The 72,089-nt window shown below is 31.9% G+C and overlaps 1 protein-coding gene and 1 non-coding gene across 2 annotated transcripts; one reads left to right on the forward strand and one right to left on the reverse strand.

Moving 5' to 3' along the window:
- Positions 1-19,406: 19,406 nt before the first annotated feature.
- Positions 19,407-19,513, reverse strand: LOC137949147 (small nucleolar RNA R71). Its single transcript, XR_011111719.1, has one exon. It is a non-coding gene; the product is annotated as a small nucleolar RNA R71 (small nucleolar RNA).
- A 2,542-nt stretch (positions 19,514-22,055) lies between these two features.
- Positions 22,056-24,159, forward strand: LOC137947691 (uncharacterized). Its single transcript, XM_068793471.1, has 5 exons — positions 22,056-22,496; positions 22,939-22,999; positions 23,088-23,441; positions 23,780-23,869; positions 24,047-24,159. The coding sequence occupies exons 1-5, from the start codon at positions 22,056-22,058 to the stop codon at positions 24,157-24,159; spliced, it is 1,059 nt and encodes a 352-aa protein (XP_068649572.1).
- The last annotated feature ends 47,930 nt before the right edge of the window (positions 24,160-72,089 follow it).

A 72,089-nucleotide genomic window follows, 5' to 3' on the forward strand; every position in this document is an offset into this window, starting at 1 on the left:
GAGTTGTAAACTCTTTTTAGTTTTTAATATATTAGGTTTTGCAATCATTGGAAAAGGGAGACCGATGCATTTTTAACTGAGTGTTGACTCCCAAACCATATGTCATTTCTAACAAAAATTAACACCGTTACACATCAATAATTGACCAAAACATTTATGATGATCTATAATTGGTTGGTCCGCTTTTTGTAAAATAGGCAAAAAGTGGGTTGTTTGGCTTTGGTAAATATCCCACCGCACGTTAACTTAAGAATTTAATTTTTTCTACTCCTTGAAATTTTTGGATCCTTAGGTCATTTGCATCTTCAACATGTTTCAGGCATGTATATCCACATTTAAAACATGTTTGGATCAATTAGAAATCTCTTTTTTATAAAATTCCACCAAGCTATTAGGAGGTTGTACTAGTGGAATTTCCAAAACATGGATGGATAACAAAACTTTGGTGTTCATTTTTAGTGCAAGATATAATTTTCACTTACCTTTATTATAGTTTTAAATTTTTTTGCATACATAAACTCAAAAAGTTTCCTTTTGTTGTGATCTATTTGCTTTATCTTTTTGTTTATGAGAAAAATGGGAGAGTGAAAACCCAAGTTTGGCTTTGAAAAAATATTAAAGATCCAAAATGAAAATCCAAAAATGATGAGAGAGAAAGTTCCAAAAAATATCTGTGATTTTTAAATATTTTAAACTCTTTTAGTTTTTTATATATTAGGTTTTGCAATCATCGGAAGGGGGGGGGGGGGGGGGGTGGGTGTGGGCGGCATTTATAACTAAGTGTTGACTCCCAAACCAAATGTCATTTCTAACAAAAATTATAGATGTTACACATCATTAATCTATTAAAAAATTTACTATGATCTATGATTGTTAGGTGCACATTTTGTAAAATAGGCAAAAAGTAGGTTGTTTGGCTTTGGTAAATACCGCACCGCACGTTAACTTGAGAATTTAATTTTTTCTACTGCTTGAAAATTTTGGATCATTAGGTCATTTGAGTCTTCAAAATGTTGCAGGCATGCATATCCATATTTAAAACATGTTAGGATCAATTAAAAATCTCTTTCTTATAAAATTCCACCAAGCTATTAGGGAGTGGAATTTCCCAAACATGCATAACAAAATTTTGGTGTTGATTTTTAGTACCTGAAATAATTTGCTTCACTTAAATTTATTATAGTTTTCTCTTTTTAGCCTACATCAACTCTAAAGTTTTCATTTTGTTGTGATCTATTTGCTTTTTCTTTTTTTCTTACGTGTAAATTGGGAGAGTGAAAACTCAAGTTTGGATTTGAAAAAAAATTGAACATCCAAAATGGAAATGCACAAATGCTTAGAGAGATAATTCCAGAAAGTATCTATGATTTTTAAGGATTGTAAACTCTTTTAATTTTTTATATATTAGTTTTTGCAATCATCGAAAAAGGGGGCGAGATATTTTTAACTGAGTGTTGACTCCCAAACCATAAGTCATTTCTAAGAAAAATTACAGCTGTTACATATCATTAATCGATCAAAACATTTAAGATAATCTATGATTTTTAGGTCTACTTTTTGTAAAATAGGCAAAAAGTGGGTTGTTTGGAGCTGGTAAATATCCCACAGCACGTTAACTTGAGAATTTAATTTTTTGTACTCCATGAAAAATTTGGATCATTAGGTCATTTTTATCTTTAACATGTTTCAGGCATGCTTATTCACATTTAAAACATGTTAGGATCAATTAGAAATCTCTTTCTTATAAAATTCCACCAAGCTATAAGGGGGTTGTAGTAGTGGAATTTCCCAAACATGGATAACAAAACTTTGGTGTTCATTTTTAGGGCGTGAAATAATTTTCTTCACTTGCATTTATTATAGTTTTCTATTTTTTGCATACATAAACTCTAAAATTTTTATTTTGTTGTTATCTATTTGCCTTATCTTTTTGTTAAGGAGAAAAATGGGAGAGTCAAAACTCAAGTTTGGATTTAAAAAAAATTGAACATCCAAAATGGAAACGCACAAATGCCGAGAGAGATAATTCCAAAAAGTATATGGGATTGTAAACTCTTTTAGTTTTTTATATATTAGGTTTTGCAATCATAAAAAAAGGGAGGGGGCAGGGGGGGGGGGGGCGAGGCATTTTTGTGTGAGTGTTGATTCCCAAACCATAAGTCATTTCTAAGGAACATTATAGCCATTACATATCATTTATCAATCAAAACATTTACGATGATCTTTGATTGTTAGGTCTGATTTTTGTATTATAGTTAAAAAGTGGGTTGTTTGGCTCTGGTAAATATCCCACCGCACATTAACTTGAGAGTTTAATTTTTTCTACTTCTTGAAATTTTTGGATCATGTTGGAAGATAATATCAAGCCCGAACAACCAAGGTAGGCCCACATATGTAAGATTATTTTAAGATGGGCCACATGACAAAGGAAGGCCCACAATATTTGCCCAAGCCCATAAGATTTAGGACCCACAATGATTACCAAGAGTTGACATTCTTATTAGATCAGTTGGAAGATCAAGAAGGACTTACAAAACTATCTTTATCTTAGGGTCACGACCAAGATGAGTTTTATTTTTATTTATATTTGTCTTTTATCAATATTGAGTTATTTAATTATGTTAGGACTTACCTTAAGTGTTGGAGTTTGGGTGTAATTGGGACAAGGGTAATTTTATTGGAATTGGACTCTACTACCTTCTTCTTTTATAAATAGAGGTTCATGTACTCTGATTACAAGAAGTTAGCTATTAGGGGTTGTACTAGTGGAATTTCCCAAACATGGATAACAAAACTTTGGTGTTCATTTTTAGTGCGTGAAATAATTTTCTTCATTGACATTTATTAATGTTTTCAATTTTTTTCATACATAAACTCTAAAAATTTTATTTTGTTGTGATCTATTTGCCTTTTCTTTTTGTTTATGAGAAAAATGGGAGAAAGAAAACTCATGTTTGGATTTGAAAAAAAATTGAACATCCAAAATGGAAACGTACAAATGCTAAGAGTGATAATTCCAAAAAGTATCTGTGATTTTTAAGGATTGTAAACTATTTTAGTTTTTATATATTAGGTTTTGCAATCAACGGAAAAGGGGGGCGAGGCATTTTTAACTAAGTGTTGACTCCCAAACCATAAGTCATTTCTAACAAAAATTATAGCCGTTACACATCATTAATCGATCAAAACATTTACGATGATCTATGATTGTTAGGTCCACTTTTTGAAAAATTGGCAAATACTGGGTTGTTTGGCTCTGGTAAATATACCACCGCACGTTAACTTGAGAATAAAATTTTTTCTACTCCATGAAATTTTTGGATCATTAGGTCATTTGCATTTTCAACATGTTTCAAGCATGCATATCCATATTTAAAACATGTTAGGATCAATTAGAAATCTCTTTCTTATAAAATTTCACCAAGCTATTATGGGTTATGCTAGTGGAATTTCCCAAACAAGGATAACAAAACTATGGTGTTCATTTTTAGTGCGTGAAATAATTTTCTTCACTTACATTTATTATAGGTTTCAATTTTTTGCATACCTAAACTCTAAAATTTTCATTTTGTTGTGTTTTATTTGCCTTATCTTTTTGTTTATGAGAAAAATGGGATAGTGAAAACTCAAGTTTGGATTTGAAAAAAAATTTAACATCCAAAATGTTCATGCACAAATGCTGAGAGAGATAATTCCAAAAAGTATCTGTGATTTTTAAGGATCGTAAACTCTTTTAGTGTTTTATATATTGGGTTTTACAATCATCGGAAGAGGGGAGGCGAAGCATTTTTAACTGAGTGTTGATTCCCAAACCATAAGTCATTTCTAAAAAAAATTATAGCCATTACACACCATTATTCGATCAAAATATTTATGATGATCAATGATTGTTAGGTCCGCTTTTTGAAAAATTGGCAAAAAGTGGGTTGTTTGGCTCTGGTAAATATCCCACCGCACGTTTACTTGAGAATTTAATTTTTTCTACTACTTGAAATTTTTGAATCATTAGGTCATTTGCATCTTCAACATGCTTTAGGCATGCATATCCATATTTAAAACATATTAGGATCAATTAGAGATCGCTTTCTTATAAAGTTCCACCAAGCTATTAGGGGTTGTACTAGTAGAATTTCCCAAACTTGGATAACAAAAATTTGGTGTTCATTGTTAGTGCGTGAAATAATTTTTTCACTTATATTTATTATAGTTTTCAATTTTTTGCATATATAAACTCCAAATTTTTCATTTTCCTGTGATCTATTTGCCTTATCTTTTTGTTTACGAGAAAAATGGGAGACAAAAAACTTAAGTTTGGATTTGAAAAAAAGAATTGAAAATCCAAAATGGAAATGCAGAAATGCTGAGAAAGATAATTCCAATAACTATCTATGATTTTTAAGGCTTGTAAACTATTTTTTTTATATATATTACGTTTTGCAATCATCGGAAAAGGGGGGGAGTGGCATTTTTAACTTAGTGGTTACTCCCAAACCATAACTCATTTCTAACAAAAATTATAGCCTTTACACATCATTAATCGATCAAAAAATTTAGGAAGATCTATGATTGTCTTGTCCACTTTTTGTAAAATAGGCAAAAAGTGGGTGCTTTGGCTTTGGTAAATATCCCACCGCACGTTAACTTGAGAATTAATTTTTTTCTACTCCTAGAAATTTTTGGATCATTAGGTCATTTGCATGTTCAACATGTTTCAGGCATATCTATATTTAAAACATGTTAGGATTAGAAATCTCTTTCTTTTAAAATTCCACCAAGCTATTAGGTGTTGTACTAGTGGAATTTCCCAAACATGGAGAACAAAATTTTGGTGTTCATTTTTAGTTTGTGAAATAATTTTCATCACTTACATTTATTATAGTTTTCAATTTTCTGCATACTTAAACTCTTAAATTTTCTTTTTGTTGTGATCTATTTGCCTTATCTTTTGGTTTGTGAGAAAAATAGGTGAGTTAAAACTCAAGTTTGGATTTGAAAGAAATTTAACATCCAAAATGGAAATGGTCAATTGCTAAGAGTGATAATTCCAAAAAGTATCTGTGATTTTTAAGGATCTTAAACTCTTTTAGTTTTTTATATATTAGGTTTTGCAATCATTGAAAAAGGGGGGGGGGGGGGGGGGGGGGGGGGGGGGGGATGCGGGGATTTTTAACTGAGTGTTGACTCCCAAACCGTAAGTCATTTCTAACAAAAATTATAGCCGTTACGCATCATTAATTGATCAAAACATTTACGATGATCTATGGTTGTTAGGTCCGGTTTTTTTAAAATAGGCAAAACGTGGGTTGGTTGGCTCTGGTAAATATACCACCGCACGTTAACTTGAGAATTTAATTTTTTCTACTCCTTGAATTTTTGGATCATTAGGTCATTTGCATCTTCAACATGTTCCAGTCATGCATATCCATATTTAAAACATATTAGGATTATAAATCTTTTTCTTATAAAATTCCACCAAGCTATTAGGGGTTGTACTCGTGGAATTTCCCAAACATGGATAACAAAACTTTTGTGTTCATTTTTAGTGAGTGAAATAATTTTCTTCTCTTACATTTATTATAATTTTCAACTTATTGCATACATTAACTCTAAAATTTTCATTTTGTTGTTGTTGAATTTAGGATCCCTTTTCCATGATCACGAACAAGAGAAATAAGAATGAAAAATGAGAAAGGGGGAGGAAAGCTCTGGGTAGAGAAGAGAAAAAATAAAAAAGAAAAGGGTGAGCTGCGTCAAGTAAGGAGGGGAAGAGAGAGAAACAATTCGGGATTGAATGTGTGATTTGAGTAATTCCGAATTACTACCTCTATTTATAGGAGAGGAGGAGGTAGAGTCCCCATACTAGTTGTCATTCAGTCCTAATTACATTCTAACTCTAACTCTTCAATATAAGTAAGTAAATTTAAACTAGAACTCCTAGAAGACCAATTGGAGTAGAACTAGGAGTTCATTATTATCCACATGAATAAAGGGATAAGCCAGATCGTGGCCTTATCCTAGTGAGCCCCTCATGATTCTCCTGTGCACCTTGATAGTTGTGCTAGCTCGTGAGATCTTGTGGGTCCGACTTGATCTACAAGTCTTCTAAATCAACTCAGCTTGTGGTTCTTGATTCCTTTACTTGATCTTGTTGTGGGAGAGGACTATTCTTGGTGTCCCAAGTCCTCTAGGATTTTTCATGATGAGCTACGTCCTAATGGTGGGTCCCACCTGCTCGAGCAACATGGTGGACCCACATTGTAATAGTTGTGATCAATTTGCCTTATCTTTTTATTAACGAGAAAAATGGGAGAGTGAAAAATCAAGTTTGGATTCGAAAAAAAATTGTACATACAAATTGGGAATGCAGAAATGCTGAGAGTGATAATTCCAAAATGTATCTGTGATTTTTAAGGATCATAAACTCTTTTAGTTTTTTAAATATTAGGTTTTTCTATCAACGAAAAAGGGGCGGCAAGGCATTTTTAGCTAAGTGTTGACACCCAAACCATAAGTCATTTCAAACAAAAAATTAAAGCCGTTACAAATTATTAGTCGATCAAAAAATTTATGATTATCTATGATTGTCAGGTCCGATTTTTTAAAATAGGCAAAAAGTGGGTTGTTTGGCTCTGGTAAATATCGCACCACACGTTAACTTGAGAATTTAATTGTTTCTACTCCTTGAAATTTTTGTATCATTAGGTCATTTGCCTCTTCGACATGTTTCATGCATGCATCACCATATTTAAAACATGTTAGGATTAATTAGAAACCTCTTTATTTTAAAATTTCACCAAGCTATTAGAGGTTGTACTAGTGGAATTTCCCAAACATTGATAACAAACCTTTGGTGTTCATTTTTAGTGCGTGAAATAATTTTTTGCACTTCCATTTATTATAATTTTAAGTTTTTGCATACATAAACTCTAAAATTTTCATTTTTTTGTGATCTATTTGCCTTATCTTTTTGTTTACGAGAAAAATGGCAGAGAGAAAACTCAAGTTTGGATTTGAAATAAAATTGAACATCCAAAATGGAAATGCAGAAATGCTGAGAGAGATCATTCCAAAAAGTATCAGTGATTTTTATGGATGGTAAACTCTTTTTTTTTTTTATATATTAGGTTTTACAATCATCAGAATAGGGGGGGCGAGGCATTTTTAACTAAGTGTTGACTCCCAAACCATAAGTCTTTTCTAACAAATATTATAGTCATTACACTACATTAATCGATCAGAACATTAACGATGATCTATGATTGTTAGATCTGCATTTTGTAAAATAGGAAAAAAGTGGGTTGTTTGGCTCTAGTAAATATAACACCACACGTGAACTTGAGAATTTAATTTTTTCTACTCGAAATTTTTGGATCATTAGATCATTTGTATCTTCAACATGTTTCAAGCATGAATATCCATATTTAAAACATGTTAGGATCAATTAGAGATCTCTTTCTTATAAAATTCCACCACGCTATTAGGGGTTGTACTAGTGGAATTTCCCAAACAGGGATAACAAAAATATGGTGTTCATTTTTAGTGCGTGAATAATTTTCTTCACTTACATTTATTATAGGTTTCAATTTTTTGCATACATAAACTCTAAAATTTTCCTTTTGTTGTGATTTATTTGCCTTTCTTTTTGTTTATGAGAAAAATGGGATAGTGAAAATTCAAGTTTGGATTGGCAAAAAAATTGAACATCCAAAATAGTAATGCACAAATGCTGAGAGATATAATTCCAAAAAGTATCTGTGATTTTTAAGGATTGTGAACTCTTTTAGTTTTTTAAATATTATGTTTTGCAATCATCGGAAAAGGGGGGCGAGGCATTTTTAACTAAGTTTTGACTCCCCAAAACATAAGTAATTTCTAACAAAAATTATAGCCATTACACACCATTAATTGATCAAAACATTTACAATGATCTATGATTGTTAGGTCTGCTTTTTTTTAAAATAAGCAAAAAGTGGGTTGTTTGGCTCTGGTAAATATCCCACCGCACGTTCACTTGAGAATTTAATTTTTTCTACTCCTTGAAATTTTTGGATCATTAGGTCATTTGCATCTTCAACATGTTTCCGACATGAATATCCATATTTAAAACATGTTAGGATCAATTAGAAATCTCTTTCTTATAAAATTCCACCAAGCTATTAGGGTTGTACTAGTGCAATTTCCCAAACTTGGATAACAAAACTTTGTTGTTCATTTTTTGGGCGTGAAATAATATTCTTCACTTATATTTATTATAGTTTTCATTTTTTTGTGTAAATAAGCTCCCAAATTTTCATTTCTTGTGATCTATTTGCCTTATCTTTTTGTTTACGAGAAAAATGGGATAGTGAAAACACATGTTTGGATTTGAAAAAAAAATTGAACATCCAAAATGGAAATGCAGAAATGCTGAGATAGATAATTCCAATAAGTATCTATGATTTTTAAGGATTGTATATTCTTTTAGTTTTTTATATATTACGTTATGCAATCATCAAAAAAGGGGGGCGAGGCATTTTAAGACTCCCTAACAAAAATTATAGCCTTTACACATCATTAATAGATCAAAACATTTATGATAATCTATGATTGTTTTGTCCACTTTTTATAAAATAGGAAAAAAGTGGGTTCTTTGGCGCTTGTAAATATCCCACCGCTTGAGAATTTAAATTTTTCTACTCATATAAATTTTTGGATCATTAGGTCAATTGCATCTTCAAAAATTTTCAGGCATGCATATCTTTATTTAAAACATGTTAGGATTATAAATCTCTTTCGTATAAAATTCCACCAAGCTATTAGAGGTTGTATTAGTGGAATTTCCCAAACTTGGATAACAAACCTTTGGTTTTCATTTTTAGCGTGTGAAATAATTTTCTACACTTACATTTATTATAGTTTTCAATTTTTTGCATAAATAAAGTCTAAAATTTTCATTTTGTTGAGATCTATTTGCCTTTTCTTTTTGTTTAAGAGAAAAATGGGAGTGAGAAAACTCAAGTTTGGATTTGAAAAAAAATTGAACAGCCAAAATGGAAATGCACAAATACTGAGAGAGATCATTCCAAAAAGTATCAGTGATTTTTAAGGATGGTAAACTCTTTTAGTTTTTTATACATTATGTTTTGCAATAATCTGAAAAGGGGGGGTGACACATTTTTAACTTAGTGTTGACTCCCCAACCATAAGTCATTTCTTACAAAATTATAGCCTTTACACATCATTAATATATCAAAACATTTACGATGATCAATGATTGTTTGGCTCTGGTAAATATCCCACCGCATGTTAACATGAGAATTAATTTTTTTCTACTCGAAATTTTTGGATCATTAGGTCATTCGCATTTTCAACATGTTTCAGGCATGCATATATATATTTAAAACATGTTAGGATTAGGAATCTCTTTCTTATAAAATTCCACCAAGCTATTAGGGGTTGTACTAGTGGAATTTCCGAAACAGGAGAACAAAATTTTTGTTATCATTTTTAGTGCGTGAAATAATTTTCTTCACTTAAATTTATTATAGTTTTCAATTTTTAGCATACATAAACTCTTAAAATTTCTATTTGTAGTGATCTATTTGCCTTATCTTTTGGTTTATGAAAAAAATGGGTAAGTGAAAACTCAAGTTTAGATTTGAAGAAAATTTAACATCCAAAATGGAAATGCACAAATGCTGAGAGACAAAATTCCAAAAAGTATCTGTGATTTGTAGGGATCTTAAACTCTTTTTGTTTTTTATATATTAGGTTTTGCAATCATTGAAAAAGGGGGGGGCGAGGCAATTTTAACTGAGTGTTGACTCCCAAACCGTAAGTCATTTCTAACAAAAATTATAGTTGTTACACATCATTAATTCAACAAAACATTTATGATGATATATGGTTGTTAGGTCCGCTTTTTGTAAAATAGGCAAAAAGTTGGTTGGCTCTGGTAAATATACCACCGCACGTTAACTTGAGAATTTAATTTTTTCTTCTCCTTGAAATTTTTGGATCATTAGGTTATTTGCATCTTCGACGTGTTTCAGGCATGCGTATCCATATTTAAAACATATTAGGATTAGAAATGTCTTTCTTATAAAATTCCACCAAACTATTATGGGTTGTACTAGTGGAATTTCCCAAACATGGATAACAATACTTTGGTGTTCATTTTTAGTGTGTGAAATAATTTTCTTCACTTACATTTATTATAGCTTTCAACTTATTGCATACATAAACTCTAAAATTTTCATTTTTTTGTTGTTGAATTTACCCTTTTCCATGATCACGAACAAGAGAAATAAGAAAGAAAAAGGAGAAAAGGGGAGGAAAGCTATCGGTAGAGAAAAGAAAAAATAAAAAAGAAAAGGGTGTGATGTGTCAAGTAAAGAGGAGAAGAGAGAGAACCAATTCAGGATGAAATGTGTGACTTGATTAATTCCGAATTACTACCTCTCTAATTATAGGACAGGAGGAGGTAGAGTCCCCACACAAGTTGTCATTCAACCCTAATTACATTTTAACTCTAACTCTTCAATATAAGTAAGTCTCAATATAAGCAAGTCTCAATATAAGTAAGTCTCAATATAAGTAACTCTTCAATATAAGTAACTCTTCAATATAAGTAAGTCTTCAATATAAGTAAGTCTCAATATAAGTACGTCTATTCAAACTAGAACTCCTAGAAGACTAATTGGAGTAGAACAAGGAGTTCTTTATTATCCACATGAATATAAGTGATAAGCCAACTTGTGGCCTTATCCTAGTGAGCCCCTCATGATTCTCCAGTGCACCTTGATAATTGTGCCCCACTTGATCTACAAGTCTTCTAAATCAACTCAGCTTGTGGTTCTTTATTCCTTTACTTGATCTTGTTGTGGGAGAGGACTATTCTTTGTGTCTCAAGTCCTTTAGGATTCTTCATGATGACCTAAGTCTTCATGGTGGGTCCCACCTGCTCGAGCAACATGGTGGGCCTCACATTGTAACAATTGTGATCAATTTGCTTTATCTTTTTATTAATAAGAAAAATGGGAAAGTGAAAACTCAAGTTTGGATTTGAAAAAAATTGAACATACAAATTGGGAATGCACAAATACTGAGAGAGATCATTCCAAAAAGTAAATGTGATTTTTAAGAATCATAAACTCTTTTAGTTTTTTAAATATTAGGTTTTGCAATCAATGAAAAAGGGGTGGCGAGGCATTTTTAACTAAATGTTGACTCCCAAACCATAAGTCATATCTAAAAAAATTATAGCCATTACACATCATTAGTCGATCAAAACATTTATGATTATCTCTATTTGTTAGGTCCAATTTTTTTAAAATAGGCCAAAAGTGGGTTTGGCTCTGGTAAATACCGCACCACACGTTAACTTGAGAATTTAATTGTTTCTACTCGAAATTTTTGGGTCATTAGGTCATTTGCATCTTCAACATGTTTCAGGCATGCATAACCATATTTAAAACATGTTAGGATCAATTAGAAATCTCTTTCTTTTAAAATTCCACAAAGCTATTAGAGGTTGTACTAGTGGAATTTCCCAAACATGGATAACAAATCTTTGGTGTTCAATTTTAGTGCGTGAAATAATTTTCTACACTTAAATTTATTATAGTTTTCAATTTTTTGTATACATAAACTCTAAAATTTTTATTTTTTTGTGATCTATTTGCCTTATCTTTTTGTTTAGGAGAAAAATGGGAGAGAGAAAACTCAAGTTTGGATTTGAAAAAAAATTGAACATCCAAAATGGAAATGCTCAAATGTTGAGAGAGATCATTCCCAAAAGTATCAATGATTTTTAAGGATGGTAAACTCTTTTAGTTTTTTATATATTACATTTTGCAATCATCGTAAACGAGGGGGTGAGGCATTTTTAACTTAGTGTTGACTCCTAAACCATAAGTCATTTCTAACAAAAATTATAGCCTTTACACATCATTAATCGATCAAAATATTTACGATGATCTATGATTGTTTTGTCTGCTTTTTGTAAAATAGGCAAAACGTGGGTTCTTTGACTTTCATAAATATCCCACCGCACGTTAACTTACGAATTTAATTTTTTCTACTCCTAGAATTTTTTGGATCATTAGGACATTTGTATCTACAACATGTTTCAGACATGCATATCTATATTTAAAACATGTTAGGATTAGAAATCTCTTTCTTATAAAATTCCACCAAGCTATTAGCGGTTGTACTAGTGGAATTTCCCAAACATGGAGAACAAAATTTTGGTGTTCATTTTTAGTTCGTGAAATAATTATCTTCAATTAAATTTATTATAGTTTTCAATTTTTTGTATACATAAAGTCTTAAATTTTCTTTTTTTTTATCTATTTGCCTTATGTTTTGTTTACAAGAAAAATGGTGACTGAACACTGAAGTTTGGATTTGAAAAAAATTTAACATCCAAAAGGGAAATGCACAAATGCTGAGAAAGATAATTCCAAAAAGTATCTGTGATTTTTAAGGATCTTAAACGCTTTTATATTTTTATATATTAGGTTTTGCAATCATCAAGCCGTAAGTCATTTCTAACAAAAAATTATCGCAGTTACACATCATTAATTGATCAAAACATTTACGGTTGTTAGGTCCAGTTTTTGTAAACATAGGCAAAAAGTGGGTTGGTTGGATCTGGTAAATATCGCACCGCACGTTAACTTGAGAATTTAATTTTTTCTACTCCTTGAAATTTTTGGATCATTAGGTCATTTGCATCCTCAACATGTTTCCGGCATGAATATCCATATTTAAAACATGTTAGGATCAATTAGAAATCTCTTTCTTATAAAATTCCACCAAGCTATTAGGGGTTGTACTAGTGGAATTTCCCAAACTTGGATAACAAAACTTTGTTGTTCATTTTTTGTGCGTGAAATAATTTTCTTCACTTATATTTATTATAGTTTTCATTTTTTTTGCGTAAATAAGCTCCCAAATTTTCATTTCTTGTGATCTATTTGCCTTATCTTTTTGTTTACGAGAAAAATGGGATAGTGAAAACACATGTTTGGATTTGAAAAACAAATTGAACATCCAAAATGGAAATGCAGAAATGCTGAGAGAGATAATTCCAATAAGTATCTATGATTTTTAAGGATTGTAAACTCTTTTAGTTTTTTATATATTACGTTAAGCAATCATCAAAAAAGGGGGGCGAGGCATTTTAAGACTCCCTAACAAAAATTATAGCCTTTACACATCATTAATAGATCAAAACATTTATGATAATCTATAATTGTTTTGTCCGCTTTTTATAAAATAGGAAAAAAATGGGTTCTTTGGCACTTGTAAATATCCCACCGCTTGAGAATTTAATTTTTTCTACTCATAAATTTTTGGATCATTAGGTCAATTGCATGTTCAAAAATTTTCAGGCATGCATATCTTTATTTAAAACATGTTAGGATTATAAATCTCTTTCGTATAAAATTCCACCAAGCTATTAGAGGTTGTACTAGTGGAATTTCCCAAACTTGGATAACAAACCTTTGGTTTTCATTTTTAGCGTGTGAAATAATTTTCTACACTTACATTCATTATAGTTTTCAATTTTTTGCATAAATAAAGTCTAAAATTTTCATTTTGTTGAGATCTATTTGCCTTTTCTTTTTGTTTAAGAGAAAATTGGGAGTGAGAAAACTCAAGTTTGGATTTGAAAAAAAATTGAACAGCCAAAATGGAAATGCACAAATGCTGAGAGAGATCATTCCAAAAAGTATCAGTGATTTTTAAGGATGGTAAACTCTTTTAGTTTTTTATACATTATGTTTTGCAATAATCGGAAAAGGGGGGGTGACGCATTTTTAACATAGTGTTGACTCCCAAACCATAAGTCATTTCTAACAAAAATTATAGCCTTTACACATCATTAATTGATCAAAACATTTACGATGATCTATGATTGTTTTGTCCGCTTTTTGTAAAATATTCAACAAGCGGGTTCTTTGGCTTTGGTAAATATCCCATCGCATGTTAACATGAGAATTAATTTTTTTCTACTCGAAATTTTTGGATCATTAGGTCATTTGCATTTTCAACATGTTTCAGACATGCATATCTATATTTAAAACATGTTAGGATTAGGAATCTCTTTCTTATAAAATTCCACCAAGCTATTAGGGGTTGTACTAGTGGAATTTCCCAAACATGGACAACAAAATTTTTGTGATCATTTTTAGTGCGTGAAATAATTTTCTTCACTTAAATTTATTATAGTTTTCAATTTTTTGCATACATAAAATCTTAAAATTTCTTTTTGTAGTGATCTATTTGCCTTATCTTTTGGTTTATGAGAAAAATGGGTAAGTGAAAACTCAAGTTTGGATTTGAAAAAAATTTAACATCCAAAACGGAAATGCACAAATGCTGAGAGAGATAATTCCAAAAAGTATCTGTGATTTTTAAGGATCTTAAACACTTTTAGTTTTTTATATATTAGGTTTTGCAATCATTGAAAAAGGGGGGAAGAGGCATTTTTAACTGAGTGTTGACTCCCAAATCGTAAGTCATTTCTAACAAAAATTATAGTTGTTACACATCATTAATTGATCAAAACATTTATGATGATCTATGGTTGTAAGGTCCACTTTTTGTAAAATAGGCAAAAAGTTGGTTGGATCTGGTAAATATACCACTGCACGTTAACTTGAGAATTAAATTTTTTCTTCTCCTTGAAAGTTTTGGATCATTAGTTTTATTTGCATCTTCAACGTGTTTCAGGCATGCATATCCATATTTAAAACATATTAGGATTAGAAATGTCTTTCTTATAAAATTCCACCAAGCTATTATGGGTTGTACTAGTGGAATTTCCCAAACATGGATAACAATACTTTGGTGTTCATTTTTAGTGTGTGAAATAATTTTTTTCACTTACATTTATTATAGTTTTCAACTTATTGCATACATAAACTCTAACATTTTCATTTTTTTGTTGTTGAATTTACCCTTTTCCATGATCACGAACAAGAGAAATAAGAAAGAAAAAGGAGAAAAGGGGAGGAAAACTCTCGGTAAGGAAGAGAAAAAATAAAAAAGAAAAGGGTGTGCTGTGTCAAGTAAAGAGGAGGAGAGAGAGAACCAATTCTGGATGGAATGTGTGACTTGATTAATTCCGAATTACTACCTCTCTAATTATAGGACAGGAGGAGGTAGAGTCCCCACACAAGTTGTCATTCAATCCTAAGTAAGTCTCAATATAAGCAAGTTGCAATATAAGTTAGTCTCAATATAAGTAACTCTTCAATATAAGTAAGTCTTCAATATAAGTGAGTCTCAATATAAGTAAGTCAATTCAAACTAGAACTCCTAGAAGACTAATTGGAGTAGAACTAGGAGTTCTTTATTATCCACATGAATATAATGGATAAGCCAACTTGTGGCCATATCCTAGTGAGCCCCTCATGATTCTCCAGTGCACCTTGATAATTGTGCCAGCTCGTGAGATCTTGTGTGCCCCACTTGATCTACAAGTCTTCTAAATCAACTCAGCTTGTGGTTCTTTATTCCTTTACTTGATCTTGTTGTGGGAGAGGACTATTCTTGGTGTCTCAAGTCCGTTAAGATTCTTCATGATGACCTAAGTCTTCATGGTGGGTCCCACCTGCTCGAGCAACATGGTGGGCCCCACATTGTAACAATTGTGGTCAATTTGCTTTATCTTTTTATTAACAAGAAAAATGGGAGAGTGAAAACTCAAGTTTGGATTTGAAAAAAATTGAACATACAAATTGGGAATGCACAAATACTGAGAGAGATCATTCCAAAAAGTAAATGTGATTTTTAAGAATCATAAGCTCTTTTAGTTTTTTAAATATTAGGTTTTGCAATGAACGAAAAAGGGGTGGCGAGGCATTTTTAACTAAATGTTGACTCCCAAACCATAAGTCATATCTAAAAAAATTATAGCCGTTACACATCATCTCTGATTGTTAGGTCCAATTTTTTTAAAATAGGCAAAAAGTGGGTTTGGCTCTGGTAAATATCGCACCACACGTTAACTTGAGAATTTAATTGTTTCTACTCGAAATTTTTGGATCATTAGGTCATTTGCATCTTCAACATGTTTCAGGAATGCATAACCATATTTAAAACATGTTAGGATCAATTAGAAATCTCTTTCGTTTAAAATTCCACAAAGCTATTAGAGGTTGTACTAGTGGAATTTCCCAAACATGGATAACAAATCTTTGGTGTTCATTTTTAGTGCGTGAAAAAATTTTCTACACTTAAATTTATTATAGTTTTCAATTTTTTGTATACATAAACTCTAAAATTTTTATTTTGTTGTGATCTATTTGCCTTATCTTTTTGTTTACGAGAAAAATGGGAGAGAGAAAACTAAAGTTTGGATTTGAAAAAAAATTGAACATCCAAAATGGAAATGCTCAAATGTTGAGAGAGTTCATTCCAAAAAGTATCATTGATTTTTAAGGATTGTAAACTCTACTAGTTTTTTATATATTACATTTTGCAATCATCGTAAAAGAGGGGGCGAGGAATTTTCAACTTAGTGTTGACTCCCGAACCATAAGTCATTTCTAAAAAAAAATTATAGCCTTTACACATCATTAATCGATCAAAATATTTACGATGATCTATGATTGTTTTGTCTGCTTTTTGTAAAATAGGCAAAACGTGGGTTCTTTGGCTTTGATAAATATCCCACCGCACGTTAACTTACGAATTTAATTTTTTCTATTCCTAGAAGTTTTTGGATCAGTAGGTCATTTGTATCTTCAACATGTTTCAGACATGCATATCTATATTTAAAACATGTTAGGATTAGAAATCTCTTTCTTATAAAATTCCACCAAGTTATTAGGGGTTGTACTAGTGGAATTTCCCAAACATGGAGAACAAAATTTTGGTATTCATTTTTAGTGCGTGAAATAATTATCTTCACTTACATTTATTATAGTTTTCAATTTTTTGCATACATAAACTCTTATATTTTCTTTTTTTTGTGTTCTATTTGCCTTATGTTTTGTTTACAAGAAAAATGGTGACTGAACACTGAAGTTTGGATTTGAAAAAAATTTAACATCCAAAATGGAAATTCACAAATGCTGAGAAAGATAATTCCAAAAAGCATCTGTGATTTTTAAGGATCTTAAACGCTTTTATAATTTTATATATTAAGTTTTGTAATCATCAAGCCATAAGTCATTTCTAACAAAAAATTATAGCAGTTACACATCATTAATTGATCAAAACATTTACGGTTGTTAGGTCCAGTTTTTGTAAACATAGGCAAAAAGTGGGTTGGTTGGATCTGGTAAATATCCCACCACAAGTTAACTTGAGAATTTAATTTTTTCTACTCCTTGAAATTTTTGGATCATTAGGTCATTTGCATCTTCAACATGTTTCAGGCATGCATATTGATAGATGCCAGATTCTTGCATGAGAACTAGGTTAATTATAATATAATAACCCTTATAATTGTGTTAAAGGTGGTTATTTATCGGCTTTCAAATGAAACATGCATTTATTGAATTTGGCATTAATTACTGCTTATATTGCATATTTTTCTCTCTTGAATTATATTTCATTATTTTTAGGGTGTATTTCTCCCTAAAATGATTTTTATGGATTAAATTATGGAATTTTAGGAGAATTTTGGTGGAGAAGGAGATATTTACAAAAATGCCATTAGTGAAAGAGAGGGATTTTTAGGGAAAAATCGATCAATAGAAGAGAGGGGGGGGGGGGAAGAAGGGGAGCCGCCAACCGAAACAAGGGAGACCCGAGAGGATTTCCAACGGTCGTTCGCCGCGCCACCGTCGTCCTCCGCCTTCCGGCAACCAAGAACAGACCCAAGGAGAGCTCGAGAGAGTCTCCATCGTGGCGAGTTCGACACTGCCATTTTTTGCTCGCCAGGCCGAGAGGTGACCTGAGAGGGCTCCTCCGGGCCATTCCGTACTCCGACCATCCTCCGGTGTCGATTACCCATTTTCGACCATTTTCGGAGCTATTCCCACTGAGACTCAAGAGAGCCGGTCAGAGGAGGCTCCATTCCGTCGTCCGCTGCACCACCTCGATCCGTGGGTTTCTATCCTTCTTCGTCGGCATCGTCTCTACCTCCGGCCACTTGCTCTTGCAACCTAAAGCCATCAATTTTTGAAAATTGCAGCACCCGTGAGAACGAGCCTTTGTAGCCTGAGCGAGAGGAAGGAGAAGGGGAGTAATCCGTCATTTTGTAATTTAATTTTCCTATAGTTTGAACTTAGGTTTTTAATGTTTATTAAATTTTATTTGAGAATTAATGTTTATTGAATATTTTTTTCTGAATATTTGATTAAATTAGCTAGTTAGGGTAGGATTGTAATTTAAGTTGGATTCTGGTATTTTAATCTGATTTCTTTCATTAACTCTAGGCGCCCGAGAGGGGCTAGATGCAAGGATTGAGAAACCAGATTCATGATTACGTGGCACTCGAGAGAGGCATGAATCACGGTAAAATCCAGAGTTGACATTTCCTATTGTGCAAGTAGTTAATTAGATTATTGCTTGATAATTTTGGATATAATTAGTGTTTAGTTCAGATTGATTCATCACATTTGGTTATGCTAGTTGACTGAAGAATACACAAAATTCAGTCCTCCCTGTCGATATGACCCTCACTTACCGCTAGATTACATGAACAATTTGTACGCTTGCGAGGTATAAAAACCGATGTAATAAAAATTTCACATCAAGTTTTTGGCGCCATTGCCAGGGAGGCGCGTATTGAGTGTATTTCTTTATTCTCCGTGGTCTTAGGTTAGATTTATTTTTCTGCTTTCATAATTTTATATTTTTTTATGAAGTTATTTTTATTTCTTCTAGTTAGTTCATATTTTCAGTAGTTAGTTTGTTAGCATAATTTGATAGTTAGTTTTGTTTCTTTTTGTGTTTTTATGCACAGGCGCCGCTCCCTAGGTGAACCATTACCTCCCTTTGTTGAGGAGGTAGAACATATTTTTAGGAAAACACTAGAAGTCAAGTTAGGAGATACCATGGCCAATCAGGGTGAACCATTACAGTTACTTGCAGTAGGTGACCGTAGAGCCCTGAGGGATTATTCTATCCCATCCAACTTCACATCACCTTCTTGCATTATATTGCCACCCACTACTGCTGCCAGTTATGAGTTGAAACCGGGTGTGATCCAACTCCTCCCTACATTCTATGGGTTGGAGAAGGAGGACCCTTATTATCACATCAAGGAATTTTTAGATATCTGTGCGACTTTCAAATTCCAGAATTTCTCAGATGACTCTATCCGGTTAAAACTTTTTCCATTTTCACTTAAGGATAAGGCCAAGTCTTGGCTTAATTCCTTAGAGGTGGGCATCATTACTTCATGGGACACATTAGTCACGAAATTTTTGTCTAAGAACTTTTCCATTTAGAGAACTAAAACCCTCAAGAGAGAAATCTTCAACTTTATATAGAAGGAGGGTGAACACTTTTATGAGGCTTGGGAGAAATGGAAGGATTTGATCCGTAGGTGTCCGCATCATGGGTTTGAGAAATGGCATTTAGTGCAATACTTTTTATCAAGTTCTTACACCCCAGGTTAGATCCATGGTAGATGCAACAAGTGGTGGGAGTTTAATGGGTAAGAGTGCTAGTGAGGCATGGGACTTCTTTGAAACGTTGAGTGATCAATCTTAGCAATGGGGTTCATCATTTAATGTTGATAGGAGATCCCACGAAGCCAAAAGAGGGGGTCTCTACAAGGTTAGTGAAACACCCATGCTCATGGCCAAGATTGAGGGGTTGACTAGAAAAATTGATGCCCTTATGGTGTCCAAGAGTTCACTTGCTCCTAACCCATCTACTGTCTGTGCCATATGCTCTAGTTCATCTCATCCCACACAAATGTGTCCATCTAGTTCATCCTACCCGGAGCTCCTTGAGGACTTGAATGCAGTCCAGAATTTTCATAGACCAAACCAGAAAGATCTTTTTTTGGAAACATATAATCCGGGTTGGGCTAGGCACCCAAATTTCTCATGGTCCAAGGGCTCACAGGTTGGGGGTCCTCCAGGGTTTACTCAACCCCAAGCTCCGCGCCCACACTTCAGTCAATAACCATTGATTCCAAAAAAACCTTCACTTGAGGATACACTTCAATTACTCATGCATAATACGCAATCCTCCATTGCTAAACTTGAAATGCAAGTGAGTCAGTTGGCCAGCCACATGAGTGAACATGCACAAAATAGACTCCCGAGTCAAACCATTCCTAACCCCAAAAGCACACATGACAGTGGGTCGAGTTCCAATCCCCACCACAAGCAAGCCAAAGCCATAACCACCCTTAGGAGTGCTCGTGAGTTGAACAATGGGGTAGGGACCACTAAGTCTAAGGAGTCAAAGCATGACAATGGGGACACATCATTGAGTGAAGAACCACCAAGTTCTCCACCAACAGCCAGGCAGATCCCTAACCAAGTCCCACCGGCTCCTTATCTTCAAAGGTTATCGGGCCCACCTAGGAAAGGAGATAGCATGCATGAAACGTTGGAACTGTTTAGTAAGGTTCACATTAACATTCCACTTCTTGATGCTATTAGGCAAGTCCCTGCCTATGCCTGATTTTTGAAAGACCTTTGTACACAGAAGAGAAAAAAATGTGTTAACGAAAAGGTCTTTCTTACTGAGAATGTAAGCTCAATTTTGAAACACAACACTCCTCCTAAAGTTAAAGATCCTGGATGCCCCACAATTTCATGTGTCATTGGAGAACATACCATCTAGAGAGCTCTTCTTGACTTAGGGGCAAGTGTGAATTTGCTTCCTTTCTTTGTGTACCAGCAATTAGGTTTGGGTGAATTGAAGGCTACCCCCATCACACTTAAATTAGCTGACCGTTCTGTCAAGATACCACGAGGAATAGTTGAAGATGTTTTGATAAAAGTGGACAAATTTCTGTTCCCGGTTGATTTCACTGTTCTTGATACAAAACCAGTAGGCAATGTGACCAACCAAATTCTTGTCATCCTAGGACGTCACTTTTTAGCCACATCTAATGTTGTCATTCATTGTAAAAGTGGTGAGTTGGAGTTGTCTTTTGGAAATTTTAAGGTCTCGTTGAATGTGTTTAATGTCGAGCACCATCCACTTGAGTCTGATGATCCGAGTCCTGCATTTAAGATAGAGATGGTTATGCTTGATGACGAATCCACTCTTGAATCTTTTGAGTCTTACATAACATCTTTCAACATGGACTATTTTGATGAGGAAACATATTTCCGAGAGGTTGACTCTTTACTTAGTTCTGTACCTCTGTTGGAGGAACCTTATGAGGTTGTCACAACTGATCATCCACATGATCTTCATCTTGACTTGGACAAACCTCTTGAAACTTCCAAGCTAGATCTTAAGCCACTTCCTCCCACGTTGAAGTATGCGTTCTTGGGGCCCATGAACTCATTGCTAGTCATTATTGCCTCTGATTTGAGTACTGAGCAGGAGGAACAATTGACTGAAGTTTTACAAGCACACAGAGAGGCATTGGGGTGGACTCTTGATGCCTTAAAAGGGATTAGACCCTCCATATGCATGCATCATATTCATTTGGAGGAGGGTACTAAAGCCTCACGTGAGATGCAACGTAGGTTAAATCCCCATATGCAGGAGGTTGTGTGAGAAGAAGTCATCAGGTTGCTTGTGACAGGCATCATTTACCCTATTCTGATAGCACCTAGGTGAGTCCAATTCAAGTTGTCCCTAAGAAAGGGGGGATAAAGATAATGAAAAATGAGAGTGGTGAATTGATTCCCACAAGAACTACCACCAAGTGGCGTGTCTGCATTGACTATAGAAAACTTAATTTTGCCACAAGGAAGGATCACTTCCCACTACCTTTCATTGATCAGGTGCTAGAGCGATTGGCCGGCCACAATTTTTATTGCTTCTTAGATGGATACTTCGGCTACAATCAAATTCCCATTGCTCCAGAAGACCAGGAAAAGACCACATTCACGTGTCCGTTTGGCACCTTTGCTTACAGAAGCATGCCTTTTGGTTTATGCAATGTGCCCACCACTTTCCAACGGTGCATGATGAGTATCTTTTCTGACATGATTGGTGACTTTTTAGAGGTCTTTATGGATGAATTTTCTGTGTTTGTCTCTAGCTTTGAGACATGTCTGCATAATCTTTCACTGGTATTGTCCCGTTGCATTAAGACCAATTTAATCTTGAATTGGGAGAAATGCCACTTCATGGTAAAAGAAGGAATTGTTTTAGGAAATGTAGTGTCTAAGCGGGGTATAGAAGCGGACAAAGCCAAGGTTGACCTAATTGAAAATCTGCCACCACCTACTTCTGTGAAGGGGGTGTGTTCTTTCCTTGGCCATGCTGGGTTCAATAGGCACTTCATTAAGGACTTTAGCAAAATTTCTCGTCCTTTGACGAATTTGCTTGCTCAAGATGTTTTTTTTGCCTTTGATGATACCTGTATTCATGATTTTGAGACACTGAAGAAATGTTTATCCACTGTACCCATTGTCCAACCCCCTACTTGGTCTTTACCTTTTGAGTTGATGTGTGATGACTCTGATTATGCATTGGGGGTTGTTTTGGGGCAAAAGACGGATAAAATTCCCTGTGTCATTCAGTATACTAGCCGCACTCTTCATGATGCTCAATTGAATTACACTACTACTGAGAAGGAGTTGCTAGCTGTTGTGTTTGCCTTGAAAAAATTCAGATCATATCTGTTAGGGTCAAAGGTTATAGTGTTCACTGATCAACGACACTAAACCTAGCTTGATTAGATGTATTTTGCAATTGCAAGAATTTGACCTTGAGTTTCGAGATAAGAAGGGTTGTGAGAATGTTGTTGCTGATCATCTATCTAGGATCTATGTAGCACCTCAGGAAGGATCCCTTCCTTTGAATGATTCCTTCCCTGATGAACAACTTCTCCAAGTTTCCTAGTTGCCTTGGTTTGCTGACATAGTCAACTATCTTGTAACTTGTAAGATTCCTTATTATTGGAGTAAACAAGATCGATTGAAATTCTTTTCCCAAGTCAAACATTTTTTTTTGGGATGAGCCTAATTTGTTCAAGGTGTGTCCTGACCAAGTCATTAGGCGATGTGTACCTGAGCAAGACTTTGCCAACATTCTTGAATTTTGTCATTCCCACGCATGTGGTGAACATTTTGCTTCTAGAAAGACCGTGGCTAAAGTCTTGCGATGTGGTTTCTATTGGCCTTCATTATTTAGAGATGCCCATGAGTTTTTTCGTGTGTGTGATAGATGCCAACGGACTGGTTGTTTGTCTAGGAAGAACATGATGCCTCTTAATCCCATTCCTATTGTTGAATTGTTTGATGTGTGGGGTATTAACTTCATGGGGCCTTTTCTTGTCTCGTTCGGCTGTCAATACATCCTTGTTGCTATTGAATATGTCTCTAGATGGATTGAAGCTATTGCATGTAAGACAAATGATCACAAAGTGGTGGTAAGTTTTTAAAAGAAAACATCTTTAATAGGTTTGGTACCCCGAGAGCGATCATCAGTGATGGGGGATCTCATTTTTGTAACAGAGCATTTCAGACCTTGTTGAAGAAATACTCCATCACTCATCGGGTGTCCACTCTATACCACCCGCAAACTTGTGGTCAAGTGGAAATCTCTAATAGGGAGATCAAACGGATTTTTGAGAAGTTGGTTCGCTTTGATAGGAAAGATTGGTCCACTCGATTGGACGATGCTTTATGGGCCTATTGAACTGCTTATAAGACTCCTATTGGGATGTCTCCATTTCGCCTAGTGTTCGGCAAAGCATGTCATTTACCTACTGAGCTTGAGCATAAAGCTTATTGGGCCATTAAGGCTTTGAATTTTGATTTGACTCAAGCGGGTGAGGAGAGGAAATTGCAATTGAATGAGTTGGAGGAGATACGTCATGATGCTTATGAGAATGCCAAACTGTATAAGGAGCGAACAAAACTTTTACATGATAAATCTATTTTTTGCAAGTCTTTTACTATTGGGCAGAATGTTTTACTTTATAACTCATGATTGCATTTGTTTCCAGGCAAGTTGAGATCCAGGTGGTCAGGTCCATTTGAGGTTACACAGGTGTTTCCTCATGGCGTTGTTGATATTCGCAATCACGGAGACGGGTCAGTCTTCAAATTTAACGGTTAGAGGCTCAAACCGTATCTTGAGAATGTCCCCACACCGGAGGAGGTGATGGTGATTTTCTTGGAGTAACATGTCCATTCATCTTGACTGCGTCAAAGTCTTGCTTACAACTATAAACTTAGCACATTGTGGGAAATCCCCATGTTTCTATCCATTTGTACATTACAGTTTTATTTTTGGTTTATTCATTCTTATTGGGATAACCTTTGGTGTACTCTGGTTTTGATTGATTGGAGGTCCCCCGACGATGCCGGCCCAGTCATGGACTCGGGGTACTCTCTTGCCGGCTGAAAGCATAAATGGTTTTAGTAGTTGATGACCAGACTTTTGGTCCCTAGTTTGAGAGGTCTGTACTCAAACAACCGATCTAGGATTGACCAGTTCGATCTTGAAGTATTGAATGAAAACCTTATGGTGAGTAACTCAAGGACTTGTGTTCAGCGCGTGATTCCTGCTGCCTTCAGTGGCCAGTCACAAGGAGATTTCTTCAAAGTGTGATGTGTGATAGTTGTTTCATCTACAAATGATTACCTACGAGTATGGCTAATACGAGTAAACCTTCTTCAAGGGAGACTATGTATCATTCCTGGGGGTCTTTATTGACTCTTCGGTATTATTGTTGATGACCAAACACATATGGTCCCACCTATGGATTTAGGAGCCTTGAGGGAGCTTAACCCTTACTCTGCTGGAGTATAACCAGCTAAGTTGTGAGTCAACTGGAGTATAATCAGATATTTTAATGATTATTAGTTGGTTTGTTTGGTGTTTTAACTTTTCCCCATTGATGACAATGTCAGGTTTAGGTTTGGGAGGGAAAACAACTCTTTTATGTCTTAGCAATGATTTTCTTTTGATTTTTGTTCGTGGTTTTCAAATTACTCCTCTTAGTATGTGGTTAACTTTAGTAGAGTTAAAATAAATTGCTCAAATGTGGTTCTTAGTATGTGGAAAACTGTGTAGAATATGCATATTAGAAATCTGATATCATTTGTTGTGATCCATGAGAATTAAGTGGGATAACTTACTATTGCATTAAACTTGGAACTTAGTTGCAAAAGAGAACATGTAAATCTAGTGTTGATCTATGTTAGTCTGAATAGTCTTGTATGCCTATTTGATCTTATTCTTTTTTATATCTCAGTGAAATTATTTGTAGTAATGTATGAATGCAAATGGAAATGCTCTTGCTTGCAAAAGACAGATAACCTCAGAAACAGCTTGGGCAAACCCAGGGACATGCACCGGAATAGTCGGTTACTTAAAAAATAAATGCATGTGCAGAGAGGAAGAATACAAAATGGTGGTAATGCCAAAAGTATTCAGTGAAAAACAATTATTATGCTGGTAATAGTGAAAAATGGGTTTAAATATGGAAGCAATGAGTTTCCTTAACTTTGATGTTGAATTTTAAGTTGAAAGAAGTTGCAGGTCAAGATTGAAATATGTATACTTCTTTTGTGAGATTGTTAGGCAACTGGCTTACTCTACTATTTTCTCTTAATTGTGATGTGACCAGGATTTTATTGTTATCTGTTGCCTCTTTGTTCTGTTGAAGTAATTGTTTATGGGTCACATTGGTTCATGTGGAATACCCGTGAGTGTATTTGGATTGATAATTTGTTATATTTTACACAGGTTTTCAAATTGAGCAGGGTTTCAAATGATTTTCAGACATTTTATGATACTAAGTGTTTGTCATATGCTCATGAGGAGTAGATTTTCTTCAGTTTTCTTTTTATATTGTTGATTTAGATGAATTTTGTGGGTAAATTCCATGCAAACCCTCACGAGACACAACTCGTCCACTACCGTAAAGTAGGGGTTTAACGACTTGTTGCATATGCTAAATGCAATCGTGTTCCCTACGAAAGTGGCATTTTGTTTTCTTAGGCTTAATTTTGGTTCTGTTGTTGTTTTGCTAGGGACTAGCAAAGATTTAGGTTTGGGGGTGTGATAGATGCCAGATTCTGACATGAGAACTAGGTTAATTATAATAAAATAACCTTATAATTGTGTTATAGGTGGTTATTTATCGTTTTTCAAATGAAATGTGCATTTATTGAATTTGGCATTAATCACTGCTTATATTACATATTTTTCTCTCCTGAATTATATATCATTACTTTTAGGGTTTATTTCTTCCTAAAATGATTTTTATGGATTCAATTATGGAATTTCAAGAGAATTTTGATGGAGAAGGAGATATTTAAAAAATGCCATTAGTGAAAGAGAGGGATTTTTAGGGCAAAATCGATCAATAGAAGTGGGAGCACCGGGGGGGGAGACCGTAAGAAGGGAGACCCGAGAAGATTTCCAGCCGTCGTTCGCCGCGCCACCGTCATCCACCGACGTCTGGCAACCGAGAACAGACCCGAGGAGAGCTCGAGAGAGTCTCCATCGTGGCGAGTTCGACATTGCAATTTTTTGCTCGCCAGGCCGAGAGGTGACCCGAGAGGGCTCCTCCGACGCTGATTCTTCATTCCGACCATCCTTCGGCGTCGATTACCCATTTTCGACCATTTCTGGAGCTATTCCGACTCTGACTGAGACTCGAGAGAGCCAGTCAGAGGACTTCGGCTCCATTCCGTCGTCAGCCACACCACCTCCATCCGGGGGTTTCTATCCTTCTTCGCCGGTGTCATCTCTACCTCCGGCCACTCGCTCTTGCAACCCGAAGCCATCAATTTCTGGAAATTGCAGCACCCGTGAGAACGAGCCTTTGCTGCCGAAGCGATAGGAAGGAGAAGGGGAGTAATCCATCATTTTTTAATTTAATTTTCCTATAGTTTAAACTTAGGTTTTGAATGTTTATTAAATTTGATTTGAGAATTAATGTTTATCGAATATTTGTTTTCCGAATATTTGATTAAATTAGCTAGTTAGGGTAGGATTGTAATTTAGGTTGAATTCTAGTATTTTAATCTGATTTCTGCCATTAACTTTAGGCGCCTAAAAGGGGCTAGATGCAAGGATTGAGAAACCAGATTCGTGATTATGTGGCGTTCGAGAGAGGCATGAATCATGATAAAATCCAGAGTTGACGTTTTCTGTTGTGCAAGTAGTTAATTAGATTAGTGCTTGATAATTTAGGATATAATTAGTGTTTAGTTCAGATTAATTCATCATATTTGGTTATGCTAGTTGACTGAAGAATACACAAAATTCAGTCCTCTCTGTGCATATCACCCTCGCTTACCGCTAGATTACATGAACGATTCATATGCTTGCGAGGTATAAAAGCCGATGAAATAAAATTTTCACATCACATATCCATAATTAAAACATATTAGGATTCGAAATCTCTTTCTTATAAAATTCCACCAAACAATTAGGGGTTGTACTAGTGGAATTTCCCAAACATGGATAACAAAACTTTGATGTTCATTTTTAGTGCGTGAAATAATTTTCTTCACTTACATTTATTATAGTTTTTAACTTATTGCATACATAAACTCTAAAATCTTCATTTTGTTGTTGTTGAATTTAGGTTCCCTTTTCCATGATTCACGAACTAGAGAAATAAGAAAGAAAAATGAGAAAAGGGGAGGAAAGCTCTCGGTAGAGAGGAGAAAAAAGAAAAAAGAAAAGGGTGAGCTGCGTAATGTAAGGAGGGTGAGAGAGAGAACCAATTCGGGATTGAATGTGTGACTTGATTAATTCCGAATTACTACCTCTCTATTTATAGGAGAGGAGGAGGTAGAGTCCCCATACAAGTTGTCATTCAATCCTAATTACATTCTAACTCTAACTCTTCAATATAAGTAAGTCTAAATATAAGTAAGTCTCAATATAAGTAAGTCTCAATATAAGTAACTCTTCATATAAGTAACTCTTCAATATAAGTAAGTCTCAATATAAATAAGTCTATTCAAACTAGAACTCCTAGAAGACTAATTGGAGTAGAACTAGGAGTTCTTTATTATCCACATGAATAAAGGGATAAGCCAACTTGTGGCCTTACCCTAGTGAGCCCCTCATGATTCTCCGGTGCACCTTGATAATTGTACCAGCTCGTGAGATCATGTGGGCCCCACTTGATATGCAAGTCTTCTAAATCAACTCAGCTTGTGGGTCATGATTCCTTTACTTGATCTTGTTGTGGGAGAGGACTATTCTTGGTGTCACAAGTCCTCTAGGATTCTTCATGATGACCTACATGCTCATGGTGGGTCCCACCTGTTTGAGCAACATGGTGGGCCCCACATTGTAACAGTTGTGATCAATTTGCCTTATCTTTTTATTTACGAGAAAAATGGGAGAGAGAAAACTCAAGTTTGGATTTGAAAAAAAATTGAACATACAAATTGGGAATGCACAAATGCTGAGAGAGATAATTCCAAAAAGTATCTATGATTTTTAAGGATCATAAACTCTTTTAGGTTTTTAAATATTAGGTTTTGCAATCAACGAAAAAGGGGCGGCGAGGCATTTTTAACTAAGTGTTGACTCCCAAACCATAAGTCATTTCTAACAAAAATTGTAGCCATTACACATCATTAGTCGATCAAAACATTTAAAATTATCGATGATTGTTAGGTCTGATTTTTGTAAAATAGGCAAAAAGTGGGTTGTTTGGCTCTAGTAAATATCGCACCACACGTTAACTTGAGAATTTAATTGTTTCTAATCTTTGAAATTTTTGGATCATTTGGTTATTTGCATCTTCAACATGTTTCAGGCATGCATATCCATATTTAAAATATGTTAGGATCAATTAGAAATCTCTTTCTTTTAAAATTCCACCAAGCTATTAGAGGTTGTACTAGTGGAATTTCCCAAACATGGATAACAAAACTATGGTGTTCATTTTTAGTGCTGAAATAATTTTTTGTAATTGCATTTATTATATTTTTCAATTTTTTACATACATAAACTCTAAAATTTTCATTTTGTTGTGATGTATTTTCCTTATCTTTTTGTTTACAAGAAAAATGGGAAAGAGAAAACTCAAGTTTGGATTTGAAAAAAAATTGAACATCCAAAATGGATATGCACAAATGCTGAGAGTCATCATTCCAAAAAGTATCTGTGATTTTTAAGGATCGTAAATTGTTTTAGTTTTTTATATATTATGTTTTACAATCATCTGAAAAGGAGGGGGGGGGGGGGGGTTAGCAGTTTTAACTGAGTGTTGACTCCCAAACCATAAGTCATTTCTAACAAAAATTATAGTCGTTACACTACATTAATCGATCAAAACATTAACGATGATCTATGATTGTTAGGTCCGCATTTCGTAAAATAGGCAAAAAGTGGGTTGTTAGGCTCTATTAAATATCCCACCGCACGTTAAGTTGAGAATTTAATTTTTTCTACTCGAAATTTTTGGATCATTAGGATCATTTGCATCTTCAACATGTTTCAGGCATGCATATCCATATTTAAAACATGTTAGGATCAATTAGAAATCTATTTCTTATAAAATTCCACCAAGCTATAAGGGGTTGTACTAGAGGAATTTCCCAAACAAGGACAACAAAACTTTGGTGTCATTTTTAGTGCGTGAAATAATTTTCTTCGCTTACATTTATTATAGTTTTCATTATTTTTTATACATAAACTCTAAAATTTTCATTTTGTTGTTATCTATTTGCCTTATCTTTTTTTTTACGAGAAAAGTGCGAGAGTGAAAACTCAAGTTTGGTTTTGAAAAAAAATTGAACAATCAAAATGGAAATGCACAAATGATGAGAGACATAATTCCAAAAACTCTCTATGATTTTTAAGGAGTGTAAACTCTTTTAGTTTCTTATATATTAGGTTTTGCAATCATCGGAAAAGTGGGGGGGGGGGGGGGGGGGGTGGGTGCGGCGGGGATGCATTTTTAACTGAGTGTTGACTCAAAAACCATAAGTCATTTCTAACGCCATTACACATCAATAATTGATCAAAACTTTTACGGTGATCTATGATTGTTAGGTCCAGTTTTTGTAAAATAGACAAAAAGTGGGTTGTTCGGTTGTGGTAAATGTCCCCACCGCACGATAATTTGAGAATTTAACTTTTTCTACTGCTTGAAATTTTTGGATCATTAGGTCATTTGCATCTTCAACATGTGTCAGGCATGCATATCCATATTTAAAACATGTTAAGATCAATTAGAAATTTCTTTCTTATAAAATTCCACCAAGCTATTAGGGGTTGTACAAGTGGAATTTCCCAAACTTGGATAACAAAAATTTTGTGTTCATTTTCAGTGCATGACATACTTTTCTTCCCTTACATTTATTATAGTTTTCAATTTTGCATACATAAATTCTAAAAATTTCAATTGGTTGTGATCTATTTGCCTTATCTTTTTATTTATGAGAAAAATGGGAGAGTGAAAATTCAAGTTTGGATTTGAAATAAAATTGAACATCCAAAGTGGAAATGCTCAACTGCTAAGAGAGATAATTCCAAAAAGTATTTGTGATTTTTAAGGAATGTAAAATCTTTTAGTTTTTTAGATATTAGGTTTTGCAATCATCGAAAAAGGGGGGAGGCATTTTTAACTGAGTGTTGACTCCCAAACCATAAGTCATTTTAAAAAAAATTTATAGCCGTTACACATCATTAATCAATAAAAATATTAATGATGATTTATGATTTTTAGGTCCACTTTTTTTAAAATAGGCAAAAAGTGGGTGGTTTGGGTCTCGTAAATAACCTACAACACGTTAACTTGAGAATTTAATTTTTTCTACTCCTTAAAATTTTGGATCATTATGTCATTTGCATCTTCAACTTGTTTCAGGCATACATATCCATATTTAAAACATGTTAGGATCAATTAGAAATTTCTTTCTTATAAAATTTCACTAAGCTATTAGGGGTTGTACTAATGAAATTTCCCAAACATGGATAATAAAACTTTGGTGCTCATTTTTAGTGCGTGAAATAATTTTCTTCTCTTACATTTATTAATACGTGTTTCAGACATGCATATCCATATTTAAAACATGTTAGGATCAATTAGAAATCTCTTTCTAATAAAATTCTACCAACCTATTAGGGGTTGTACTAGTGGAATTAACCAAACATGGATAACAAAACTTTGGTGTTCATTTTTTGTCCATAAAATAATTTTCTTCACTTACATTTATTGTAGTTTTATATTATTTTTGTAGTTTTATATTATTTTCATACATAAACTCTAAAATTTTCATTTGGTTGTGATCTTGCCTTATATTTTTATTTATGAGAAAAATGGTAGAGTGAAAACTCAAGATTGGATTAGAAAAAAAATTGAACATCCAAAGTAGAAATGCACAAATGCTCAGAGAGAAAATTCCAAAAAGTATCTATGATTTTTAAGGAATGTAAACTCTTTTAATTTTTTGTATATAACATTTTGCAATCACCGGAATAGGGGGGGCAAGGCATTTTTAACTGAGTGTTGACTCCCAAACAATAAGTCACATCTATGATTGTTAGGTCCAATTTTCGTAAAATAGGCAAAAAGTTGGTTGTTTGGCTCTTGTAAATAACCCACTGCACGTTTACTTGAAAATATAATTTTTTCTACTCCTTGAAATTTTTGGATCATTAGGTCATTTGCATCTTCAACATGTTTTAGGCATGCTTATCCATATTTAAAACATGTTAGGATCAATTAGAAATCTCTTCCTTATAAAAGTCATCCAAGCTATTACGTGTTTTACTAGTGGAGTTTCCAAAACAAGGATAACTAAACTTTGGTGTTCATTTTTAGTGCATGAAATAATTTTCTTCACTTACATTTATTATAGTTTTCAATTTTTTGCATACTGAAACTCTAAAATTTTCATTTTGTTGTGATCTACTTGCCTTACCTTTTTGTTTACGTGAAAAATGCGAGAGTGAAAACTCAAGTTTGGATTTGAAAAAAAAATGTACATCCAAAATGGAATTGCACAAATGCTGAGAGAGATAATTCCAAAAAGTATCAGTGATTTTTAAGGATTGTAAACTCTTTTAGTTTTTTATATATTTGGTTTTGCAAACATTGGAATGGGGGGGGGGGGGGGGGGGGGGGGGACGATTCATGTTTAACTGAGTATTGACTCCCAAACCATAAGTCATTTCTAACAAAAATTATAACCGTTACACATCATTAATCAATCAAAACATTTACAATGATCTAGGAATGTTATGTCCACTTTTTGTAAAATAGGCAAAAAAGGGTTGTTTCGCTTCAGTAAATATCCCACCGCACGTACACTTGAGAATTTAATTTGTTATACTTAATCAAAATTTTGGATCATTAGGTCATTTGCATCTGCAATATGTTTCAGGCATGCATATCCATATTTAAAACATGTTAGGATCAATTAGAAATCTCTTTCATATAAAATTCCACCAAGCTATTAGGGGTTGTACTAGTAGAATTTCCCAAACATGGATATCAAAACTTTGGTGTTCATTTTTTGTGCTTGAAATTACTTTCTTCACTTACATTTATTATAGTTTTCAGTTTTTTACATACATAAACTCTAAAATTATCATTTTGTTGTGATCTATTTTCCTTATCTTTTTGTTTACGAGAAAAATGGGTGAGTGAAAACTAAAGTATGGATTTGAAAAAAAATTGAACATCCAAAATAGAAATGCACAAATTCTGAGAGAGATAATTCCAAAAAGTATCTGAGATTTTTAAGGAATGTAAACTCTTTTAGTTTTTTATATATTAGATTTTGCAATCATCAAAAAAGTTGGGGCGAGGCATTTGTAACTGAGTGTTGACTCCCAAACCATAAGTCATTTCTAAAGCCGTTACACTTCATTAACCAATCAAAACATCTACGATGATCTATGATTGTTAGGTTGGCTTTTTTTAAAATAGGTAAACAGTGGATTGTTTGGCTCGAGTAAATATCCCACCGCAAGTTAACTTGAGAATTTAATTTTTTCTACTCCTTGAAATTTTTGGATCATTAGGTCATTTGCATCTTTAACATGTTTCAGGCATGCATATCCATATTTAAAACTAGTTAGGATCAATTAGAAATCTCTTTCTTATAAAATTCCACCAAGCTATTAGGGGTTGTAATAGCTAAATTTACAAAACATGGATAACAAAATTTTGGTGTTCATTTTTAGTGCGTGAAATAATTTTCTTCACTTACATTTATTAAAGTTTTATTTTTTTGCATACATAATCTCTTAAATTTTCATTTTTGTTGTGATCTATTTGCCTTATCTTTTTGTTTACGAGAAAAATGGGAGAGTGAAAACTCAAGTTTGGATTTGAAAAAAATTGAACATGCAAAATGGAAATGCCTAAATGCTAAGAGAGAAAATTCCAAAAATTATCTGTGATTTTTATGCATTGTAAGCTCTTTTAGTTTTTTATATATTAGGTTTAGCAATCATCAGAAAAGGGGGGAGGGGAGGGGAGGGGGATTGTGGTGAGGCATTTTTATCTTTGTGTTCACTCCCAAACCCTAAGTCATTTCTAACAAAAATTATACCCGTTACACATCATTAATCAAAGCATTTAAAATGATCAATGAGTTTTATGTCCATTTTTTGTAAAATAGGCAAAAAGTAGGTTGTTTGGCTCTGGTAAATATCCCACCGCACGTTAACTTGAGAATTTAATTTTTTCTACTCCTTGAAATTTTTGGATCATTAGGTTATTTTCATCTTCAACATGTTTTAGGCATGCATATCCATATTTAAAACATGTTAGCATCAATTAGAAATCTCTTTCTTATAAAATTCCACCAAGTTATTAGGGGTTGTACTAGTAGAATTTTCCGAACATGGATAAAAAAAGTTTGGTGTTCATTTTTAGTGCATGAAATAACTTTCTTCTTTTACTTTTATTATATTTTTCAATTTTTTGCATACATAAACTCTAAAATTTTCATTTTGTTGTGATCTATTTGCCTTATTTTTTTGTTTATGAGAAAAATGGGAGAGTGAAATCTAAAGTTTGGATTAGAAAAAAAAATTGAACATAAAAAATGGAAATGCGTAAATGCTGAAAGAGATAATTCCAACAAGTATATGTGATTTTTACGGATGGTAAACTCTTTTAGTTTTTTATATATAAGGTTTTGCAATCATCGAAAAGGTGGGAGGAGGGGGGGTGAGGCATTTCTAACTGAGTGTTGACTTCCAAGTCATAAGTCATTTCTAATAAAAATTATAGCCATTACACATCATTAATCAATCTAAACATTTACGATGATCTATGATTGTTAGGTCCGCATTTTTTAAAATAGGCAAAAAGTGGGCTGTTTGACTTAGGTAAATATCCAACCACACGTTAACTTGAGAATTTAATTTTTTCTACTCCTTGAAATTTTTGGATCATTAGGTCATTTGCATCTTTAACATGTTTCAGGCATCCATATCCATATTAAAAACTTGTAAGGATCAATTAGAAATATCTTTCTTATAAAATTCCACCATGCTATTAGGGGTTGTAATAGTTGAATTTCCCAAACATGGATAACAAAACTTTAGTGTTGACTTTTAGTGCTTGAAATAATTTTTTTCACTTACATTTATCATAGTTTTCAATTTTTTGCATACATAATCTCTTAAAATTTCATTTTGTTGTGATCTATTCCCCTTATCTTTTTTTTTACAAGAAAAACAGGAGAGTCAAAACTCAAGTTAGGATTTGAAAAAAAATTGAACATCCAAAATGGAAATGCACAAATGCTGAGAGAGATAATTTCAAAAGGTATATGTGATTTTTAAGGATTGTAAACTCTTTTAGTTTTTTATATATTAGGTTATGCAATCATCGAAAAAGGGGAAGGCGAGGGGGGGGGGGGGGGGGGGGGGGGGGGGGAGGGGAGGCATATCTATCTGAGTGTTGACTTCCAAACCATAAGTCATATCAAATAAAAATAATAGCCGTTACACTTCATTAATCGATCAAAAAATTTACAATGATCTATGATTGTTATGTCCGCTTTTTAAAATAGGCAAAAAGTGGGTTGTTTGTCTCTAGTAAATATCCCACCGCACGTTAACTTGAGAATTTAATTTTTTCTACTCCTTGAAATGTTTGGATCATTAGGTCATTGGCGTCTTCAACATGTTTTAGGCATGCATACATATATATATTTAAAACATGTTAGGATCAATTAGAAATCTCTTTCTGATAAAATTCCACCAAGCTATTAGGGGTTGTACCTGTGGAATTTAACAAACAAGGAAAACAAAACTTTGTTGTTCATTTTTAGTGCGTGAAATAACTTTTTTCACTTAAATTTATTATAGTTTTCAATTTTTTTCATACATAAATTCTAAAATTTTCATTTTGTTGTGGTCTATTTGCCTTATCTTTTTGTTTACGAGAAAAATGGGAGAGTTAAAACTCAAGTTTGAATTTGAAAATAAATTGAACATCCAAAATGGAAATGCACAAATGCTAAGAGAGATGATTCCAAGTAGTATATGTGATTATTAAGGATTTTAAACTCTTTTAGTTTTTTATATATTAGCTTTTAAAATCATCGAAATATGGAGGGTGAGGCATTTCTAGCTGAGTGTTGACTTCTAAACCATAAGTCATTTCTAATAAAAATTATAGCCGTTACACATCATTAATTGATCAAAACATTTACGATGATCTATGATTGTTAGGTCCGCATTTTGTAAAATAAGCAGAAAGTGGGTTGTTTGGCTCTGGTAAATATCCCACCTCACGTTAACTAGAGAATTTAATTTTTTCTACTCCTTGAGATTTTTAGATCATTAGGTCATTTGCATCTTCAACATGTTTCAGGCATGCATATCCATATTTAAAACAAGTTAGGATCAATTAGAAATCTCTTTCTTATAAAATTCCACCATGCTATTAGGGGTTGTACTAGTGGAATTTCCCAAACTTTGATAACAAAACTTTGGTGTTCATTTTTAGTGCGTGAAATAATTTTCTTCACTTACATTTAATATAGTTTTCAATTTTTTGCATACATCAACTATAAAATTTTCATTTTGTTGTGATCTATTTTCCTTATCTTTTTGTTTACGAGAAAAATGGGAGAGTGAAAACTCAAGTTTGGATTTGAAAAAAAAAATGAACAACATAAATGGAAATGCACAAATGATGAGAGACATAATTCCAAAAAGTATTTATGATTTGGAAGGCATTTTAAACTGAGTGTTGACTACCAAATCATAAGTAATTTCTAACACCGTTACACATCATTAATAAATCAAAACATTTATGATGATCTATGATTGTCAGGACGGTTTTGTTAAAATAGGGAAAAAGTGGGTTATTTGGCGCTAGTAAATATCCCGCCGCAAGTTAACTTGAGAATTAATTTTTTCTACTCCATGCAATTTTTGGATCATTAGGTCATTTGCAACTTCAACATGTTTCTGGCATGCATATCCACCACATTTAAAACATGTTAGGATCAATTAGAAATCTCTTTCTTATAAAATTTCACCAAGATATCTGGGGTTGTACTAGTGGAATTTCCCCAAAGTGGATAACAAAACTTTGGTGTTCATTTTTAGTGCGTGAAAATAATTTTCTTCACTCACATTTATTATAGTTTTCAAATTATTTTGCATACATAAACTCGAAAATTTTCATTTTGTTGTGATTTATATTTGCCTTATCTTTTTGTTTACTAGAAAAATGGGAGAGTGAAAACTCAAGTTTGGATTTGAAATAAATTGAACATCCAGAATGGAAATGCACAAATGCCAAGAGAGATCATTCTGAAAGGTATCTATGATTTTTAAGGACTGTAAACTCTTTTAGTTTTTTATATATTATGTTTTGTAATCATTGGAAAGGAGGCGCGAGGCATTTTTAATAGAGTGTTGACTCCCAAACCATAAGTGGTTTCTAACAAAAATTATAGCTGTTACACTTCATTAATTGATCAAAATATTTACAATGATCTATGATTGTTAGGTCCACGTTTTGAAAAATAGGCAAAAAGTGGGTTGTTTAGATCTAGAAAATATCCCATCGCACGTTAACATGAGAATTTAATTTTTTGTACTCTTTGAAAATTTTGGATCATTAGGTCATTTGCTTATTCAACATGTTTCAGGCATGCATATCCATATTTAAAACATGTTCGGATCAATTAGAAAACTCTTTCTTATAAAATTCCACCAAGCTATTAGGGGTTGTACTAGTGGAATTTCCCAAACAAGGATAACAAAACTTTGGTATTCATTTTTAGTGCGTGAAAGAACTTTCTTTACTTAAATTTATTATATTTTTCAATTTTTTACATACATAAATTCTAAAATTTTCATTTTGTTGTGATCTATTTGCCTTATCTTTTTGTTTACGAGAAAAAATGGGTGTGTGAAAGCTCAAGTTTGGATTTGAAAAAAAATTGAACATCCAAAATGGAAATGCACAAATACTGACTGAGATCATTCCAAAAAGTGTATGTGATTTTTAAGGATTGTAAATTCTTTTAGTTATTTATATATTAGGTTTTGCAATCATCAGAAAAGGAGGGGGGGGGGGGGGGGGGGGGGGGGGGAGGCATTTTTAACTAAGAGTTGACTCGCAAACCATCAGTCATTTCTAACAAAAATATAGCCGTTACACATCATAATCTATCAAACCATTTACGATGATCTATAATTGTTAGGTCCGCTTTTTGTAAAATAGGCAAAAAGTGGATTGTATGGCTCAAGTAAATATTCCACCGCACGTTAACTTGAGAATTTAATTTTTTCTGCTGCTTGAAATTTTTGGATCATTAGGTTATTTGCATCTTCAACATGTTTCAGGCATGCATATCCATATTTAAAACATGTTAGGATCAATTAGGAATCTCTTTCTTATAAAATTCTTCCATGCTATTTGGGGTAGGATTAGTGGAATTTCCCAAACATGGATAACAAAACTTTGGTGCTCATTTTTAGTGTGAGAAATAACTTTCTTCACTTAAATTAATTATAAATTTTAATTTTTTGCATAAATAAACTCAACAATTTTCATTTTGTTGTGATCCATTTGCCTTATCTTTTTGGTTACGAGAAAAATGGGAGAGTGAAAACTCAAGTTTGGATTTGAAAAAAAATTGAACATCTAAAATGGAAATGGACAAATGTTGAGAGCGATAAGTTAAAAAAGTATCTGTGATTTTTAAGGATTTGTAACCTCTTTTAGTTTTTTATATATTAGGTTTTGCAATCATTGGAAGAGGACGGGGGGGGGGGGGGCATTTTTAACTAAGTGTTGACTCCCAAACCATAAGTCATTTCTAACAAAAATTATAGCCATTACACATCAATAATCGATCAAAATATTTACAATGATCTACGATTTTTAGGTCCGCTTTTTGAAAAAAAGGCAAAAAGAGGGTTGTTAGGCTCTTGAAAATATCCCACCGCACGTTAACTTGAGAAGTTAATTTTTTTTTACTCCTTGAAAATTTTGGATCATTAGGTCATATGCATCTTGAACATGTTTCAGACATGCATATCCATTGTTAAAACATGTTAGGATCAATTAGAAATCTCTTTGTTTTAAAATTCCTCCAACTATAAGGGGTTGTATTAGTGGAATTTCCCAAACATGGATAACAAAACTTTGGTTTTCATTTTTAGTGCGTGAAATAAATTTCTTCACTTAGATTTATTATAATTTTCAATCATAAACTCTAAAAGTTTCATTTTTTTTGTGTTATATCTACCTTATCTTTTTGTTTACGAGAAAAATGGGAGAGTGAAAACTCAAGTTTGGATTTGAAAAAAAATTGAACATCTAAAATGGAAATGCACAAATGCTGGGTGAGATCATTCCAAAATGTACATGAGATTTTTAAGTATTGTTTATTTATTTGGTTTTGCAATCATCCGAAAAGAGGGGGCGAGGCATTTTTAACTGAGTGTTGACTCCCAAACCATAAGTCATATCTAACAAAAATTATAGCCGTTACACATCATTAATCGATCAAAACATTAACGATGATCTATGATTGATAGGTCTGCTTTTTGGAAAATAGGCAAAAAGTGGCTCTGGTAAATATTCTACCGCAAGTTAAATTGAGAATTTAATTTTTTCTGCTCCTTGAAATTTTTTGGATCATTAGGTCATTTACATTTTCAACATGTTTCAGGCATGCATATCCATGTTTAAAACATGTTAGGATCAATTAGAAATCTCTTTCTTATAAAATACCACCAAGCTATTAGGGGTTGTACTAGTGTAATTTTCCAAACTTGGTTAACAAAATGTTGGTGTTCATTTTTAGTACTTGAAATAATTTTCTTCACTTATATTTGTTGTAGTTTTCAACTCTTTACATACATAAACTCTAAAATTTTCATTTTGTTGTGATCTATTTGGCTTATCTTTTTGTTTACGGGAAAAATGGGAGAGTGAGAACCCAAGTTTGATTTGAAAAAAATTGAACAGCCAAAATGGAAATGCACAAAGGCTAAGAGACATAATTCCAAAAAGTATCTATGATTTTTAAGGATTGTAAACTCTTTTAGGTTCCTATATTTTAGGTTTTGCAATCATAGGAAAAGGGGGGGGGGGGGGGGGCTGACTCATTTTAAACTGAGAGTTGACTCCCTAACTATCAGTCATTTCTAACGCCGTTACACATTATTAATCGATCAAAACGTTCACCTATATTTGTTAGGTCAGCTTTTTGTAAAATAGGCAAAATGTGGGTTGTTTGGCCCAAGTAAATATCCCACCGCACGTTAACTTGAGAAATTTATTTTCTAACGCCGTTACACATTATTAATCGATCAAAACATTCACCTATATTTGTTAGGTCAGCTTTTTTTAAAATAGGCAAAATGTGGGTTGTTTGGCCCAAGTAAATATCCCACCGCACGTTAACTTGAGAAATTTATTTTCTACTACTTGAAATTTTTGGATCATTAGGTCATCTGCATCTTCAACATGTTTCAGGCATGCATATCCATATTTAAAACATGTTATGATCAATTAGAAGTCTCTTTCATTTTAAATACCACCTAGCTATTTGGGGTTGTACTAGTGGAATTTCGCAAACATGGATAACAAAACTTTGGTGTTGATTTTTAGTGCGTGAAATAACATCTTCACTTACATTTATTATAGTTTTCAATTTTTTGCAAACATAAACTCTAAAATTTTCATTTTATTGTGATCTATCAGCCTTATCTTTTTGTTTACAAGAAAAATGGGAGAGTGAAAACTCAAGTTTGGATTTGAAAAAAATTGAACATCCAAAATGGAAATACACAAATGCTGAGAGAGATAATTCAAAAAACTATTTGTCATTTTTAAGGATTGTGAATTCTTTTTGTTTTTTATATATTAGGTTTTGCAATCATCCGGAAAAGGGGGGGGGGGGGGGCGAGGTATTTTTAACTGAGTGTTGACTCCCAAACCATAAATCATTTCTAAAAAAAATTATAGCTGTTGCACATCATTAATCGATGTAAACATTTATGATGATCTATGATTGTTAGGTCCGCATTTTTTAAAATAGGCATAAATGGGCGGTTTGGCTCTGGTAAATATCCCACCACACGTTAACTTGAGAATTTAATTTTTTCTACTCGAGAATTTTGGATCATTAGGTCATTTGCATCTTCAACATTTTTAGGGCATGCATATCTATATTTAAAAAATGTTAGGATCATATAAAAATATCTTTCTTATAAAATCCAACCAAGCTATTAAGAGTTGTACTAGTGGAATTTCCCAAACATGTATAACAAAACTTTGGTGTTCATTTTTAGTGCATGAAATAATTTTCTTCACTTACATTAATTATATTTTTCTACTTTTGGCATACATAAACTATAAAATTTTCATTTTGTTGTGATCTATTTGCCTTATCTTTTTGTTTACGAGAAAAATGGGAGAGTGAAAACTCAAGTTTGGATTTGAACAAAAATTGCATATCCATAATGGAAATGCACAAATTATGACAGAGATCATTCCAAAAAGTATATGTGATTTTTAAGGATTGTAAATTCTTTTAGTTTTTTATATATTAGGTTTTGCAATCAACGGAAAAGGGCGGGCGAGGCATTTTTAACTGACTGTTGACTCCCAAACCATAAGTCATTTCTAAAAAAAATATAGCCGTTACACATCCATAATCTATCAAAACATTTATGATGATCTATGATTGTTAGGTTCGGTTTTTGTAAAATAGGCAAAAAGTTGGTTGTTTGGCTCTGGTAAATATTCCACCACAAGTTAACTTGAGAATTTAATTTTTTCTGCTCCTTGAAATTTTTGGATCATTAGGTCATTTGACTCTTCAACATGTTTTAGGCATGCATATCCATATTTAAAACATGTTAGGATCAATTACAAATCTCTTTCTTATAAAATTCCTCCAAGCAATTTGGGGCTGTACTAGTGGAATTTCCCAAACATGGATAACAGAACTTTGGTGTTCATTTTTAATGCGTGAAATATCTTTCTTCACTTATATTTATTATAGTTTTCAATTTTTTGCTTATATAAACTTTACAGTTTTCATTTTGTTGTGATCCATGTGCCTTATCTTTTTGCTTACGAGAAAAATGGGAGTGTGAAAACTGAAGTTTGGATATGAAAAAAAATTGAACATCCAAAATGGAAATGCACAAATGCTGAGAGAAATTATTCAAAAAATTATCTGCGATTTTTAACGATTGTAACCTCTTTTAGTTTTTTATATATATTAGGTTTTGCGATCATTGGAAGACGGGGGGGGGGGTGGGTGAAGCATTTTTAACTGAGTGTTGACTCTCAAACCATAAGTTATTTGTAACAAAAATTATAGACATTTCACATCATTAATCGATCAAAACATTCACAATGATCTACAATTGTTAGGTCCGCTTTTTGAAAATAGGCAAAAAGATGGTTGTTTGGCTATTGAAAATATCCCACCTCACGTTAACTTGAGAATTTAATTTTTTCTACTCCTTGAAAATTTTGGATCATTAGGTCATTTGCATCTTCAATATGTTTCAGGCATGCATATCCATACTTACTATATGTTAGGATCAATTAGAAATCTCTTCGATTTAAAATTCCACCAAGCTATAGGGGTTGTATTAGTGGAATTTCCCAAACGATGGATAACAAAACTTTGGTGTTCTTTTTTAGTGCGTGAAATAACTTTGTGCACTTACATTTATTATAGTTTTCAATTTTTTGCATACATGAACTCTAAAATTTTCATTTTTTTGTGTTCTATCTGCCTTATCTTTTTGTTTACGAGAAAAATGGGAGAGTGAAAACTCAAGTTTGGATTTGAAAAAAAAATGAACATCTAAAATGGAAATGAACAAATGCTGGGTGAGATCATTCCAAAAAGTATATGTGATTTTTAAGGATTTTAAACCCCTTTTGTTTTTTATATATTAGGTTCCGCAATCATCGGAAAAGAAGGGGCGAGGCATTTTTAACTGAGTGTTAACTGCCAAACCATAAGTCATTTCTAACAAAAATTATAGTCGTTACACATCATTGATCGATCAAAACATTTATGATGATCTATGATTGTTAGGTCTGCTTTTTGTAAAATAGGCCAAAAGTGGGTTGTTTGGCTCAGGTAAATATCCCACCGCACATTAACTTGAGAATTAAATTTTTACTACTCCTTGAAATTTTTTATCATTAGGTCATTTGTATGTTCAACATGTTTCAGGCATGCATATCCACATTTAAAACATGTTAAGATCAATTAGAAATCTCTTTCTTATAAAATGCCACATAGTTATTAGGGGGTTGTACTAGTGGAATTTCCCGTACATGGATAACAAAAATTTGGTGTTCATTTTTAGTGAGTGAAATAATTTTCTTTACTTACATTTATTATAGTTTTTAATGTTTTTTATACATAAACTCTAAAATTTTTATTTTGTCGTGATCTATATGCATTATCTTTTTTTTTACGAGAAAAATGGGAGAATGAAAACTCAAGTTTGGATTAGAAAAAAAATTGAACAACCCAAATGGAAATGCACGAATTCTAAGAGACATAATTCCAAAAAGTATTTATGATTTTTAAGGATTGTAAATTCTTTTATTTTCTTATATACTAGGTTTTGCAATCATCGGAAAAGGTGCAAGGCATTTTAAACTGAGTGTTGACTACCAAATCATAAGTCATTTCTAACGCCATTACACATCATTAATCAATCAAAAAATTTACAATGATCTATGATGTTTAGGACGACTTTTTTTAAAATAGGGAAAAAGTGGGTTGTTTGGCTCTTATAAATATCCCACCACAAGTTAACTTGAGAATTAATTTTTTCTACTCAAATATTTTGGATCATTAGGTCATTTGCATCTTCAACATGTTTTAGGCATGCGTATCCATATTTAAAACATGTTAGGATCAATTAGAAATATCTTTCTTATAAAATTCCACCAAGCTATTATGGGTTGTTCTAGTGGAATTTCCCAAACATGGATAACAAAACTTTGGTGTTCATTTTTAGTGCATGAAATAATTTTCTTCACATACATTTATTATAGTTTTATATTTTATGCATACATAAACTCTAAGATTTTCATATTTTTGTGATCTATTTGCCTTATCTTTTTGTTTACCAGAAAAATGAGAGAATGAAAACTCAAGTTCGGATTTGAAAAAAAATCGAACATCCAGGATGGAAATGCAAAATTGCCAAGAGAGATCATTCTGAAAGGTATCTGTGATTTTTAAGGATTGTAAACTCTTTTAGTTCTTTATATATTATGTTTTTAAATCATTGGAAAGGGGGGCTGAGGCATTTTTAACAGAGTGTTGACTCTCAAACTATAAGTCATTTCTAACAAAAATTATAGCCGTTACACTTCTTTAATTCATCAAAATATTTACAATTATCTATGATTGTTAGGTCCACTTATTGAAAAATAGGCAAAACGTGGGTTGTTTGGATCTAGTAAATATCCCACCGCACGTTAACATGAGAATTTAATTTTTGTACTCCTTGAAAAAGTTATATCATTAGGTCATTTGCATCTTCAACATGATTCAGGCATGCATATCCATATTTAAAACATATTAGGATCAATTAGAAATCTCTTTCTTATAAAATTCCACCAAGTTATTAGGGGTGTTACTAGTGGAATTTCCCAAACATGGATAACAAAACTTTTGTGTTCATTTTTAGTGCGTGAAAGAACTTTCTTCACATACATTAATTATAGTTTTCAATTTTTTACATAAATAAACTCTAAAATTTTCATTTTGTTGTGATCTATTTGCATTATCTTTTTGTTTACGAGAAAAGTGGGAGAGTGAAAACTCAAGTTTGGATTTGAAAAAAAATTGAACAACCAAAATGAAAATGCACAAATGCTGAGAGACATAATTCCAAAAAGTATTTATGATATTTAATGATTGTAAACTCTTTTAGTTTCTTTTATATTTAGTTTCTTATATATTAGGTTTTGCAATCATCTGAAATGGGGGGGCGATGCATTTTAAACTGAGTGTTGACTATCAAATCATAAGTCATTTCTAACGCCGTTACACTTCATTAATCAATTAAAACATTTATGATGAATTATGATTGGTAGGACGGCTTTTTGTATAATAGGGAAAAAGTGGGTTGTTTGGCTCTTGTAAATATCCCACCGCAAGTTAACTTGAGATTTGATTTTTTCTACTCCTTGAAATTTTTGGATCATTAGGTCATTTGCATCTTCAACAAGTTTTAGGCATGCATATCCATATTTAAAACATGTTAGGATCAATTAGAAATCTCTTTCTTATAAAATTCCACCATGCTATTATAGGTTGTACTAGTGGAATTTCCCAAACATGGATAACAAAACTTTGGTGTTCATTTTTAGTGCATGAAATAATTTTCTTCACTTACATTTATTACAGTTTTTTATTTTTGTTGTGATCTATTTTCCTTATCTTTTTGTTTAACGGAAAAATGGTAGCAAGAAAACTCAGTGGAAATGCAAAAATGCAAAAAATGCCGACAAAGATCATTCTGAAAGGTATCTGTCATTTTTAAGGATTGTAAACTCTTTTAGTTTTTATATATTATTTTTGCAATCATTGGAAAGGGGGAGGGGGAGGCATTTTTAACAGTGTTGACTCCCAAACTATAAGTCGTTTCTAACAAAAACTTTAGCCGTTACAATGATCTATGATTGTTGGATCTAGTAAATATCCCACCACCTGTTAACTTGAGAATTTAATTTTTTCTACTCTTCAAAAATTGTGGATCATTAGTCATTTGCATCTTCAACATGTTTCAGGCATGCATATCCATATTTAAAACATGTTAGGATCAATTAGAAATCTATTTCTTATAAAATTCCACCAAGCTATTAGCGGTTGTACTAGTGGAATTTCCCAAACATGGATAACAAAACCTTAGTGTTCATTTTTAGTGCGTTAAAGAACTTTCTTCACTTATATTTATTATAGTTTTTAATTTTTTGCTTAGATAAACTCTAAAATTTTCATTTTGTTGTGAACTATTTGCCTTATCTTTTTTTTTACAAGAAAAATGGGAGAATGTTGACTCCCAAACCATAAGTCATATCTAAAAAAAATTAAAACCTTTACCCATCATTAATCGATCAAAAAATTAACGATGATCTATGATTGATAGGTCCACTTTTTGTAAAATAGGCAAAAAGTTGGTTGTTTGGCTCTGATAAATATCCCATCGCACGTTAACTTGAGAATTTAAGTTTTCCTTCTCCTTGAAATTTTTTGATCATTAGGTCACTTACATCTTCAACATGTTTCTGGCATGCATTTGCATATTTAAAACATTTTAGGAACAAGTAGAAATCTCTTTCTTCTGAAATACCACCAAGCTATTAGGGGTTGTACTAGTGTAATTTCTCAAATATCGATAACAAAATGTTGGTGTTCATTTTTAGTACGTGAAATAATTTTCTTCACTTAGATTTATTATAGTTTCCAACGTTTTGCATACATAAACTATAATTTTCATTTTGTTGTGATCTATTTGCCTTATGTTTTTCTTTACGAGAAAAATGGGCGAGTGAAAACCGAAGTTTGGATTTGAAAAAAAATTGAACAACCAAAGGCACAAATGCTGAGAGTCATAATTCCAAAAAGTATCTACGATTTTTAAGGATTTTAAACTCTTTTAGTTTCTTATATATTAGGTTTTGCAATCATAGGAAAAGGGGGGGATGAGGCATTTTAAACTGAGAGTTGACTCCCAAACCATCAGTCATTTCTAAAACTGTTACACATCATTAATCGATCAAACCATTTACAATGATCAATATTTTTTAGGTCGGCTTTTTGTAAAATAGGCAAAATGTGGGTTGTTTGGCCCAGGTAAATATCCCACCGCACGTTAACTTGAGAAATTAATTGTTTCTACTCCTTGAAATTTTTGGATCATTAGGTCATTTGCATCTTCAACATGTTTCAGGCATGCATATCCATATTTAAAACATGTTAGGATCAATTAAAAATCTCTTTCATTTAAAATTCCACCTAGCTATTTGGGGTTGAACTATTGGAATTTTCCAAACTTGGATAACAAAACTTTGGTGTTCATTTTTAGTGCGTGAAATAACTTTCTTCACTTACATTTATTATAGTTTTAAATTTTTTGCATACATAAACTTTAAAATTTTCATTTTGTTGTGATCTATCTGCCTTATCTTTTTGTTTACGAGAAAAATGGGAGAGTGAAAACTCAAGTTTGGATTTGAAAAAAAATTATACATCCAAAATGGAAATGCACAAATGTTTAGAGTGATAATTCCAAAAAGTATTTGTCATTTTTAAGGATTGTAAATTCTTTTAGTTTTTTATATATTAATTTTTGCAATCATTGGAATAGGGGGCGAGGTATTTTTAACTGATTTTTGACTCCATTACCATAAGTCATTTCTAAAAAAAATTATAGTCGTTACCCATCATTAATCAATCAAAACATTTACGATGATCTATGATTGTTAGGTTCGCATTTTGTAAAATAGGCATAAATGAGCGGTTTGGCTCTGGTAAATATCCCACCGCACGTTAACTTGAGAATTTAATTTTCTCTACTGCTTGAGATTTTTGGATCATTAGGTCATTTGTGTCTTCACAATGTTTCAGTGTTGCATATCTATATATGTACTATTGGAATCTCCCAAACATGTATAACAAAACTTTAGTGTTCAGTTTTAGTGCGTGAAATATTTTTCTTCACTTACTTTTATTATAGTTTTCAATTTTTTGGCATACATAAACTCTAAAATTTTCATTTTGTTGCGATCTATTTGCCTTATCTTTTTGTTTACGAGAAAAATGGGAGAGTGAAAACAAAAGTTTGCATTTAAAAAAAAATTGAACATTCAAAATGGAAATGCACAGATGCTGACAGAGATCATTCCAAAAAGTATATGTGATTTTTATGGATTTTAAATTCTTTTTGTTTTTTATATATTAGGTTTTGCAATCATCGGAAAAGGGGGCGAGGCATTTTTAACTGAGTGTTGACTCCAAAACCATAAGTCATTTCTAACAAAAATATAGCCGTTACACATCTGTAATCTACCAAAACATTTACAATGATCTATGATTGCTAGGTACTCTTTTTGCAAAATAGGCAAAAAGTGGGTTGTTTGGCTTTTGTAAATATTCCACTGCACGTTAACTTGAAAATATTATTTTTTTACGCCTTGAAACTTTTGGATCATTAGGTCATTTGCATCTTCAACATGTTTCAGGCATGCAAATCCATTTTAAAACATGTTAGCATCAATTAGAAATCACTTTCTTGTAAAATTCCTCCAAGCTATTTGGGGTTGTACTAGTGGAATTTCCAAAACATGGATAACAAAACTTTAGTGTTCATTTTAATTGCACGAAATAATTTTCTTCAATTACATTTATTATAGTTTTTCAATTTTTTGCATACATAAACTCTAAAATTTTCATTTTGTTGTGATCTATTTGGCTTATATTTTCTTTTACGAGAAAAATGGAAGAGTGAAAACTCAAGTTTGGATTTGAAAAAAAATTGAACAACCAAAATGGAATTGCACAAATACTGAGAGACATAATTCTAAAAAGTATCTATAATTTTTAAGGATTGTAAACTCTTTTAGTTTCTTATATATTTGGTTTTGTAATCTTCGGAAAAGGGCGGGCGAGGCATTTTAAACTGAGTGTTGACTCCCAAACCATAAGTCATTTCCAATGCCATTACACATCATTAATCAATCAAAACATTTACGATGATCTATGATTGTTAGGACGACTTTTAGTAAAATAGGCAAAAAGTGGGTTGTTTGGCTCTGGTAAATATCCCATCGCAAGTTAACTTGAGAATTTAATTTTTTCTACTCCTTGAAATTTTTGGATCATTAGGTCATTGCATCTTCAACATGTTTCAGGCATGCATATCTATATTTAAAACATGTTGGGATCAATTAGAAATCTCTTTCTTATAAAATTCCAACAAGCTATTTTGGGTTGTACTAGCGGAATTTCTCAAACAAGGATAACAAAACTTTGTGTTCATTTTTAGTGCGTGAAATAATTTTCTTCACTTACATTAATTATTGTTTTATATTTTTTGCATACATAAACTCTAAAATTTTCATTTTGTGGTAGTCTATTTGCCTTATCTTTTATTTACCAGAAGAATGGAAGAGTGAAAACTCAAGTTTGGATTTGAAAAAAAGTTGCACATCCAAAATAGAAATGCACAAATACTGAGAGATATCATTTTGAAAAGTATCTGTAATTTTTAAGGATTTTAAACTCTTTTAGTTTTTTATATATTAGGTCTTGCAATCATTGGAAAGGGGGGGGTGAGGCATTTTTATCGAAGTGTTGACTCCTAAACCATAAGTCATTTCTAACAAAAATTCTAGCCGTTACACTTCATTAATTGATCAAAATATTCACAATGATCTATGATTGTTATGTCAACTTTTTGAAAAAGAGGCAAAAAGTGGGTAGTTTGGATCTGGTAAATATTCCACCGCACGTTAACTTGAGAATTTAATTTTTTCTACACCTTGAAAATTTTAGATCATTAGGTCATTTGCATCTTCAACATGTTTCAGGCATGCATATCCATATTTAAAACATGTTAGGATCAATTTGAAATCTCTTTGTTATAAAATTCCACCACGCTATTTGGCGTTGTACTAGTGGAATTTCCCAAACATGGAAAACAAAACTTTGGTGTTCTTTTTTAGTGCGTGAAATAACTTTCTTTTCTTATATTTATTATAGTTTTCAATTTTTTGCATAAATAAACTTAAAATTTTTCATTTTTTTGTGATCTATTTTCCTGGTCCTTTTGTTTACGAGAAAAATGGGAGAGCGAAAACTCAAGTTATGATTTGAAAAAAATTGAACATCCAAAATAAAAATGCACAAATACTAAGAGAGATAATTCCAAAAATTATCTGTGATTTTTAATAATTGTAAACTCTTTTAGGTTTTTATATATTAGGTTTTCCAATCATTGGAAAAGGGGGGTGAGGCATTTTTAACTGAGTGTTGACTCCTAAACCGTAAGTCATATCTAACAAAATTTATAGCCATTACACATCATTCATTGATCAAAACATTAACAATGATTTATGATTGTTCGGTCCGCTTTTTGTAAAATAGGAAAAAAGTGGGTTGTTTAGCTCTGGTAAATATCCCACCGCACGTTAACTTGAGAATTTAATTTTTCTACTCCTCTAGATTTTTGGATCATTAGGACAGTTGCATCATCAATATATTTCAGGCATGCATATCCATATTTAAAACATGTTAGCATCAATTACAAATCTCTTTCTTATAAAATTCCACCATGCTATTAGGGGGTACAAGTGGAATTTCCAAAAGATGGATAAAAAACTTTGGTGTTCATTTTTTGGGGGTGAAATTAGTTTTCATCACAGAAATTTATTATATTTTTCAATTTTTGGCTTACATAAACTCTAAAATTTTCTTTTTTTTGTGATCTATTTGCCTTATCTTTTTGTTTACGAGAAAAAATGGGAGAGTGAAAACACATGTTTGGATTTGATAAAAAATTGAACATCCGAAATGGAAATGCACAAATGCTGAGAAAGATCATTCCAAAATAGTATATGTGGTTTTTAAGGATTGTAAATTCTTTGTTGTTTTTTATATATTAGGTTTTGCGATCATCAGAAAAGGGGGGGAAAGGCAATTTTAACTGAGTGTTGACTCCCAAACCATAAGTCATTTTTAACAAAAATTATAGCCATTACACTTCATTAATCGATCAAAACATTTACAATGATCTATGATTGTTAGGTCCGCTTTTTGTAAAATAGGCAAAAAGTGGGTTATTTGGCTCGTGTAAATATCCCACCGCACGTTAACTTGAGAATTAACTCTTTTTTACTCCTTGAAATTTTTATACAATTAGGTGATTTGCTTCTTCAACATGTTTCTGGCATGCATCTCCATATTTAAAACATTATAGGATAGATTAGAAATCTCTTTCTTATAAAATTCCACCACGTAATTAGAGGTTGTACTAGTGGAATTTCCCAAACATGGATAACAAAACTTTGGTGTTCATATTTAGTGCGTGAAATAGTTTTCTTCACTAAAATTTATTATAGTTTTCAATTTATTTCATCCACAAACTCGTAAATTTTCATTTTGTTGTGAACTATTTGCCTTATCTTTTTGTTTACCAAAAAAAAATGGTTGAATGAAAACTCATGTTTGGATTTGAAAAAAAATTTAACATCCAAAAAGGAAATGCACAAATGCTGAGAGAGATCATTCAAAAAAGTATATGTGATTTTTAACGATTGTAAAATCTTTTAGTTTTTAATATATTAGGTTTTGCAATCATCGGAAAAGGGGGCAAGGCAATTTTAACTAAGTGTTGACTCCCAAACCATAAGTCATTTCTGACAAAAATTATAGCCATTACACATCATTAATCGATCAAAATATTTATGATGATCTATGATTGTTAGGTTCGCTTTTTGTATAATAGGCAAAAAGTGGGTTGGTTGGCTCTGGTAAATAATCCACCGCACGTTAACTTGAGAATTAAATTTTTTCTACTCCTTGAAATTATTGGATGATTAGGTCATTTGCATCTTCAACAAGTTTCAGGCATGCATATCCATATTTAAAACATGTTAGGATCAATTACAAATCTCTTTCATATAAAATTCCACCAAGCTATTAGGGGTTGTACTAGTGGAATTTCCCAAACGTGGATAAAAAATCTTTGGTGTTCATTTTTAGTGCGTGAAATAATTTTCCTCATTGAAATTTATTATAGTTTTCATTTTTTTCCATACATAAACTCTAAAATTTTCTTTTTTATTGATCGGTTTGCCTTATCCTTTTGTTTACGAGAAAAAATGGGAGAGTGAAAAAGCAAGTTTGGATTTGAAAAAAAAATTGAACATCCAAAATGGAAATGCACAAATGCTGAGTGAGATCATTCCAAAAAGTATTTGTGATTTTTAAGGATTGTAAACTCGTTTAGTTTCTTATATATTAGGTTTTGCAATCATCGGAAAAGGGTGGGCAAGGGAAATTTAATTAAGTGTTGACTCCCAAACCATAAGTCATTTCTAACAAAAATTATTGCCGTTACGCATAATTAATCGATCTAAGCACTTACGATGATCTATGATTGTTTGGTCTGCTTTTTGTAAAATAGGCAAAAAGTGGGTTGGTCGGCTCTGGTAAATAATCCACCGCACGTTAACTTGAGAATTAAATTTTTTCTACTCCTTGAAATTTTTGGATCATTAGGTCATTTGCATCTTCAAAATGTTTTAGGCATGCATAGCCATATTTAAAACATGTTAGGATCAATTACAAATCTCTTTCTTATAAAATACCACCAAGCTATTAGTGGTGGAACTAGTGTAATTTCCCAAACATGGATAAACAAACTTTGGTGTTCATTTTTAGTGCATGAAATAATTTTCTTCACTTACATTTATTATAGTTTTCAAGTTTTTTGCATACATAAAATCTAAAATTTTCAATCGGTTGTTATCTATTTGCCTAATCTTTTTGTTTACAAGAAAAATGGGAGAGTGAAAACTCAAGTTTGGATTTGAAAAAAAGTTGAACAACCAAAATGGAAATGCACAAATGCTGAGAGACATAATTCGAAAAAGTATCTATGATTTTTAAGGATTGTAAACTCTTATAGTTTCTTATATATTATGTTTTGCAATCATTGGAAAAGGGGGGTGGGGGGGGGGGGGGGGGGGGGGGGGGGGGGGGGGTGGGTGGGGGTGAGGCATTTTAAACTGAGAGTTGACTCCCAAACCATCAGTCATTTCTAATGCCATTACACATCATTAATCAATCAAAACATTATGATGATCTATATTTGTTAGGTCGGTTTTTTTTAAATTAGGCAAAATGTGGGTTGTTTGGCCCAGGTAAATATCCCACCGCACGTTAACTTGAGAAATTAATTTTTTCTACTCCTTGAAATTTTTGGATCATTAGGTCATTTGCATCTTCAACATGTTTCAGGCATGCTTATTCATATTTAAAACATCTTAGGATCAATTAGAAATTTCTTTCTTATAAAATTCCACCAAGCAATTAGGGGTTGTACTACTAGAATTTCCCAAACATGGATAACAAAACATTGGTGTTCATTTTTAGTGCGTGAAATAATTTTCTTCACTTACATTTATTTTAGTTTTCATTTTTTGGCATACATAAGCTCTAAAATTTTTATTTCTTTGGGATCTATTTGCCTTATATTTTTCTTTACGAGAAAAATGGGACTGTGAAAACCCAAGTTTGGATTTGAAAAAAAATTGAACATCCAAAATGGAAATGCACAAATGCTGAGAGAGATAATTCCAAAAAGTATCTGTGATTTTTAAAGATTGTAAACTTTTTTAGTTTTTTATATATTAGGTTTTGCAATAATCGAAAAAGGGTGGGCAAGGGAAATTTAATTGAGTGTTGACTCCCAAACCATAAGTCATTTCAAACAAAAATTATAGCCGTCACACATTTTAATTGATCAAAACATTTTCGATGATCTATGATTGTTTGGTCCGCTTTTTGTAAAATACGCAAAAAGTGGGTTGTTTCGCTCTGGTAATATCCCATCGCTCATTAACAAGAGAATTTAATTTTTTCTACTAATAGAATTCCACCAAGCAATTTGGGGTTTTACTACTAGAATTTCGTCAACGTGGATAACAAAACATTGGTGTTCATTTTTAGTGCATGAAATAATTTTCTTCACTTACATTTATTATAGCTTTCAGTGTTTCGCATACATAAACTCTAAAATTTTTATTTTGTTGTGATTTATTTGCCTTTCCTTTTTGTTTATGAGAAAAATGGGCTCAAGTTTGGATTTGAAAACAACACTAACATCCAAAACAGAAATGCACAAATGCTGAGAGAGTTAATTCCAAAAAGAATCTGTGATTTTTGTGGATTGTAAACTCTTTTAGTTTTTTATATATTAGGTTTTGCAATCATCAAAAAATGGGGGGTGAGGCATTTTTAACTGAGTGTTGACTCCCAAACGATATGTCATTTCTAAAAAAAATTGTAGCCATTACTCATCATTAATCGATCAAAACATTTACGATGATCTATGATTGTTCGATCCACTTTTTGTAAATTGACAAAAACTAGATTGTTTGGCACTGATAAATATTCCACTACACGTTAACTTGAGAATTAAAATTTTTTTACTCCTTGAAAAGTTTGGATCATTGTGTCACTTGCATCTTCAACATGTTTCAGGCATGCATATCGAAATTTAAAACATGTAAGGATCAATGAAAAGACTCTTTCTTATAAAATTTCACCAATCACTTAGGGCTTCTACTAGTGAAACTTCCCAACCATGGATAACAAAACTTTAGTGTTCATTTTTTGTGAGTGAAATAATTTTCTTCACTTACATTTATTATAGTTTTAATTTTTTTACAAACTTAAATTCTAAAATTTTCATTTTATTGTGATCTATTTGCCTTATCTTTTTGTTTATGAGAAAAATGGGAGAGTGAAAACTCAAGTTTGGATTTGAAAAAAAAATTGAACATCCAAAATGGAAATGCACAAATGCTGATATAGATCATTCCAAAACGTATATGTGGCTTTTAAGGACTGTATACTCTTTTAGTTTTTTCTATATTAGGTTTTGCAATCATCGAAAAAGAGGGAGCGAGGCATTTTTAAATGAGTGTTGACTCCCAAACCATAATTCATTTCTAACTAAAATTATAACCATTACACATCATTAATAGATCAAAACATTTACGATGATCTATGATTGTTAGGTCTACTTTTTGTAAAATAGGCAAAAAGTTGTTTGGCTCTAGTAATATCCCACTGCATGTTAACTTGCGAACTTATTTTTTTCTACTCAAAATTTTTGGAACATTAGGTCATTTTCATCTTCAACATATTTCAGGCATACATATCCATAGTTAAAACATGTTAGGATCAATTAGAAATCTCTTTCTTATAAAATTCCACCAAGCTATTAGGGGTTGTACTAGTGGAATTTCACAAACATGGATAAAAAAACTTACTTGTTAATTTTTAGAGCACAAAATAAATTTATTCACTTATATTTGTTTTAGTTTTCAATTTCTTGCATACATAAACTCCAAAATTTTCATTTTGATGTGAACTATTTGCCTGATCTTTTTATTTATGAGAAAAATGGGAGAGTGAAAACTCAGGTTTGGATTTGAAAAAAAATTGAACATAAAAAATGGAAATGCACTAATGCTGAGGTAGATAATTCAAAAAAGTATCTGTGATTTTTAAGGATTGTAAACTTTTTTTTTTTTTTTTATATATTAGGTTTTACAATCATCAGAAAAGTGGAGGTCATACATTTTTAAATGAGTGTTGACTCCCAAACCATAAGTAATTTCAAAAAAAAAAAATTATAGTTGTTACACATTTTTAATCTATCAAAACATTTACTATGATCTATGATTGTTAGGTCCGCTTTTTGTAAAATAGGCAAAAAGTGGGTTGTTTGGCTCTGGTAAATATCCCACCGCACGTTAACTTGAGAATTTACTTTTTTTTACTCCTTGAAATTTTTATACCATTGGGTCATTTGGTTCTCCAACATGTTTCTGGCATGCTTCTCCATATTTAAAACATCTTAGGATCAATTAGAAATATCTTTCTTATAAAATTCCACCAAGTAATTACAGGTTGAACTAGTGGAATTTCCCAAACATGGATAACAAAACTTTGGTGTTCATTTTTAGTGCATGAAATAATTTTATTCACTTACATTTATTATAGTTTTCAATTTTTTTCATCCATAAACTCTTAAATTTTCATTTTTTTGTGATCTATTTGCCTTATCTTTTTGTTTACAAGAAAAAAAGGTTGAGTGAAAACTCATGTTTGGATTTGAAAAAAAATTTAACATCCAAAAAGGAAATGCTCAATTTCTGAGAGAGATCATTCAAAAAAGTATATGTGACTTTTAATGATTGTAAACTCTTTTAGTTTTTAATATATTAGGTTTTGCAATCATCGGAAAAGGGGGGCAAGGCAATTTTAACTAAGTGTTGACTCCCAAAACATAAGTCATTTCTAAAAAAAATTATAGCCATTACACATCATTAATTGATCAAAACATTTATGATGATCTATGATTGTTAGGTCCGCTTTTTGTATAATAGGCAAAAAGTGTGTTGGTTGGCTCTGGTAAATAATCCACCGCACGTTATTTTTTTCTACTCCATGAAATTTTTGGATGATTAGGTCATTTGCATCTTCAACATGTTTCAGGCATGCATAACCATATTTAAAACATGTTAGGATCAATTAGAAATCTCTTTCTTATAAAATACCACCAAGCTATTAGTTGTTGAACTAGTGTAATTTCCCAAACATGGATAACAAAACGTTGGTGTTCATTTTTAGTAAGCGAAATTATTTTCTTCATTTACATTTATTATAGTTTTCAAGTTTTTTGCATACATAAACTCTAAAAATATTATTTGGTTGTTATCTATTTGCCTTATCTTTTTGTTCATGAGAAAAATGGTAGAGTGAAAACTCAAGTTTGTATTTGAAAAAAAATTGAACAACATAAATGGAAATGCACAAATACCGAGAGACATATTTCCAAAAAGTATCTATAATTTTTAAGGATTTTAAAATATTTTAGTTTCTAATATATTAGGTTTTGCAATCATTGGAAAAGTGGGAGTGGGGGGGGATGGTGAGGCATTTTAAACTGACAGTTGACTCCCAAACCAACAGTCATTTCTAATGCCGTTACACATCTATAATCAATCAAAACATTTACGATGATCTCTATTTTTTAGGTCGACTTTTTGTAAAATATGTAAAATGTGGGTTGTTTGGCCAAGGTAAATATCCCACCGCACGTTAACTTGAGAAATTAATTTTTTCTACTCCTTGAAATTTTTGGATCATTTGGTAATTCTCATCTTCAACATGTTTCAGGTATGCATATCCATATTTAAAACATCTTAGGATCAATTAGAAATCTCCTTCTTATATAATTTCACCAACTTATTAGGGGTTGTAGTAGTGGAATTTCCCAAACATACATAATAAAACTTTGGTGTTCATTTTTAATGCGTGAAATAACATTCTTGACTTACATTTATTAATGTTTTAAATTTTTCACATACTTAAACTCTAAAATTTTTATTTTATTATTATCTATTTTCCTTATCTTTTTGTTTTTGAGATAAATGTGAGAGTGAAAACTCAAGTTTGGATTTGAAAAGAAATTGAACATCCAAAATGGAAATGGAAAAATGCTGAGAGAGTTAATATCACAAAGTATCTGTGATTTTTAAGGATTGTAAAATCTTTTAGTTTTTTATATATTAAGTTTTGCAATCTTGGGAAAAGGGGGGGGGGGGGGGGGGGGTAAGGCATTTTTAACTGAGTGATGACACCCAAACCATAAGTCATTTCTAAAAAAAATTATAGCCATTACACATAATTAATTGATCAAAACATTTATGATGATCTAGGATTGTTAGGTCCGATTTTTGTAAATTGGCAAAAACTGGATTGTTTGGCACTGGTTAATATCCCACCGCACGTTAACTTGAAAATTTAATTTTTTCTACTCCTTGAATGTTTTGGATTATTGGGTCATTTGGATCTTCAACATGTTTCAGGCATGCATATCAAAATTTAAAACAAGTTAGGATGAATTAAAAATCTCTTTCTTATAAAATTCCACCAAGCACTTAGGGCTTGTACTAGTGGAATTTCCCAAACATGGATAAAAAAATTTGGTGTTCACTTTTATTGCATGAAATAATTTTATTCACGTACATTTATTATAGTTTTAAATTTTTTGCAAACATAAATTCTAAAATTTTCATTTTGTTGTGATCTATATGCCTTATCTTTTTGTTTACGAGAAAAATGGGAGATGAAAACTCACGTTTGGATTTGAAAAATAATTGAACATCCAAAAAGGAAATGCACAAATTCTGAGAGAGATCATTCCAAAAATTAGATGTGATTTTTATGGATTGTAAACTCTTTTAGTATCTTATATATTAGGTTTTGCAATCATAAAAAAAGAGGAGGCGAGGCATTTAACTGAGTGTTGACTCCCAAACCATAAATTTTTTCTAACAAAAATTATAGCCATTACACATCATTAATATATCAAAACATTTACGATGATCTATGATTGTTAGGTCCACTTTTTGTAAAATAGGCAAAAAGTGGGTTGTTTGGCTCCTGTAAATATCCCACTGCACGTTAACTTGCAAATTTATTTTTTTCTACTCAAAATTTATGGATCACTAGGTCATTTGGATCTTCAACATGTTTCAGGCATGCATATCCATATTTAAAACATGTTAGGATCAATTGGAAATCTCTTTCTTATGAAATTGCACCAAGCTCTTAGGGGTTGTACTAGTGGAATTTCCCAAACATGGTAACAAAAATTTGGTGTTCATTTTTAGTGCGGGAAATAATTTTCTTCACTTACATTTATTATACTTTTCAATTTTTTGCATACATGAACTCTAATTTTTTAATTTTTTTTTATCTATTTGCCTTATCTTTATGTTTTCGAGAAAAATGGGAGTGCAAAAACTCAAGTTTGGATTTGAAAAAAAATTGAACATCCAAAATGGAAATCCACAAATGCTGAGAGAGATAATTCCAAAAAGTACCTTTGATTTTTAAGGATTGTAAACAATTTTTTTTTTTATAAATTAGGTTTGCAATCATCGAAAAGGAGAGGGGGGGGGGGGGGGGGGGGGGGGGGGGGTGTTTGGCATCTTTAACGGAGTCGACTCCCAAACCAGAAGTCATTTCTAATGCCCTTACACAACATTAATCGATCAAAAAATTTATGATGATCTATGATTGTTAGGTCTGTTTTTTGTAAAATAGAAAAAAAGTGGGTTGTTTCGCTCTGGTAAATATCCCATTGCACGTTAACTTGAGAATTTAATTTTTCCTTCTCCATGAAAATTTTGGATTATTAGATCATTTGCATCATCAACATATTTCAGGCATGCATATCCATATTTAAAACATGTTAGGATCAATTAGAAATCTCTTTCATATAAAATTCCACCAAGCTATTAGGGGTTGTACTAGTGGAATTTTCCAAACATGAAAAAAAAAATTTGATGTTCATTTTTAGTGCTTGAAATAATTTTCTTCACTTACATTTATTATAGTTTTAAACTTTTTGCAAACATAAATTCTAAAAATTTCTTTTTCTTGTGATCTATTTGTCTTATCATTTAGTTTACAAGAAAAAACGGGATAGTGAAAACTCAAGTTTGGATTTGAAAAAAAATTGAACATCCAAAATGGTAATGCACAAATGTTGAGAGAGATAATTCCAAAAAGTAAATGTGATTTTTAAAGATTGTAAACTCTTTAATTTTCTATATATTTGGTTTTGCAATCATCGGAAAAGGGGGGAGGTGGCATTTTTAATTGAGTATTGACTGCCAAACCATTGTCATTTCTGACAAAAATTATAGTTGTTAAACATCATTAATCGATCAAAAAATTTACGATGATCTATTATTATTAGGTCCAATTTTTGTAAATAGGCAAAAACTGTATTGTTTGACTCTAGTAAATATCCCACCGCATGCTAACTTGAGAATTTAATTTATTATACTCAAAAGTTTTGGATCATTAGGGCATTTGCATCTTAAACATGTTTCAGGAATGCATATCCATATTTAAAACATGTTAGGATCAATTAGAAATCTCTTTCTTATAAAATTCCACCAAGCTCTTAGGGGTTGTACTAGTGGAATATCCCAAACATTGATAACAAAACTTTGGTGTTAATTTTTGTTGAGTTAAATAATTTTCTTCACTTACATTAATTATAGTTTAATTTTTTTTGCATACATAAACTCTAAAATTTTCATTTTGTTGGGATCTATTTGCCTTATCTTTTTGTTTAAGAGAAAAATGGGAGAGTGAAAACTCAAGTTTTGATTAGAAAAAAAATTGATCAGCCAAAATAGAAATGCACAAATGCTGAGAGAGATAATTCCAAAAAGAATCTATGATTTTTAAGAATTGTAAACTATTTTTTTTCTATACATTAGGTCTTGCAATCATCAGAAAAGATGGGGGGGGGGGGGGGGGGGGGGGGAGGGGGGAGGAGGCTTTTTTAACTGAGTGTTGACTGCCAAACCATAAGTCATTTCTAACAAAAATTATAGCCATTTCACATAATTAATCGATCAAAACATTTACGATGATCTATGATTGTTAGGTCCGCTTTTTGTAAAAAGGGGAAAACGGGGTTGTTTGGCTCTGGTAAACATCCCACAACACTTTAACTTGAGAATTTAATTTTTTCAACTCCTTGAAATTTTTGGATTATTAGGTCATTTGCATCTTCGAGATGTTTCAGGCATCCGTATCCATATTTAAAACATGTTAGGATTAATTAGAAATCTCTTTCTTATAAAATTCCACCAAGCTATTAGGAGTTGTACTAGTGAAATTTCCCAAACATGGATAAAAAAACTTTTGTGTTCATTTTTAGTGCGTGAAATAATTTTCTTCACGTACATTTATTATAGTTTTCAATTTTTTGCATACATAAACGCTAAAATTTTCATTTTGTTGTGATCTATTTGCCTTTTCTTTTTGTTTACGAGAAAAATGGGAGAGTGAAAACTCAAGTTTGGATTTGAAAAAAAATTGAACATCCAAAATGGAAATTCACAAATACTGAGAAAGATAACTTCAAAAATTATATGTGATTTTTAAGGATTGTAAACTCTTTTAGTATTTGATATATTAGGTTTGGCAATCATCAAAAAAGGGGGGGTGAGGAATTTTTAACTGAATGTTGACTCTCAAACCATACGTAATTTCTAACAAAAATTATAGCCGTTACACATATTAAATCGATCAAAATATTTATGATTACCTATGATTGTTAGGTCCAGTTTTTGTTCATAGGCAAAAACTGGGTTGTTTTGTTTTGATAAATATCCCACCGCACGTTATCTTGGGAATTTAATTTTTTCTACTATTTGAAATTTTAGGATCATTTGGTCATTTGCATCTTTAACATGTTTCAGGCATGCATATCCATATTTAAAACATGTTAGGTTCAATTAGAAATCTCTTTCTAATAAAATTCCAGTGAGCTATTAGGGGTTGTATTAGTGGAATTTTCGAAACATGGATAACAAAACTTTGGTGTTCAATTTTAGTGCATGAAATAATTTTCATCGCGTAAATTTATTAAATTTTTCAATTTTTTGCACACATAAACCCTAAAATTTTCAATTGTTGGGATCAATTTGTCTCTTCTTTTTGTTTACATGAAAAAAGGGAGAGTGAAAACAAAAATTATCGAAAAAGGGGAGGGGTGGGCATTTGTAAAATGATTGTTGACTTCCAAACCTTTAGTCATTTCTAACAAAAAAATTATAGCCGTTACACATCATTAATTGATCTAAATATTTACAATGATGTACGATTGTTAGGTCCATTTTTTGTTAAAAGGCAAATATTGGGTTGTTTTTCTACTACTTGAAATTTTTGGATCATTTGGTCATTTGCATCTTCAATATGTTGCAGGCATGCAAATCCATATTTAAAACATGTTAGGTTCATTTAGAAATTTCTTTCTTATAAAATTCCACAGAGCTATTAGGGTTTGTACTAGTGGAATTTCTCAAACATGGAAACCAAAACTTTGGTGTTCATATTCAGTGCGTGAAATAATTTTCTTCACGTATATTTATTATAATTTTCATTTTTTTTGCATACATAAGCCTTGAAATTTTCAATTGTTGTGATCTATTTGCCTTAACTTTTTGTTTACGAGAAAAATGGGAGAGTGCAAACTCAAGTTTGGATTTAAAAAAAAAATTTAACATCCAAAATGGAAAGGCACAAATGAAGAGAGAGATAATTCCAAAAAGTATCTATAATTTTTAAGGATTGTAAACTCTTTTTGTTTTTTATATATTAGGATTGACAATCATCGGAGAAGGGGGGTGAGACATTTTGAACTGAGGGTCGACTACCAAACCATAAGTCATTTCTAACAAAAATTATAGCCCTTACACATTATTAATTGATCAAAACATTTACGACGATGATCTATGATTGTGAGGTCCGCTTTTTGTAAACAGGCTAAAACTCGGTTGTTTGGCTCTGTTAAATATCCCACTACAACTTTACTTGAGAATTTAATTTTTTCAACTCCTTGAAATTTTTGGATCATTAGGTCATTTGCATCTTCAAGATGTTTCAGGCATGCATATCCATATTTAAAACATGTTAGGATTAATTAGAAATCTCTTTCTTATAAATTCCACCAAGCTACTAGGGGTTGAACTAGTGGAATTTCCCAAACATGGATAACAAAACTTTGGTGTTCATTTTAAGTGCGTCAAATAATTTTCTTCACATACATTTATTATAGTTTTCAATTTTTTGCATACATAAACGCTAAAATTTTCATTTTGTTGTGATCTATTTGCCTTTTCTTTTTGTTTACGAGAAAAATGGGAGAGTGAAAACTCAAGTTTGAATTTGAAAAAAAATTGAACATCAAAAATGGAAATGCAAAAATACTGAGAAAGATAACTTCAAAAATTATATGTGATTTTTAAGGATTGTAAACTCTTTTAGTATTTGATATATTAGGTTTTGCAATCATCGAAAAAGGGGGGCGAAGAATTTTTAACTGAGTGTTGACTCTAAAACCATAAGTCATTTCTAAGAAAAGTTATAGCCGTTACATATCATTAATCGATCAATATATTTATTATGATCTACGATTGTTTGGTCCACATTTTGTTTATTGGCAAAAACTGGGTTGTTTGGCTCTAGTAAATATCACACTGCACATTAACTTGAGAATTTAATTTTTTCTACTGCTCGAAATTTTTGGATCATTTGGTCATTTGTTGCTTTATCATGTTTCAGGCTTGCACATCCATTTTTAAAAATGTTAGGTTCAATTTGAAATCTCTTTCTTATAAATTCCACAGAGCTCTTAGGTGTTGTACTAGTGGAATTTTCCAAACATGGATAACAAAACTTTGGTGTTAATTTTTATCGCATGAAATAATTTTTTTCACGTAAATTTATTATAGTTTTTAATTTTTTGCACACATAAGCCCTAAAAGTTTTTATTGTTGTGATCTCTTTGCCTTATCTTTTTGTTTACGAGAAAAATGGGAGAGTGAAAATTCAAGTTTGGCTTAAAAAAATTGAACATCTAAAATAGAAATGCACAAATGCTGAGAGAGATCGTTCCAAAATGTATCTGTGATTTTTTAAGAATCATGAGGTCATTTCCATCTTCAACATGTTTCAGGCATGCATATCCATATTTAAAATATGTTAGGTTCAATTAGAAATCTCTTTCTTATAAAATTCCACAAAGCTATTAGAGGTTGTACAATTGGAATTTTCCAAACATGGATAACAAAAATTTGGTGTTCATTTTTAGTGTGTGAAATAATTTTCTTCACTTACATTTATTATAGTTTTCAATTTTTTGCATACATAAACTCTAAAATTTTCTTTTTTTTGCCATTCACTTGCCTTATCTTTTTGTTTAAGAGAAAAAATGGAGTAAGAAAAGTCAAGTTTGGATTTTAAAAGAAATTGAACATCCAAAATGGAAATGCACAAATCTTGGGAGAGATAATTCCAAAAAGCATATGTGATTTTTAAGGATTCTAAACTATTTTAGTTTTTTATATATTAGGTTTTGCAATCATCGAAAAAGAGGTTGGGGGGGGGGGGGGGGGGGGGGGGGGGGGGGCTGCAATGAATTTTTAACTGTGTGTTGACTGTCAAACCATAAGTCATTACACATCATTAATCGATCAAAATATTTACGATTATTAGGTCCGCTTTTTTTTAATAGGCAAAAACTGGGTTGTTTGTCTCTAGTAAATATCCCTCTGCACGTTAACTTGAGAATTTAATTTTTTCTACTGGTTGAAATTTTTGGATCATTTGATCATTTGCATTTTTAACATGTTGCATGCACTCAAATCCATATTTAAAACATGTTAGGATCAATTAAAAAAATCTTTCATATAAAATTCCATAGAGCAATTAGGGGTTGTACCAGTGGAATTTCACAAACATTGAAACCAAAACTTTGGTGTTCTTCACGTACATTTATTATAAGTTTCAAATTTTTGCATACATAAGCCCTAAAATTTTTAATTGTTGTGATCTATTTGCCTTATCTTTTTGTTTACGAGAAAAAAGGGTGAGTCTAAACTCCAGTTTGAATTTTTAAAAAAAATGATTTTAGGTTTTGCAATCATTTGAGAAGGGGAGGCGAGGCATTTTGAACTGAGTGTTGACTCCCAAACCATATGTCATTTCTAACAAAAATTATAGCCATTACACATCATTAATTGATCAAAACATTTACGACGATCTATAATTGTTAGATCCAGATTTTGTAAATAGGAAAAAATTGGGTTGTTTGGCTATGGTAAATATCCCACCGTACGTTAACTTGAGAATTTAATTTTTTCAACTCCATGAAATTTTTGGATCATTAGGTCATTTGCATCTTGAAGATGTTTCAGGCATGCATATCCATATTTAAAACATGTTAGGATTAATTAGAAATCTCTTTCTTATAAAATTCTACCAAGCTATTAGGGGTTCTACTAGTGGAATTTCCCAAACATGGATCAAAAAACTTTGGTGTTCATTTTCAGTGCAGGAAATATATTTTTTCTCGTACATTTATTATAATATTTAATTTTTTGCATATATAAACCCTAAAATTTTCAATTGTTGTGATCCATTTGCCTTATCTTTTTGTTTACAAGAAAAATGGGAGAGTGCAAACTCTAGTTTGGATTTAAAAAAAAAAATTAACATCCAAAATGGAAAGGCACAAATAAAGAGAAAGATAATTCCAAAAGGTATCTGTAATTTTGAAGGATTGTAAACTCTTTTTTTTTTATATATTTTAGGTTTTGAAATCATCGGAGAAAGGGGGGAAGCATTTTGAACTGAGTCTTGACTCCCAAACCATAAGTCATTTCTAACAAAAATTATTGCCGTTACACATCATTAATTGATCAAAACATTTATGACAATCTATGATTGTTAGGTCCGCTATTTGTAAACAGGCAAAAACTGGGTTGTTTGACTCTGGTAAATATCCTACTTCACGTTAACTTGAGCATTTAATATTTTTAACTCCTTTAAATTCTTGGATCATTTGGTCATTTGCATCTTCAAGATGTTTCAGGCATGCATATCCATATTTAAAAAATGTTAGGATTAATTAGAAATCTCTTTCTTTTAAAATTCTACCAAGCTATTAGGAGTTGTACTAATGGAATTTCCCAAACAAGGATAACAAAACTTTGGTGTTCATTTTTAGTGCATGAAATAATTTTCTTCACATAAATTTATTATATTTTTCAATTTTTTACTTACATAAATGCTAAAATTTACAGTTTTTAGTGATCTATTGGCTTTATCTTTTTGTTTACGAGAAAAAATGGGAGAGTGAAAACACAACTTTGGATTTGAAAACAAATTGAAAATCCAAAATGGAACTACACAAAATGCTGAGAGAGATAATTCCAAAAAGTATCTGTGATTTTTTAGGATTATAAACTCTTTTAGTATTTTATATATTAGGTTTTTCAATCATCGGAAAAGGGGGGGCGAGGAATTTTTAACTGAGTGTTGACTTTAACACCATAAGTCATTTCTAACAAACATTATAGCCATTACACATCATTAATCGATCAAAATATTTATGATAATCTACGATTGTTAGGTCCGCCTTTTGTTAATAGGAAAAAATTGGGTTGTTTGGCTCTGGTAAATATCCCACCGCACGTTAACTTGAGAATTTAATTTTTTCTACTGCTTGAAAGTTTTGGATCATTTGGTCATTTGCTTCTTTAACATGTTTCAGGCATGCATATCCATATTTAAAATATGTTAGTTCAATTAGAAATCATGTTCTTATAAAATTCCATAGAGCTATTAGGGCTTGTACTTGTGGAATTTTCCAAACATGGATTACAAAACTTTGGTGTTAATTTTTAGTGCGTGAAATAATTTTATTCACCTATATTTATTATAGTTGTCAATTTTTTTCACATATAGGCCCTAGAATTTTCAATTGTTGTGATCTATTTGCCTTATCAGTTTGTTTACGAGAAAAATGGGAGAGTGAAAACTCTAGTTTTGATTTTAAAAAAAATTGAACATCCAAAATGGAAATGCCCAAATGCTAAGAGAGATAATTCCGAAATGTATCTTTGATTTTTAAGGATTGTAAACTCTTTTTGTTTTTTATATATTAGGTTTTGCAATACTTGGAAAAGGGGGGGCGAGGCATTTTTAAATAAGTGTTGACTCCCTAACCATTAGTCATTTCTAACAAAAATTATAGCCGTTACACATCATTAATCAATCAAAATATTTACGATGATCTACGAATGTTATGTCTGCTTTTTGTTAATTGGCAAAAACTGGGTTGTTTGGCTCCAGTAAATACCCCACTGCACGTTAACTTGAGAATTTAGTTTTTTCTACTGCTTGAAAATTTTGGATCATTTGGTCATTTGCATCTTCAACATGTTTCAGGCTTGCATATCCATATTTCAAACATGTTAGGATCAATTAGAAATCTCTTTCTTATAAAATACCACAAAGCTATTAGGGGTTGTACTTGTGGAATTTCACAAACATGGAAACCAAAACTTTGGTGTCCATTTTCAGTACGTGAAATAATTTTCTTCACGTACATTTATTATAATTTTCAATTTTTTGCTTACATAAGCCCTAAAATTTTCAATTGTTGTAATCTTTTTGCCTTATCTTTTTGCTTACGAGAAAAATGGGAGTGTGAAAACTCAAGTTTGGATTTAAACAAAAATTGAACATCCAAAATGGAAATGCACAAATGCAGAGAGAGATAATTCCAAAAAGTATCTGAAATTTTTAATGATCGAAAACTCTTTTTGTTTTTTATATATTAGGTTTTGTAATCACTAGAGAAGGGGTGGGGGGCGCGAGGAATTTTGAACTGAGTGTTGACTCCCAAGCCATAAGTCATTTCTAACAAAAATTATAGCCGTTACACATCATTAATCGATCAAAACATTTATGACGATCTATGATTGTTAGGTCATCCTTTTGTAAATAGGCAAAAACTGGGTTGTTTGGCATTGGTAAATATCCCACCACAAGTTAGCTTGAGAATTTAATTTTTTCAACTCCTTGAAACTTTTGGATCATTAGGTCATTTCCATCTTCAAGATGTTTCAGGCATGCATATCCATATTTCAAACATGTTAGGATTAATTAGAAATCTCTTTCTTATAAAATGCCACCAAGCTATTAGGGGTTGTACTTGTGGAATTTCCCAAACATGGATAACAAAACTTTGGTGTTCATTTTTAGTATGTAAAAAATTTTCTTCACGTTCATTATAGTTTTCAATTTTTTGCATAAATAACCCCTAAAATTTTCTTTTTGTTGTGATCTATTTGCCTTATCTTTTTCTTTATGAGAAAAATGGGAGAGTGAAAACTCAATTTTGGTTTTGAAAAGAAGTTGAACATCCTAAATGGAAATGGAAAAATGCTGAGAGAGATAATTTTAAAATGTATCTGTGATTTTTAAGGATTGTAAACTCTTTTAGTATTTTATATATTAGGTTTTGCAATCGTCGAAAAAGGGGGGCGAGGGATTTTTAACTGACTGTTGAGTCTCAAACAAAAAGTCATTTCTGACAAAAATTATAACCGTTACACATCATTAATCGATCAAAATATTTATGATGATCTATGATTGTTAGGTCTGCTTTTTGTAAAATAGGCAAAAACTGGGTTGTTTGGTTTTGGTAAAAATCCCACCGCAGGTTAACTTGAGAATTTAATTTTTTCTACTGCTTGAAATTTTTGGATCATTAGGTAATTTGCATCTTCTAGATGTTTCAGGCATGCATATCTATATTTAAAACATGTTAGGTTCAATTACAAATCTCTTTCTTATAAAATTCCACAGAGCTATTAGGAGTTGTAGTAGTGGAATTTCACAAACATGGAAACCAAAACTTTGGTGTACATTTTCAGTGCGTAAAATAATTTTCTTCACGTACATTTATTATAGTTTTTGATTTTTTGCAATTTTCAATTGTTGTGAACTATTTGCCTTATTTTTTGTTTACGAGTTAAATGGGAGAGTGAAAACTTAAGTGTAGATTTCAAAAAAAAATTGAACATCCAAAATGGAAATGCACAAATGCTGAGATAGATAATTTTAAAAAGTATCTTTGATTTTTAAGGATTGTTAATTCTTTTAGTATTATATATATATTAGGTTTTGCAATAATCGAAAAAGGGAGGGGGGGCACGAAATTTTTAACTGAATGTTGACTCTCAAACCAAAAGTCTTTTCATACAAAAATTGTAGCCGTTACACATCATTAATCGATCAAAATATTTATGATGATCTATGATTGTTAGGTCTACTTTTTGTTAGTAGGCAAAAACTGGGTTGTTTGGTTTTGGTAAAAATCCCACTGCAGGTTAAATTGTGAATTTAATTTTTTCTACTGCTTGAAATTTTTAGATCATTTGGTCATTTGCATCTTTAACATGTTACATGCATGCATATCCATATTAAAAACATGTTAGGTTCAATTAGAAATCTCTTTCTTATAAAATTCTACAGAGCTATTAGGAGTTGTTCTAGTGGAATTTCACAAACATGGAAACCAAAAAATTGGTGTTCATTTTCAGTGCGTAAAATAATTTTCTAGACGTACATTTATTATAGTTTTCAATTTTTTTCATACATAACACCTAAAATTTTCAATTGTTGTGATCTATTAGCCTTATCTTTTTGTTTATGAGAAAAATGGGTGAGTGAAAACTCAAGTTTGGATTTCAAAATAAAATTGAACATCCAAAATAGAAATGTACAAATGCAGAGAGAGATATTTCCAAAAAGTATCTGTGATTTTTTAGGATTGTAAAATCTTTCAGTATTTTATATATTAGTTTTTCAATCATCAGAAAAGGGGGGGCGGGGAATTTTTAAATGAATGTTGACTCGCAAACCATAATTCATTTCTAAAAAAAATAACCGTTACACATCACTAATCAATCAAAATATTTATGATGATCTACTATTGTTAGGTCTGTTTTTTGTTTATAGGCAAAAACTGGGTTGTTTGGCTCTGGTAAATATCCCACCGCATGTTTACTTGAGAATTTAATATTTTCTACTGCTTGAAATTTTTGGATCATTTGGTCATTTGTTTCTTTAACATGTTTTAGGCATGCATATCGCTATTTAAAACATATTAGGTTCAATTTGAATTCTCTTTCTTATAAAATTCCTCAGTGCAATTAGGTGTTGTACTAGTGGAATTTCCAAACATGGATAACAAAACTTTGGTGTTAATTTTTAATGCGTGAAATAATTTTCTTCACGTAAATTTGTTATAGTTTTCATACTTTTTGTGATCTATTTGCCTTATCTTTTGGTTTACGAAAAAAATGGGAGAGTGAAAACTCAAGTTTGGCTTTAGAAAAAATTGAAGATCCAAAATGGAAATGCACAAATGCTGAGAGTGATCATTCCAAAAAGTATCTGTGATTTATAAGGATTGTAAAATCTTTTAGTTTTTTATATATTAGGTTTTTCAATCATAAAAAAAGTGAGGGCAAGGCATTTTTAACAGAGTGTTGACTCCCACAACATTTGTCATTTCTAAAAAAAATTATAGCCGTTATACATCATTAATCGATCAAAATATTTACGATGATCTACGATAGTTAGGTCCGCTTTTTGTTAATATGCAAAAATTGGGTTATTTGGCTCTGGTAAATATCCCACCTCACATTAACTTGAGAATTTAATATTTTCAACTGCTTGAAATTTTTGGATCATTTTCAATTGTTGTGATCTATTTCCCTTATCTTTTTTTTACGAGAAAAATGGGAGAGTGAAAAATCAAGATTGGATTTAAAAAAAATAATTGAACTTCAAAAATGGAAATGCACAAATGCTAAGAGAGCAAATTCAAAAAAGTATCTATGATTTTTTGGGATTGTAAACACTTTTAGTATTTTATATATTAGGTTTTGCAATCTTCAGAAAAGGGGTAGGGAGGGGGGGTGCGGGGGGCGAAGAATTTTTAATTGGGTGTAGACTCTCAAAGCTTCAGTCATTTCTAACAAAAATTATAACCTTTACAAATCATTAATTGATCAAAATATTTATGATGATCTACGATTATTAGGTCTGTTTTTGTTAATAGGCAAAAACTGGGTTGTTTGGCTCTAGTAAATATCCTACCGCCGTGAACTTGAGAATTTAAGTTTTTCCACAGCTTGAAATATTTGGATCATTTGGTCATATGCATATTCAACATGTTTCAGGCATGCAAATTCATATTTAAAACATGTTAAGACCAATTAGAAATCTCTTTCTTATAAAATTCCACAAAGCTATTAGGGGTTGTACTAGTGGAATTTCACAAACATGGAAACCTAAACTTTGGTGTTCATTTTTGGTGCGTGAAATACTTTTCTTCAGGTAAATTAATTATAGTTTTCAATTTTTTGTACACATAAACCCTAAAATTTTCAATTGTTGGGATCTATTTGCCTTATCTTTTTGCTTACGAGAAAAATAGGAGAGTGAAAACTCAAGTTTGGATATAAAAAAAAATGAATATCCAAAATGGAAATGCACAAATGCTGAGAGAGATAATTCCAAAAAGTATCTGTGATTTTTATGGATAGTAAACTCTTTCAGTTTTTTATATATTAGGTTTTGCAAAAATCGAAAAAAGGGGGGGGGGGGGGGGGGGGGGGGGGGGGGGCAAGGCATTTTTAACTGAGTGTTGATTCCCAAACCGTTAGTCATTTCTAACAAAAATTATAGCCGTTACACATCATTAATCGATCAAAATATTTATGATGATCTACGATTGTTAGGTCCACTTTTTGTTAATAGGCAAAAACTGGGTTGTTTGGCTCTATTAAATATCCCACCACATGTTAACTTGAGAATTTAATTTTTTCTACTGCTTGAAATTTTTGGATCATTTGGTCATTTGCATCTTCAATATGTTGCAGGCATGCAAATCCATATTTAAAACATGTCAGGATCAATTATAAATCTCTTTCTTATAAAATTACATAATGCAATTAGGTGTTATACTAATGGAATTTTCCAAACATGGATAACAAAACTCTGGTGTTAATTTTTAGTGCGTGAAATAATTTTATTCACATACATTTAATATATTTTTCAATTTTTTGCATACATAACGCCTAAAATTTTCAATTGTTGTGATCTATTTGCCTTATCTTTTTGTTTATGAGAAAAATGGGAGAGTGAAAACTCAAGGTTGGATTTCAAAAAAAATTGAACATCCAAAATGGAAATGCACAAATGCAGAGAGAGATAATTCCAAAAAGTATCTATAATTTTTAAGGATTGTAAACTCATTTTGTTTTCTATATATTAGGTTTTACAATCATCGGAGAAGGGGGGTGAGGCATTTTGAACTGAGTGTTGACTCCCAAATCATAAATAATTTCTAACAAAAATTATAGCCGTTACACATCATTAATCGATCAAAACATTTACAACAATCTATGATTGCTAGGTCATTTTTTTGTAAATAGGCAAAAACTTGGTTGTTTGGCTCTGGTAAATATCCCACCACACGTTAACTTGAGAATTTAATTGTTTCAACTCCTTGAAATTTTTGGATCATTAGGTCATTTGCATCTTCTTGATGTTTCAGGCATGCATATCCATATGTTAAACATGTTAGGATTAATTAGAAATCTCTTTCTTATAAAATTCCACCAAGCTATTAGGGGTTGTACTAGTGGAATTTCCCATACATGGATAACTAAACTTTGGTGTTCATTTTTAGTGCGTGAAATAATTTTCTTCACGAACATTTATTATAGTTTTCAATTTCTTGCATACATAAATGCTAAAATTTTCATTTGGTTGTGATCTATTTGTCTTATCTTTTTGTTTACGAGAAAAATGGGAGAGTGAAAACTCAAGTTTGGATTCGAAAAAAAATTAAACATCCAAAATGTAAATGCACAAAATCCAGAGAGAGATAATTCCAAAAACTATTTATGATTTTTAAGGACTGTATTCTCTTTGAGTGTTTTATATATTAGGTTTTGCAATCATCGGAAAACGGGGGGCGAGGAATTTTTAACTCACCGTTGACTCTCAAACCATAAGTCATTTCTATAAAATTATAGCCATTACACATCATTAATCAAACAAAATTTTTATGATGATCTATGATATTAAGTCCACTTTTTGTTAATAGGGAAAAACTGGGTTGTTTGGCTCAGGTAAATATCCCACCGCACGTTAACTTGAGAATTTTATTTTTTGTGCTACTTGAAAGTTTTGGATCATTTGGTCATTTGTTTCATTAACATGTTTCAGGCATGCATATCCATATTTAAAACATGTTAGGCTCAATTAGAAATCTCTTTCTTATAAAATTCCACCAAGCTA

The sequence above is a fragment of the Aristolochia californica genome, unplaced genomic scaffold (assembly GCF_029961685.1).
Source record: "Aristolochia californica isolate CCGP_79_NKW_82.1479 unplaced genomic scaffold, dmAriCali1.0.hap1 SCAF_13, whole genome shotgun sequence".
Lineage (NCBI taxonomy): Eukaryota > Viridiplantae > Streptophyta > Magnoliopsida > Piperales > Aristolochiaceae > Aristolochia > Aristolochia californica.

Bases quoted from the DNA above. Each gene is read 5' to 3' on its own strand.
- LOC137947691 (XM_068793471.1), top strand. From the start codon at position 22,056: ATGATGAGTATCTTTTCTGACATGATTGGTGACTTTTTAGAGGTCTTT. The intron at 22,497-22,938 runs GTACCCATTGTC...CAAGTTTCCTAG, and splicing joins TGAAGAAATGTTTATCCACT to TTGCCTTGGTTTGCTGACAT. The intron at 23,442-23,779 runs GTAAGACAAATG...CATTTCGCCTAG, and splicing joins ATGGATTGAAGCTATTGCAT to TGTTCGGCAAAGCATGTCAT.